General features: G+C 47.3%; 1 protein-coding gene across 1 annotated transcript; it reads right to left on the bottom strand.

The window, feature by feature from the left end:
* Nucleotides 1–12,927: 12,927 nt before the first annotated feature.
* On the bottom strand, nt 12,928–41,220 carry nubp1 (nucleotide binding protein 1 (MinD homolog, E. coli)). Its single transcript, XM_056287759.1, has 10 exons — nt 41,027–41,220; nt 38,897–39,001; nt 37,940–38,073; nt 30,263–30,331; nt 29,826–29,858; nt 26,623–26,713; nt 26,355–26,509; nt 19,575–19,685; nt 19,036–19,222; nt 12,928–14,587 (listed from the first exon to the last, which is right to left on the bottom strand). Exons 1-10 carry the CDS (start codon nt 41,055–41,057, stop codon nt 14,544–14,546), a joined length of 960 nt encoding a protein of 319 aa, XP_056143734.1. The 5' UTR covers nt 41,058–41,220; the 3' UTR covers nt 12,928–14,543.
* Nucleotides 41,221–72,089: the final 30,869 nt, after the last annotated feature.

A 72,089-nucleotide genomic window follows, 5' to 3' on the forward strand; every position in this document is an offset into this window, starting at 1 on the left:
TGCGGTCTTGGATTTGATATTTGGGCTGCCAAGCCAACAGAAGAGGGAACATGATCAAATTGATTCTGTGCAGGATTGGCCAAGAAGAGTCATCAGGGACTGGTCACCACGAAACTCGGGGTGTTTCCGTGGGCAGAAAAGTCATCGCTGACCTCTCCTACAAACAATTTGTATTACATCATTGCATTCAAAAGTGAGATTGATGCACTTATTATTATCGTGTCTGACGAATCGCCGTCCGAGTTGCCAGTTGAACACTCTGTCTGTCCATTTATTGTTAGTGTCAATTAAACTCGAACGTATTCCCAGTGACGAACAAACAGTAATATCCAGATCCACAAGTAACGGCTGCAGCAACAAGCTGCCTCAGCATGTGTCTCTGGGCGTGTGGTCAAAACCCGTTACCCTTCCGGGCGGGACACCTGACCAGACAAAGATTGGTTCCTATTTATACAATCGAGCGCTAATTGGCTCCTGTGCCCGTCTTTCCTCATACATTGAGTTGAAGGAACGAGTTTTCGCACCAGTTTAAAAAACAAACCACAAGGGCCGCGACTTAATTCAACATCACAGAGGAGACCAACTATAACGGAGTCATCTGCAAACATCAGTATATAACAGTTCTCAAGCTGTCTCCAACAGTCATTGGTATACAGAATATACAGGAGTGGTGAGAGGACACGCCCCTGGTGTGAACCCGTGGACGAAGAGAACTCCCCTGACATGCACTCATTTACCCTCACCCCCTGGGTTCTGTTGGGGAGGAAGGAGGATCCAACCAGCCCAGCCAAACTAGGGTCAACACCAACGCTGTTGAGAGAGTCTATCCCCCGACAAGTGGGGCCGAATGGTGTTGGAACGTTAACGAGAAATCACCAAAACAGCTTGGCAGGTGTTTTACTGCCCTCCAAGTGTTTAAATAAAAGCTCCCCCCCCTTGCATGCAAACTGAAATAGATCAAGAAGATGTTGGGTTTTGTGCAGAAGTTCCTGTTTTATCAGATTCTATCCAGGGCAACTGGCCTGTAGTCCTTCAGGACTTTTTGGGGTAGTTGTTCTTGGCAACAGGAATCACAATAGACTGTTTCCATAATTTTGGGAGCCCTCAGCCGGGTGAGTGACGACATAAAGACATGATAAGGATCTAGCTGTTCTGCACAAAAGGTGAGCAGGCGGCTCCCAGTGTGGTCTGGGCCAGGGCTTGGCTTGCGTTTGCAGCGCTTGAAAGCGTCAACCACAGTGCATCCATCCACTGTAGTAAAGGGTGGATGAATAAGAGAGGCTAGCCCTCGATCAGATTCACACTTATAAAACTTTAAATGAAACTTTCTTGTTAGCTGGTGCGTTCACTTCTGACATGCGGGGAGCGTCTCAGAGCCAACAGAAAAGGAAGTGGCATGCGAGAGGAGGCGATTCACTAAGACTGATGGGAAGGGGTCATTCAGGCTTTGATAACTTACCCCAACCTGCATCCATCTCCAACCTATACTCCTCTTCGTCGCCCTTCCCAAGGGGGTCCACGAGCTCCTCGCTGTTGACGAGCGTTGTCGTCACGCCTCGGCACGCGTAGGGATATGGCGTGCCGTCCAAGGCAAGATGCATGTCTCTTTCCGGAAAAGGAAGGGGTGGTAAATGTGTGACCGAGGTATCCGGCGGGAAATCGAGGTTGTCTTTCAATCTGTGCGTGCGGTCGGTTGTGTCAGTTACGGAGCAACCTGCGGAAGGTGGGGCGTCGACTTCTGTGTCGGTCGTCCTCGAGACACCCTGACTACCTGCACCGTTTAGCCCATCCGTCAACAGCAGATGGTATTTACCAGATCTGGGTTTTGGTGTTGTGTCAACTGATCTGTTGGGGTCTATTATTAAACCAGTGTCTGTAACCTCGGTATTGTGTCCCTGTGTGCATGTACGAACGCAGCCCGTTGCTGCTCTCGCTCTTTGGTGGGTTGCGTCATCCGTTTGGAAAACCGTTGGCATCTCCTTGGCTGCAGTGTCTGCAGCCTCCTGGTTGATGAGGACAGGGAGCAGGTCTTTTGGCGGCACGCCACCTGTGGTTACTACAGCTCTGTGGCAATCCGGTGTTGTGGTTTTTCCTGGAAAGTGTGCGTCCGTGACGCCGAACTCTTCCTCCGCACCGAATCTGGGTGAACTCTGGGTTGCCCTTTGACCTGTACTGCTGCCAACTGCTGTGTGGTCAGCGGGGAACTCCACTGCGAGGGCTTCATTTGCGTTCACTGCACCGTCAGAAAGAGAGGGGTGGTGCTGTGCAGCGTCGCCACCCGTGCCGCCGTGTGCCACGGGGTCCGTGTAGAAATCCGCAGTCAGCAGGAAATCCAAGAGACCCGCGACTTCTGCATCCTCTGGCGTACCGACGGGGCCGAAGTGCGTTGCGTCCTCTTTCGCATTGCAGTTGCCGGGTTTGTCAGCTACGTTACGGTCGACGGTGATGGACGCCACCAGGGGCAGCAACACCCACTGACCTCTGTCCCAGTTCTGCCACAGAGGAAGCGCTATCCTCCTCGCCGTTTCCTCCAAGTTCCCCTTAGCCATTCTTTCGCAATCATCATCGAGGCTCTGCGTGTGTCGAGCGTTACGGGGGTTCACCTGGAGGACGACGTCTTCTCCCGGCCCCGCTCCCCCGGGCAGCGGCCTGCAGGTCACCTGACTCGCTGATGTCGAACCGGTTCTGTCATCCAGGTGTTCAGACATCGGCGGGTTCGGCGCCGTCAAGGCACGGTCGCGGCGGTGCTCAGCCGTTAGGACCGCTGATCTGATTCCACGGTCGAGTTCGCCGATGGCTGACGTGAAGTTGGCTCCCTGACGGTGGCGTGCTGGCTTCGAGTCAGCTCGGCGGTCGCTGAGGCATCCCCTCCGCGCTGACCCGTGGTCGGGGTCATCGACGGCAGCCACGCCACAGCCTGGGCAGTGTTCGTTAAGAACCGGTCCACACCCGGCTGCCGGGTTGGGTCGGTGCCCATGAACCAAAGCTTTCGAGTCAAGCCTAGGGTTGAGGCGTCCCTCGCCGCCTGTTGTTTCTTCCCGGCGGATCCCGCGGTGCGTCGGGGCAGGTTCGGAGGTAATCCCATGTTTAACCGAGCATCCGGGTGTGCATGCGGTCGATGCGCACACCCAGCGGCGTGCAGAAACCGGCTGTGCGGTCCCTCCGTCGTTTAACCGGAAGCTCCTGCGGTAGTCCTCGGAGAAGATGCCTTCCTCCTCCAGTCCCACCAGCAGAGCCCGGATCTCGTCGTGAGACGCCCGGGTCAGCGCCAGATGCACCCCGCGCAGCACCTCCTGGAAGTGGACCATGTCCGGTCCGTCTCCGTGGGCTCAGAGGCCTCGCCAGGAGACATCCAGCAGCAGGTGTGGTGTGGTGTGTGTGTGCGTGTGTGTGCGTGTGTCTGGAGGCAATACAACACGAGTTCAGCCAGGCGGCCTGTTTAAGCAGAGGGACAGCGACGCGGTCAGATGGGAGGTGTTTGGGAAATGCTGCCTCAGTGTTTGTGTGAGCCGAGCGGGACTTCTTTTTTTTTTTTTTTTTTTTTAGAAGTGGGAGGCAGGTATCACTGCGTTGGTAGGGGGTGTCGCTATGTGTATATGGGAAGTAGTTTTGGTGGATGGTTGGTTTCAGTTTCACACGGCTCTTCAGTCCGACCATAACCAGGACGCACACATTTAACACGAGGCAGAGCGCTGGAAAACCAAAGAATGAGCCCTGTGGTCCATTCAGCGAGGTTCTGGCTTCAAACGGGGTTACCCCGGTTTGTGGGGGTCCTTCTCGATGTCACCTTCGCACAGAAACACAAACACTCTCACGCTCTCAATCACTCTCTCCCGATCACTCTCTTACTCTCAATCACTCTCTTCTCTCTCAACCACTCTCACGCTCTCAATCACTCTCTCCCGATCACTCTCTTACTCTCAATCACTCTCTTCTCTCTATCACTCTCTCTCTCAATCACTCTCTTGCTCTCTCTCAATCACTCTCACGCTCAATCACTCTCTCCCGATCACCCTCTCAATCACTCTCTTCTCTCTCAATCACTCTCTTCTCTCTCAACCACTCTCACGCTCTCAATCACTCTCTCCCGATCACTCTCTTCTCTCTCAATCACTCTCTCCCGATCACCCTCTCAATCACTCTCTTCTCTCTCAATCACTCTCTCCCGATCACTCTCTTCTCTCTCAATCACTCTCTCCCGATCACCCTCTCAATCACTCTCTTCTCTCTCAATCACTCTCTTACTCTCCCAATCACCCTCTCAATCACTCTCTTCTCTCTCAATCACTCTCTTCTCTCTCAACCACTCTCACGCTCTCAATCACTCTCACGCTCTCAATCACTCTCTTCTCTCTCAATCATTCTCTTACTCTCAATCACTCTCTCCCGATCACTCTCTCAATCACTCTTACTCTCAATCACTCTCTTACTCTCAATCACTCTCTTCTCTCTCAACCACTCTCACGCTCAATCACTCTCTCCCAATCACCCTCTCAATCACTCTCTTACTCTCAATCACTCTTACTCTCAATCACTCTTACTCTCTCAATCACTCTCTCTCTTGCTCTCTCTCTATCACTCACTCACGCTCTCAATCACTCTCACACTCTTGCTCTCTCTCTATCACTCTCTCTCAATCACTCTCTTGCTCTCTCAATCACTCAATCACTCTCTCTCAACCACTCTCACGCTCTCAATCGCTCTCTCCCAATCACTCTCTCTCTTGCTCTCTATCACTCACTCACTCTCAATCTGTCACTCTCTCTTGCTCTCTCTATCACTCAATCACCCTCTCAATCACTCTCTCTCTTGCTCTCTATCACTCACTCACTCTCTCTCTCTTGCTCTCTCTCTATCACTCACTCGCTCTCTCAATCACTCTCTTGCTCTCTATCACTGTCGCTCTCTCTCTCTCTCTCTCTCTCAATCACTCTCTCTCTAGCTCTCTCTCTATCACTCAGTCGCTCTCTCTCTCTCTCAATCACTCTCTCTCTCTTGCTCTCTCTCTATCACTCAGTCGCTCTCTCTCTCTCGCTCTCTCTCTCTCTCTCTCTCTCTCTCTCTCAATCACACTCTGTCACTCTCTCCCAATCACTCTCTCTCTCCCAGTCACTCTTTCTCTCTCTCTCTCTCTCTCTCACGCAATGCACTCACACTCACACACACACACACATGCACACACACAGCAATTGAAGTGTTGGTCACCCCTATCTCCAGCAGCACATTAAAACAGCAGCTTATTTATTCAGTGGGAAGATATGCTGTCCAGCACACATACAGCCTCTTCTATGGGCGGGGTGCACAACAGATCTGTCAGTCACGGTTATAGTCAGCGACTTCTGGCAGGTCACGGGTGATTTCCAAAAACACCATCCCTCCTTTTCTAAGAAATGAACCCCATCCGAATCGTAGGGGGATGAATCAGGGGAAATTCTACTGCATTTGGATCAAGTCATACCTGTCCTGCTCTGCTCGACTGTTTTGTGGCTCCCAGACATGAACCGCGGCCCCCATTGTGTTCATAGAGGAAACGCATTTCTTTCCATCAACCGGAATAAAAGAAATCCCCACCCAGCAACGCTCATGTTTGAAATATGACACGACACAAAAGGCATGTACACAACCAGAACAGACGCAGCGTTGGCAACACATGTGAGTCAGATCTGATTACACACTTTCACTTTGTGAATATGACATTCACCCGGAGGAAAGGGGAGCAGGAATACCAGGAGCAGGAGGCATAGGGACACCTTCTCCTTCCGTCCCTTTCCTACCAAGTGCAGCAAACGCATTACAAACACAGGTACACATAACCAGGTGTGACGACGGGGTTGTTTTCATCAATAATCAACGCCAGGCCATTGTTTCTGGATATAGGGAAGTGGCTGTGCAAAACAAGAGATGTGCTGCCTTTCCTCATTTCACACTGCAGGAACGACAGGTTGCCAAACAGGACAGAGTCCAATGTGTTTAAAGCATTATTAGGGCGTCTGGGTTGCACGGCGGTCTATTCCGTTGCCTACCAACACAGGGATCGCCGGTTCGAATCCCCGTGTTACCTCCGGCTTGGTCGGGCGTCCCTACAGACACAATTGGCCATGTCTGCGGGTGGGGAGCTGGATGTGTACTGGTTGCTGCACTAGCGCCTCGACTGGTCGGTCGGGGTGCCTGTTCAGAGGGGGGGGGGAGGGGGAACTGAGGGGAATAGCGTGATCCTCCCACGTGCTACGTCCCTCTGGCGAAACTCCTCACTGTCAGGTGAAAAGAAGCGGCGCCAGACAGCATCCGGATGTGGGCCACTTCAGGCAATGATGGGGCACTGATGGCCTTCTGGCCCTGACAAAATGGATGTGAGCCTGAAGTAACTGGTACACAAACTGGTACACAAACTCAGCAACCTAGGATTAAACACCTCACTCTGTTCATGGACTCTCTCACTCACAGACCGCAAAATGTCAGGATAGGCAACCATACGTCTTCACCCCTCATCCTGAACACAGGTGTGCCGCAGGGCTGTGTGCTCAGTCCAGCCCTCTTCACCGACGATTGTAGCCCCATTCACTCCTCCAGCACTATAGTGAAGTTTGCTGATGACACCACTATAGTGGGACTCATAACCAACAACGAGGAGCCACACTACAGAGGAGGTCCAACATCTGGCTGGCTGGTGTTCAGACAGGTCCTGAACAAAAGAAAGGAGATCGTTGTGGACTTTAGGAGATCCGGGAAGACCACCCCACCCCCACTGCCCATAAATGGTGAAGAGTTGCATAATGTGGATAACATCATATTCCTGGGAATCCTTATCACCAATGAACTCACATAGTCACTCAGCAGAGAACAGGAAGGACGTGGCCCAGGTGGTAAAGACATTGTGGGAGCTGTGCTTCCAGACCTGGATGCTGTGTATGCTGGCCGCTTACAGAGGAAACCCAGCAACATCAGCAAAGACGCAACACACCCAGGTCACAGTCTGTTCGTTCCCTCGCCATCCGGGAAAAGATACCGCAGCATCAAAACCCGGACTAACAGGCTGAGGAACAGCTTCTTCCTCAGAGCTGTAGCCTCCATTGCCCCCCCCCCACACACACACATCTGCCTATAGCTGCTGAGGACTAACTGGTACTAAAGCCGCTACAATATGGACAGCTATGTGCAATAACCCCATGCACTATTCTGAACTTTAAAAGCCGCTGCTATCTTTTATTGTCTCATCATCATTTTTGCTACCTCACTTATTTATACTAAATGTTGTTTTCATCTTGTTTTTAATCATTAACCTTGTCTAGTGTTGCTGGTCCGAGAGTCCATCCATCCATCGTCTTAACCACTTATCCTGCTCTCAGGGTCGCAGGGATGCTGGAGCCTATTCCAGCAGTCATTGGGCAGCAGGCGGGGAGACACCCTGGACAGGCCGCCAGGCCATCACAGCGCCCACCCACCCACACACACACACACATTCACACCTAGGGACAATTTAGTACGGCCGATCCACCTGACCTACATGTCTTTGGACTGTGGGAGGAAACCGGAGCCCCCGGAGGAAACCCACACAGACACGGGGAGAACATGCAAACCCCACACACAGGATGACTCACCAAGGTTGGACTACCCCGGGGCTCGAACCCAGGACCTTCTTGCTGTGAGGCAACCGCGCTAACCACTGCGCCACCACGCCGCCCGGTCTGAGTCACCAAACAAAATTTCGTTGTGTGCGCACAATGACAATAAAGTATCTTATCCTATCTTATCTGAAGTGGCCCACATGTATAATAGCAAATATGGCCCAAATATGCCAAATCACATGTGGCCTTTTTTGGCAAAGATGCGGTGCTCTGGGCAACATGTGATCTGGGTGTGACCCTGAAGTGGCCCGTGTGGTAGATGGTGAATATGGCCCAAATATCACAAAACAAATATGGGCCACCTTTGGCAAATACGCGGCACATGCGTCATTGCTCTGGCTTGGTTCTGGCCCAGATCTGGCAAACCGGAGCGGAACGCCCAAGTGCCATCATTCCACGCGGTATGTGGGCTGGTTGAAAGTGTCGGGTGTGGGACGGGTCCGGGCCACAGCAATTTTGCTATCTGGGGATGGCAACTCCTCATGTATCGGAGGAGACATGTGGTAGTCTGCAGCCCTCCCCGGATTGGCAGAGGGGGTGGAGCAGCGACCGGGACGGCCCCGGAAGAGTGGGGTAATTGGCCAAGTACAACTGAGGAGGGGGGAAAAAAAGGGGGGGGATCCAAAAAAAGGGAAAGCATCACTGTGGGACATCACAGTTGGTCCTCGCTCTATGCTCTATAGCCTATTTTTAAAATTGATAGCAAAAAAAACAAAAAACAACAACAACAAATAAACGCTTAAACTTGTGTCAAAGACAGGAAGCCATGTTGACCGAGGTGGCTTTACTGCAACACAGAATCGAAAACTGCAAACAAAAGCTCTATATTAAAGTTTAGGATATGAGGAGAGTTATGCACAAAAGAAACATGGCTGCCGGCAACTGTGGCCTTTTACCTGACTGAATGCATTATAGGGAGCAAGGCGACGTCTCCTGGTGTTGAAGACACACACCGTACAATATCTTATGATGTCATGTTGTACTACTCTCAAATGAATCCGGTTGCGAGAGATAACACACCTAAACGCCTCACACATGGCTGTAAAGTGTAATACAGAACTAATGAACCCTGCTGTGGAGTATTTTAGGTTTGAGAAAAGCAACTTCAGAATCTGTAAATGTTTCCATTACTGCTATTACAAAGTACCATGGGGGGGGGGGGGGCTCGGTGACTGAGTCCTTACCGCTGCGGCCTGGGTTCGAATCCGGCCCTGGCCCTTTGCTGTGTGTCATCCCCTCTCTCCCCTGCCTCTCACTCTCAACAAATATCAAACATTTGTAAAAGCTTTCATGAAAAGAAAACTTTTAAGACGAAATTTAAAAGAAGCTGTAGACTTGTTTTGTCTTAGTTGGACAGGAAGAGAGTTCCATAGTGTGGGGGCTCTAACAGCAAAAGCCCCATCACCCTTTGTAACAAACAGATCTAGGAACCAACAGGGCTCCATCTGTGGATCTTAATGGTTGAGAGGGCATATACCAGGTCAATAAATCAGAAATGTATGTAGGAGCAAGACCATTTGAAGCCTTAAAAGTGAGCAACAAAATTTTAAATCAATTCGAAATCTAACAGGGAGCCAGTGTAGGGAGGCAAGCACAGGAGTGATATGGTCATGCCTCTTTGTCCTGGTAATGAGCTGAGCAGCGGTGCTTTGTACCAACTGCAGACAGTGGAGGGGAGCCCTTGCTAATACCAGAATAAAGTGCATTACAATAGTCAAGCTGAGAATAGATAAAAGAATGTATAACTTTTTGCAGATGGGCAATTGATAAAAATGACCTAATTTTGGAGATTAGCTTGAGCTGGAGAAAGCATGACTGAACAACATGTTTGATTTGATTATCAAAACTGAGGTTAGCATCGAATATTACCCCAAGATTCCTAGCAGCCTGCTTAAGACTACCTGACAGACCACCAAGATTGGTAACAAAAGGGCTGATGGAATTTTCGGGACCAAACAGAAAGACCTCAGACTTATCATTAAATTTGAGAAAATTTTCAGACATTGACATTTAACGTCAGAGAGGCAAGTTGTGAGCTTGCTAGGGTGTGAGGATCTGTGGGTTTTAGTGGCATGTATAACTGAGTGTCCTCAGCATAAAAATGGTAAAGCACATCGTGATTTTGAATGACCTGGCCAAGGGGCAGCATGTATATAGAAAAGTGAAGGGGGGGCCAAGAACTGAGCCTTGAGGGACACCACAACTCAAGTCAAGTCAACTGAGTCGTTGTGTTCCTCAAGGCTGAGCATAGGACAGATTCAATTACTGCAGTGTAGATCTGGTTCAACACTAATACACAACTGAGGGACAGCTCGGCACTAATACGCAAACACACTACAAACACAAACACACACACACAAAATAACAACTCATGGTAGCAGTAGTGAAGATGAAAAAAGTCCATCAGAACATTCTTGATAACAGCACGGCCACAACCAACACCGCAACTCAACTGAGCTATCGAGGTAGAAGAATTACCCGAACAGAAAAAGTTCTGTTGGTGAGGTAAGAGCGCGATACGCTAAGAGCTGAGCCCTTGATGCCAATCCGGGTCTCTAAGCAACGTAAGGGGATGTGGTTATCAACTGTGTCAAAGGCAGCAATTAAGTCCAAAAGAACTAAAATCGAGCAAAGATCCTGCAAAGATACCCCCTACACAGAGCGAGATAGAGAGTTAATCAAGACACTTTTTGAGAGTGAGCAACATAGAAAAGGAGAGAGAGGAGTGAGAGAGTAACAGAGAGGCAAAATAAGGAGATCAACAGAGAAGGAAGAGAAAGGAAAAGGGAAATGCACAAAGGGTAGAAAATGGGAAAGGAGAGGGGGAGAGTTAAGAGTATGTCCACACTAATGTGCACAAATCTGAAAATACAGTTTTCATGGTGAAAAGGGGAAAAGGTTTTCCATCCACACTAACGTTTTCTAATCATTTCTTGAAAGTTCGCCGTCCATATTGAAATGCCAAATGTAAAAAAAAAATCCGAAGCTTCTTCTTAGGGGCATGGTGTCGGTCACCATGACCGTTATGTCTGTGAATGTTCTCATTCATCCAGGTCATGGTTATCCAAAGGAATTGAATCAAGTGCAACTGGACTTGGTATATATCCGTGAAGACGTTTCGCCTCTTATCACCAGCCAGTCAGACTAGCTTGGTCTAGTCAGAAAGGCACGAACTGATGAAGCCTCTTGGATGAGAGGCGAAACGTCTTCACGGATATATACCAAGTCTGGTTGCACTTGATTCAATTCCTTTGCATGACCATTATACGTCAGCATTTACAAAAACTAAATTTTTGCTGTCCACACCATAACACCAGACCAGTATTAAAAATTTATCCACCTGGGAGAGCGTTTTCAAAAAGCCGCGTTTAAGTTGATTGAAAACGGCGGCTTAGTTTGGTTGGAAGGCCAAAATGGAGATAAAAAGATGTGTTTTTGAATTTATCTGTTAGTGCAGATGTAATCTAAGGCAATTATCAGGGAAACTAAGCAGATTACTCTAAACGGTTAGTTCCTGGTTTTGTGTGTGTGTGCGTGCATGTTGTGGTTCTAAGTAGCTGGAGGAAGCAGTTGGAGTTTCATGTCTACTGATGTGAACCTGGAAAGGAACAGAAACTAGAAAATCAAACATACCCATATTTGATCAGGCATGATCACGAAATGAGCGACAGGCCACACATCAAACCCGTTCGCCTCATATAACAACCAGAAATATTCCGGCTGTTTCTTATCGCTATAAACTGAATCCTCAATTATTTGCCCGCTGTTCCACATATACACTTCATACATATTATATAATGTAACACACACATGCGCATACACACACACAGGACCAAAGTGCCACTAATCGTCTGCTAATTACGTTGAGATTTTTTTCCCCAACTTCACCGAAACCTGGGACTGCCTGATAATCAAAAGTACAACATCCATCCACCCATTATCCAAACCGCTTATCCGACACAGCGTCGTGGGGATGCTGGAGCTTATCCCAGCAGTCATTGGGCGGCCGGCGGGGAGACACCCTGGACAGGCCGCCATGCCGTCACAGGGCAAAAGTACAACGGATGACCAAAAATATATTTGTGTTGTGTAGAGTCTGGTTCACATTATAGAGAGAAAGCCAGAAGAAAACCACTTTAGTTTGTCATTGTACAGGTTACATTGACATTTTCTGTGCATTTAATCCATCCTATTGTATAGGAGCAGTGGGCAGCTGCAGCACCCGGGGACCAACTCCAGTTCTTCTTTCCATTGCCTTGCTCAGGGGCACAGACAAGAGTATTAACCCTAACATGCATGTCTTTTTGATGGCGGGCTGAAACCGGAGCACCCAGAGGAAACCCAGCAGGCACGGGGAGAACATGCAAACTCCCAAGTGGCTGGGATAGTGTACAGGAACAGCTGTACTGAATACAGACTGGAAGTCCCCAAGTCCAATGGGAGACACCACCAAAGGCGGTTGAGAGCGGCAGAGCTAAGATCCTGTGGGACTTCCAAGCTCCAGACTTCTAAGCAGGTGCTGGCTAACCAACCATTTATTGCGGTGGTCGACAAGGAACAGAAGACAGCCGTAGTGATCAATGTAGCAATCCTTAGCAACGGCGACATCAGGAAGAAAGAGCATGAGAAGCTGGAGAAATACCAAGAGCTAAAGGAAGAAAGAAAGCCACTTTGTTTTTGTCATTTTGTCATTGTACAATTGCTCGGTTACAATGAAGTTGTCTTCTAAATTCAACCCATCCAATTGTATAGGAGCAGTGGGCAGCTGCAGCACCCGGGGACCAACTCCAGTTCTTCTTCCCACTGCCTTGCTCAGGGGCACAGACAGGAGTATTAACCCTAACATGCATGTCTTTTTGATGGTGGGAGGAAACCGGAGCACCCGGAGGAAACCCACACAGACATGGGGAGAACATGCAAACTCCACAGAGGACCTGGGGTTCGAACCAAGGACCCTCTTGCTGTGAGGCAACAGCGCTAACCACTGGGCCACCGTGCCGCCCATCATGTCATATCATATTCATATCATTTCAATATTTCATATACACAGATGAAACGAAAGCCTTTCTCCATAACCAGGATGGTGTTGCGTCACAGAAAGAGGGTTCGACCATTGCCTTTCCATGTGACTGTTTTCCCTGGTCTTATTTTTATCCTCCCACAGTCCACAGGCGGCCTTGCTCAGTTAATCTGAATGGTATGTAAAGTATGCGAGGTGGGAAAGAAGTTCATTGCCGTATTCTGTGTACCCTTGAAACTTAGGCAGCAAAATTAGAATAATCTAGTCCCAAATCGAGTTTGATTCAGCATAAATTATATTTTTATTCATCAGTCAAAGCAAAGTGCATCATATATGAAAAAAAAAAACTGCTCAAGACATTAGTACAATTCAATACAACATTCAGAGGAAATATAAAAATCGACAATTAGGAAATTAGATTTGGTGAATTTTCTTGTAGTTTGAAGATGTTACAAGCAGACAACCACCGCTCTCATATAGCCAAGAAATTGGTTTGGGCACTAAGATTTATTAGGGGATTTGCGGTCGTCTAGTTGATAAAAACCTCACAAGCTATCTGGATCTCATACGAATGACACAACCTGCAAACCTGAAGGGTCCAGACTTAGATTAGAGATCTCAGAAGGGTGTGCTTTTGATCGGGCTGTTGAATGATTTATGATTATCAAGTGGTGCAAACTGACATGGCGACTGGGGTGGGCGCAAGCCCATGAATACCGGGATGGCATCCAGCACTTTACCTGTGCCCCCGTCCATAGGGTTAGTGGTTGTGTCAGGAAGGGCATCCGACGTAAAATTTTGCCAAATCATTATGCGGACTGACAAGACCCTCATCGGTGCTGCGCCCTCACAGGGTACTGATGGAAACTATCAAATCTGCTGTGGCGACCCCTGGGAAACAGGGAACAAGCCAAAAGAAGAAGAAGAAGAAGAAGAAGAAGAAGAAGAAGTGATGCAAACTGAAAAGTCAAATAAAATTTCAATCGGACTGAACAATTACATTTATCTCTACATCCCATTCTGCAACTAAGCTCCAGAGCATCGTGCACTTTACACCAGGGTATTACACTCACTCAGCTCAGTAGTACTGAATTTGTAGATATCTGGGCCCAGGCAGCTTAACTCAAGTACCCAGGCTAAATATTAAAAAAAAAAAAAAAATCAGTAAAATCTACTACCTAAATCTAATCTCTTCTCTGCACCGACTGGACACGGTCTGGGACCGATTTCAGCTGTCCACACAAACACTGCTGTTTTACAGCGCCTGTCCCTTAAGCAGGTCCTGAAGGACGGCCGAAGATGGTTCATATGAGCAGAAGTGCAGACATTGTGATTTCTTTGCACCCTCTCAGCGTGGTTCCTCTATGGCTTTCCGTAGTGGTGGTGGCTGTGTTTAATTTTGGTTCTGGCTTTTATTTCTGTCGCTGTGTATTATGTTCCAGTTTTGGTTCTCGTGCCAGTTTAAGTGCCTAAACTACCAACCGGGTACCTTCTTATTTGCACAAAGGATAGTTTGTTGTTCTTTGGGCGCTTTATTATCGAATACAAACTACGTCAAACTGTCGGCACAAGACTAAACAGTACGATGTACATGTAATTGTTCTTTGTCAATCTTCATATATTTTGCATATAGTGGTGATAGTCAAACAAGTGTTGGTGGCAATATACTAATGAAGTTGTTGAGGCTGATTATATACTGACAGGCATTGGTGGGGGTTACTAAATACCTGCTGTGTTATTGATGTCAATATGCTTATTGTGTCGGTGTGCTGTTGTGTTGCGTGTGACGTCATGTCAATTTGGTTCATGGTCAGAAACATCTCGAATTCACTGGGACCTCATCCAGTGACTTGTTGCTGTGCACCGGTCCGATATGGCTGCCCTCACGGAGGCTTCAGCTATTGCTCCTCGTTCTTACGGTTGGAACAGTAGTCCTTGATACCTGCAGAGAGAGGAGCAGAGGTGACAAGGACAACACTTATTGTAATGGTCGTGATTATGAGCCTGACAAGGACAATGACATATAATAGAAATGGCCTCTACAGGAAGTCATCAGATAGTGAGAATGTCTTTGTGAGACACATGCACAAAGGACTGTGAACACAACAGCGACCTTTTTCAGCCCTGCATACGCTTCTCTAATGCCCCTTTTCCACTACATCGTACCAGCTCAACTCAACTTGACTCAACTCGCTTCTATGTCGTTTTCCATTACCATAACAGTACCCCCTCAGTGTAGCTGGTCGTCACAGCGACGCCAGGTTTCAATTTCAAAATGTACTTTTAAGATAACTCTGCTTCGACCACTTTGGTATTTAAAAATGCCGGGTGACATCCAATGCACGCATTGATGACGCAGTGACGTGTTTTCTCTGACCAATCAGAGGTCCGCATTGATTTTGGTACCCGCTCCAGTTTTTTTTGGAACCTCGACAAAGGTGGTACCAGCAAAGTGGTACCGGTTACCAAAATCCCGGTACTGTCCAGTAATGGAAAACGAAATAAGGGCGAGTCGAATCGAGTCAAGCTAGTACCATGTAGCAGAAAAGGGGCATAAGATGCGAGGCAGCCATCTAACTCGCAGTGAAACGGAGAAAAGTGGTTCTTGTCCAGATGACATGAGGTTGAAATTAACTCGACTCTTCTGAAAAAGTGTCCCCCCGTAACAAGTTACACCCCAAATTTAAAATCTGTTGAATTGATAATGATGTGTGTTTGGGAGACTGAGCATGTTCACAACAGTGATAATAATGATGATGGTGAGGGAGAACAATCTATAGTTTAACTTACTTCACACCTGAATAAATCCTTATTTTACTTCAAACATAATACTCAAACTGTTTTCCAAAATCAGTGGTGTGCGGCCATATTAGAGAGAACACATTTTATTTGGGGAGCAGATTTAATTTGTCTGCGAACATGCACAAGTGCAGCCCGGTCTGTGAAACAAATCTCAACTGACCTGGTTGGTGTATATTTTCATCCCCACCAGGCACATAGACTGGTGAGTCCTGTGGACCCAGGGACCATGGCCCTTACTGGAGCTGTGCCTGAAGAGGAAACACCAAGGGCGGTCTGACAGGACACGAAAGCGGGGCAGGCTAAGCTAACTGCTAGCCCATGCAGACCGGCAGTTCCGATAACACGAGGGTGGTCTGGTGGCGGCCTCACCTAGCGCTGACTGTGTTTTAGTGTCGTCGTGTGGCGTGCGGGGAGGTGTGTCGACAGTGTCTGGCTGGGAGAGCTGGCACTGGATCGGCTGGGACAGCTTGGTCTGCTGGGTCCTGTGGGCCCAGGGACCACGGCCCTGCCGGAGCTGCGCCCGAAAAGGAAACACCGGGGGGCGGTCTGACAGGACGCGGAAGTGGGGCGGACTAAGCTAATTGTTAGCCCATGCAAACCGGCAGTGCCGAAAGTCATCCTGGCTGGAGATCGTTCTCTGGACAGTGGAATTTTTGGACTGTGTTGCACTGAGTGGACTATGTTGTTAACTGTTTGTGTTTTTTTTTTTTTTTTGCTGTGTTCTCTGTTTTTTTTGGTGGTGTCATTTTTGGGAAATTTTGGATTAGTGTTTTTGTCTTTTGTGTCGCACTGCTGGAGGAAACCGAATTTCGTTTCTTTTGTGTACACAAGTACATGAAAGAAATGACATCATGTTCTTGATTCTTGATGTGTGTGTGTCTGTCCACGGCTAATCTTGCAAACTACTGGGCCTATCAGCCTAGAATTAAAAATTTTTTGTGCACAGTTATGACTGTATGATGAAGAACTTTTCATGGTTGCGGTGATTAAAAGCCTTAAAAAAAACTTTGTTCTCGCTATCGCTGCTCCCTCTCTTCATTCACTCTTTAGCTCGCTCGACTAACACTGCTCTCTGTCACTGTCCGATCTAAGTCAACTGCGCATACGCAACACATCTACGGTCGATTCAGATCGGGCAGCGACACGATCAAAAGTTATTAAAAGAATTTTGATAATCCAAAAAATGCGAAAGTTATAAAGGAACAACATCCTCTAGGTTGCTGTCAAAACAGCAAGTGTTGCACATTCTTGTCACTGCCCGATCTGAGTCAACCACAGAGCTGAGTCGCACATGCGTGACTGCTACCAGTTTACCCAGCTTTATTATAGTATGAAAATAAAGACAGGGTTAGAGTGAGACCAAAATGGTCACGTAGCAAACCTTTTCTTTTTTTGTAAAGTGCAAGTTCGCATTCGAGCGAGGGTCCACCTGGGAGGCTGCTCATCCACATACTGACAGGCAAAACGTTTTTCTATCCATCCATTATCCAAACCGCTTATCCTACTCAGGGTCGCGGGGATGCTGGAGCCTATCCCAGCAGTCACTGGGTGGCAGGCGGGAGACACCCTGGACAGGCCGCCAGACCGTCACAGAGCCGACACACACACAAACGCACACATTCACACCTAGGGACAATTTCGTATGGCCGATTCACCTGACCTGCATGTCTTCGGACTGTGGGAGGAAACTGGAGCACCCGGAGGAAACCCACGCAGACACGGGGAGAACATGCAAACTCCACACAGAGGACGACCCGGGACGACCTCAAAGGTTGGCCAACCCCAGGGCTCGAACCCAGGACCTTCTTGCTGTGAGGCAAGCGCTGCACATTGAGAAGTTTTTTTCCTCCATATTTCCCGTTCAATCAACTTGCGCACTGTGCAAAAGTCGCACAATAGAAGAAAGAAAAAACACTGGGTTTTCAGTCCGCATGTGCGTGTATCAGTTCACTGCTAATCTCGCATACTGCTGGGCCTGTCACCCTTATCATTTTTGTGCACAGCTGTGACTGTATGATCAAGGATCTCTCATGGTTGTGGTGATTCAAAACCTTTGAAAATCCTGTTTTATACCGCAACTGATTGCTAACTCCTCAGCTGGTTTTTCGCCTAAGTCCGAGCCCTGAAGTAGGAGAGATACGCAGGCAGCGCCTCCGTATTATCCCCCCTCCTGGTAGGTGGAAAAAAAAGGGGTGGTTTGTCACCAACTCCGGACACTGGAGAAGGGGATATATGTCTGGTGGTGAGCTGCACCCGACTAGTGCACTCTTCTAGTTCTAAGTAATTTTCTTATTCCCCTTTGGCTGACTGCTTCCTGATATCAAATAGTCATTTCTCTTTTTGAACCTTCGAAAACACAAAGTCATCAAAAACAAGCTGGAGGCAAGTGAGTGAGTGTGTCTGTTGTGAGGGAACCTACATACTAGGTTCCCTCACAACATACACATACACAACATTTCCCGTGCACAGCTTAACCCGACATACTCACAGTACAACTGCCATTGTCTGCAGATGTACAGTAGTGATGTGAAGGGATATGAGGGAAGTCGATTGTATTTCACTTCATTCAGCAGAGGCAGGAAAAATGCATGAAAAATGCATGCACTTGCATGCACTTAAACACACGCCAACGCTGTTTTGTATCCCAGAAAGTAGAATCAGTTCACCTGGACACAAAGTTTGCTTGGAGAAACGTTTCATCCCTCATCTAAGTGACTTTGACTGCAGGTATCCCCAACTTTATAAACCAAACAGCTGCATAACAACTGAAACCGGTGACCGGTTTCATATGCAAATGCCATGACCATTAATTAGAGTTACACTGGGCATGTGTACTTTTCACAGATTGATTTAACATACTTTATTGATCGCTGTGGGGAAATTACGCTCTGCATTGAAACCATCCTAGCTGTGTAGCTAGGAGCGGTGGGCAGCCGCCGTGCAGCACCCGGGGACCAACTCCAGTTCGTCTCGCCATGCCTCGGTCAGGGGCAGGAGTATTAACCCTAACATGCATGTCTTTTTGATGGTGGGGGAAACAGGAGCACCGGGAGAAAACCCACCGCAGACACGGGGAGAACATGCAAACTCCACGCAGAGGACGACCCCAAGGTCGGACAACCCCGGGGTTCGAACCCAGGACCTTCTTGCTGTGAGGCGACAGCGCTCATCACTGCGCCACCGTGCTGTGGGGAACAGCTGCAATCACAGCGTTGTAAGATAGTGACAGATGTACTCTTAACCCCCCCCCCCCGGGTTCAGGAATGGTTGTTCCCTCTTCATATATGTGAATCGTACACTTGGCAACTGTAACTCTAATACTCGAATTAATGGTCACAGCGTTTGCATACTAAACCGCTCGCCAGTTTCGGTCGGTATGCAACTGTGCTGTTGGAGGCTGGAGGTACCTGCAGTCAGCTGAGACTGATGAAGTCACTTAGATGAGTAATGGAACGTGTCTCCCACCAAACTTTGTGTCCAGATGAACTGGTTCTACTTTCTGGGACTTCCTTACCAGAAGTGTAGAGCATGCATCAAGACACTGTGTTGTACATGTTTTCTATAGGAGTATTCTGTATCTACACTCACGCTGGACAATACTGTAGTAGGCTTTGGCAGCAGGGGACTCTGGTGCGTAGTTAAGGAAAGACCTCCCTTCATCACAGCTGCGTCCTATCCGGGGATCCAGAGGAATTTTTCCTAACAGAGGAAGATTCAGCTCCTCACACATCCGCTCAGCGCCCCCACTGGTGGGAGGGAAGATCTGCGATGTGTTCTGCATGAGGATTAAAAAAAAAGCAATGTTGAATTTTGACCATTTCCTGTTTGGTGGATTTAGGTTATGCCCACTCATCTTGCATCCAGTGATAAATACAGCAACACAAAAAGCACAATTAAAACAGCAACCAACGCTGAGCGACATCGACAACAATACAAATACCAGGAAAGAGAGAAAGAAATCGAACAAACTAAAAAAATACAAATCAAAAAGGGAAGTGGAAAGTAAAGTCGCCCTGTCCTGGATTCTGTATTGGTGTGTAGGCTACATCGCTAGCCTTGAGGGGGCCAGGATCCTCCCCCCTGCCGCAGTGCTCCACCCACCGCGCATTTCTTGATGACATCATTACCTTGCAACTGGGGCAGACGAAGCCGCTCATGTTCTCCACCACACCGATGATTGGAAGCTTCACCTTCTGGCAGAACCGTATTTCCTTGCGAACGTCCTGCAAAGCTACCTCCTGAACAGAGCACAGAGAAAGACAGAGTGTGAGACAGACAGAAAGAGCGAGAGAAAGAGACAGCTTGATAAAGACACTATTTGAGAGTGAGCAACCAGTGGCGGCTGGTGCTAACAATTTTTTTGGGGGGTGGGGGGGGGGGGGGAGACACAATTTACCTTGGCGCAGCATTAACTGACAGCTGCTTTAATGTCCGCACAGTCACAGTTATTAAGAAGGACAATGTAGCCTATAGATTTTATTAGGGTCTATAGGCTACATTGTCCTTCTTAATTACCCTGTGACGGTGATTGTGACGGTGAGCGGTCTATTCCGTTGCCTACCAACACGGGGATCGGCGGTTCGAATCCCCGTGTTACCTCCAGCTTAGTTAGGCATCCCTACAGACACAATTGGCCGTGTCTGTGGGTAGGAAGTCGGATGTGGGTGTGTGTCCTGATCGCTGCACTAGCGCCTCCTCTGGTCGGTCGGGGCGCCTGTTCAGGGGGAGGGGGAACTGGAGGGAATAGCGTGATCCTCCCATGCGCTACGTCCGCCTGGTGAAACTCCTCACTGTCAGGATGAAAAGAAGCGGCTGGCGACTCCACATGTATCGGAGGAGGCATGTGGTAGTCTGCAGCCCCCCCCCCCCCCCCCGGGGATCGGCAGAGGGGGTGGAGCAGCGACCGGGACGGCTTGGAAAATAGGGTGATTGGCCGGAAAAATGGCGGGGGGGAACAACTCTGTGACTGTGTGGACATTAAAGCAGCTGTCAGTTGTGCTGCGCCAAGGTAAATAGCGCCCCCCCCCCCCCAAAAAAAAGTTGTTAGCACCAGCCACCACTTGGAGCAACATAGAAAAGGAGAGAGAGCAGTGAGAGAGCAACAGAGAGAGGCCAAATAAAGAGATCAACAGAGGAGGAAGGGACAGACAAGGGCAAGACAAAAAAAGGAAAGGGAAACGTCTTTACGGATGCTCAATAATCCAGGCAAGGAAATATCAGAAAGGTGAATCAGTTCATCTGGACACAATGTTTATTGAGAGAGAAACGTTTCATCCCTCATCTAAGTGACCTCCTCAATCTCAACTGACTGCAGGTATCCCCACCCTTATAAACAATACAGCGGCATAACGATCAAAAACAACAATCGGTTTCATATGCAAATTACCGTGACCATTAACTAGAGTTAATATGGCCACGTGTACTATTCACAGAGGATTGGGGAGTATGTCTGTGAATGTTCTCATTCATCCAGGTCATGGTTATCCGAAGGAGTTGAATCAAGTGCAACTGGACGTGGTATATATCCGTGAAGACGTTTCGCCTCTCATCCGAGAGGCTTCCACAGTTCGTGCCTTGGGGAGTAGTTGCAATCACAGCATTGTAAGATGATGACAGATGTACTCTTAATCCCCCCTCCCAGTCCAGGGATGGTTGTTCCCTCTTAACATAGATGGCCTCTTTTACTCCCCGTTCAAACCAGCGCTCCTCCCTATCAAGGATGTGCACATCCTCATCCTTGAAAGAGTGGCCCCTGGCCTGTAGAGGGGGTACACTGTGGAGTCCTGGCCTGATGCGTCAGCTCTCGTGCTGTGCCATCCTCTTGGCCAGAGGGTTGGGGAATAGTACAGCTGACTAAGCGTAAACAGTGGTGACTCCGTATGTGTTGGGAGTGTCGGAACAGTTGGAACGTGTATTGTCCAAACGCCGCGTCTCAGTCGTTTTCAAACCCCAAAACACGCTGTGCCAGAAATTGCCCCCTCCCCCCCCAAGGATGGAGTCCCCCGGCACAAACAGAGCAATATAGTGTTCGCTGTTAAGTGCCAGGAGGGTTGCCGTGACTGGTACATCGGAGAAACTAAACAGACGCTGGCCAAGAGGATGGTACAACACAGGAGAGCTAACACGCCAGGCCAGGACTCCGCAGTAGTCTACACCATCTACAGGCCAGGGGCCACTCTTTCAGGGATGAGGATGTGCACATCCTTGATAGGGAGGAACGCTGGTTTGAACGGGGAGTCAAAGAGGCCATCTATGTGAGGAGGGAACGACCATCCCTGATCCGGGGGGGGGGGGGGGGGCTAAGAGTACATCATCATCTTACAATGCTGTGATTACAGCTACTCCCCAATCCTCTGTGAATAGTACACATTGCCACTGTAACTCTAGTTAATGATCACGGTAATTTGCTCATGAAATCGATCGTTGGTTTCAGTCGTAATGCTGCTGTGGGGATACCTGCAGTCGGCTGAGACTGAAGAGGTCACTTAGATGAGTGATGAAACGTATCTGTCGATAAACACTGTGTCCAGATTAGTGCTGCACCATTCATCTAATCGCAATCATGATGTCCGCCTGCGCAATTATATAACCGCAAAAAGGCTGCGACTTAAATTATATAATCGAATGTGCGTATGTGAACGTCTGTTTGTGTGCAGTCTGCATATCTACGACCATGATTAAGAGGTGACCAATCAGTCTCTGTTCAGGCAGTGAAGCGGGTGCAGTCCATGGTCACATGACTATCCGGCGTGCTGTGTGCAGACCGGAAAGAAGGAAAAAATGGACACCGATGACAATGAGCAGGTTAATGCTGATGAACTGGTGCCCCTGCCATGACCTCTGTCATATGACAAAATTTTGGATTCAAGCTCAGCGACAGTGAGCAGAAAGAGGTACTGTGAAAAACATGCAAAATGGTGCAGCGGTAGTCATCATCATCATCGTCCGGATGAAGTGATTCAACTTTCTGCGAAAAAGGTAAAACACACAAAGGTTAGAAGACATGGGAAAGGAGAGGGGGAGAGGAAGCGTATGTCCACACTAACGCGGATAAATCTGAAAATGCAGTTTTCATGGTGAAAAAAAGGTTTTCCATCCACACTAACGTTTTCTGACCGTTTCTTGAAAGTTCACCATCCATATTGAAACGCCGAGCGTTAGAAAAACACCGCAGCTTCTTCTAAGGGCCGTGGCGCCGGCCACCATGACCGTTATATGTCAGCATCTACAAAAACTCCATTTTCACCAAATTCATCCACCCGAGAGAGCGTTTTCGAAAAGCTGCGTTTGTTGATTGAAAAAGGCGGCTTAGTTTGGTTGGAAGGCCAACATGGAGAGAAAAAGACGTGTTTCTGAATGTATCTGTCAGTGCAGATGTAATCTAAGGCAATTAACAGGGAAACTGAGCAGATTACTTCACAGTTAGTTCCTGGTTTTGTGTGTGTGTATGTGTGTGTGTGTGTGTTTGTGTGTGGGTGGGAGTGCGGCCAGTGAAAGCGCTCTGGATGAGGAAGTGTCCCATAGTGTCTGACGACATCAGTCTGTGAACAACAGCCCGAGTCAACTCAGGCCATCAAAACTGGCCAAATAGTGACCTTCGATTATTCCCTCTAAAATAACACATAGGTTTGAACACATCTGAACACCTGACGTCCATAAGAGGGCAGACCAGTACACGAGAGACAGAACTACTCGTATAGGTACATTTATTTCAACATAAACATGTCTTTTCAAAAGAGCTACACAACTATACATTACAAAATAAACTAAATGACATCTGGACACAACGTTTATCAACAGAAATGTTTCACCACTCATCTAAGTGACCTCCCCAGGTGTCCCCACCATTATAAACAAGACAGTGACATCACGACCCAAACCAATGACCCGTTTCATATGCAAATAAGTGTGACCATTAACGCCTATTTGCATATGAAACCGTCCATGCAGTGTCTTTGTCCACGTCTAAGTTTGTCTTCGTTTGATGGCTGGGAGAGCTGGCGCTGGATCGGCTGGGGGAGCTTGGCCTGCCGCGTGCTGTGGGCCCAGGGACCACGGCCCTGCTCAGAGCTTCGCTTGAAGAGGAAACACTGAGGGCGGTCTGACAGGACGGGGAAGTGGGGCAGGCTAAGCTGACTGCTAGCCCATGCAGACCGGCCGTTCCGATAACACTGAGGGCGGTCTGGCGGAGGCCTCGTCTAGCATCGACTGTGTTTTCGGTGTGGCTGTGTGGAGTGCGGGGAGTTGTGTCGAAGGTGTCTGGCTGGGAGAGCTGGCGCTGGATTGGCTGGGGGAGCCTGGTCTGCTGCGTCCGGTGGACCCAGGGAACACGGCCCTGCCGGGAGCTGCACCCAAGGAGGACACACTGAGGGCGGTCTGACAGGACGGGGAAGTGGGGCAGGCTAAGCTGACGGCTAGCTCATGCAGACCGGCCGTTCCGATAACACTGAGGGCGGTCTGGTGGAGGCCTCGTCTAGCATCGACTGTGTTTTCGGTGTGGCTGTGTGGAGTGCGGGGAGTTGTGTCGAAGGTGTCTGGCTGGGAGAGCTGGCGCTGGATTGGCTGGGGGAGCCTGGTCTGCTGCGTCCGGTGGACCCAGGGAACACGGCCCTGCCGGGAGCTGCACCCAAGGAGGACACACTGAGGGCGGTCTGACAGGACGGGGAAGTGGGGCAGGCTAAGCTGACTGCTAGCCCATGCAGACCGGCAGTTGCGACAGTCATCCTGGCGTTCATTCTCTTGGATAGTGTTTTTGTTTTTTAAGTTTTGACACGCGTGTTCTTGTAGTTTGGATGTGTTTTTGTCTTTGTGTTGCACTGCTGTGGGAAACGATATTTCATTTCATTTCATGTGCGCAAGTACATGAAATGAAACGACAAATAAAGTGTTCCTGATTCCTGAACTGATTCACCTTTCTTTGATTTTCTCACCTGGATTACTGAGCATGCATAAAGACAATGACCTGTACCGTTAAACTTCATTTAAAGACCAAAGGCTTCTCTCTCTCTTTCTCTCTGCCGTGGTTGGTGCTCGAGTGAGAAACGAGAACGCGCCATCTCTCGGAGTGAGATGAATGATTTGTAATCAACGTGTTATTCGATAGCCAAAATTTTTTTACAGACTTGGTAATATTCCAACTGGTTTAGATAAACAATGTGACAGTATTTTTCCATCTCTGCTGCTCAAGAGTTTTCTGACCAAAATCCAGAGTATTTCCAAACGGGGCTTTTTAGATTGTTCGGCGTGAAAATCACCCCCCCCCCCTTTTCTCCCCAATTGTACTTGGCCAATTACCCCACTCTTCCGAGCCGTCCCGGTCGCTGCTCCACCCCCTCTGCTGATCCGGGGAGGGCTGCAGACTACCACATGCCTCCTCCCATACATGTGGAGTCACCAGCTGCTTCTTTTCAGCTGACAGTGAGGAGTTTCGCCAGGGGGACGTAGCACATGGGAGGATCACGCTATTCCCCCCGGTTTCCCCTCCCCCCTGAACAGGCACCCTGATCGACAAGAGGAGGTGCTAGTGCAGCGACCAGGACACATACCCACATCCGGCTTGCCACCCGCAGACACGGCCAATTGTGTCTGCAGAGATGCCCGACCAAGCCGGAAGTAACACGGGGATTCGAACCAGCAAATCCCCATGTTGGTAGGCAACGGAATAGACCGCTATGCTACCTGGACACCCTGAAAATCCCTCTCGCTGCGGCCGAGTTGGGCGGTGAAGTCTCTGCCATCTTCACCACACGGTTGCTGTTGACTTACTTGCTCATTTAAGCGTGACTTAAATTTCATTTTCAACCAATTAGAGTGACCTTGTGTGACCCCTGCCCGTCATGCAGCGTATTCAGAGCAGCGGCCAAGGCCCCCGTGAGAATCCACTAGGCACACAGCCGTGGTAGTGCTGCTTTTTGTTTTTCACAAACGAATATTAATTTTCACACTTGAATGTCTGTTTTATATATATATATATATATATATATATATATATATATATATATACAATTCGGTTATATCTTTGAGTTTGGAATATTCACCGACAGCCCTAGAGTCAACTGAGGTCTCGGCGAGCGTAGGTTTAGAAAGGGAGGCATTTGAATTTCCAAGTACAACAACCACAGAGAAATGTGTCTTGTCAGTCATTAGTGTGAGGACGTCCAGGGGACATCACTGGTACATACTGGCACATACAGCACGAGGACAACAGCACCTAAAACATCAACTGAAGGCATCTGAAAAATCCACCATCTTTCTACTTCAATTCACATTCTTGAATTTGAATTTTTAAGGTGAGGAGGTTCCCTGAAAACACTCAATTTAAACCATTAAGATCCCTGTGTGTGTTATAACCTTGTGCAGCCTGTTCCCAGTGGGATTATGTGCAGGATGGAGCCATTTTTTGTAAATTTAATGCTGAAAAGACGTTTGTGCTAACGGCTAATTGTGTAATTGGGGTGAGCTAGCTTATCTGGGCATCACTAAAAAGGCTAAAAGTTGTGTCGTGGCTGGCCAATAAGTAACTTGTTCTTATTTTATTTTGAATTTCCTTTCATGAGCCAATAAGTGCTTTGGAAACTGGTTAGTTTTGTTCGGTGTTTTTAAGATTATAAACGACAGCAATCTGTTGTGCCTCAACTGCCGCGTGGAGTCCTTGCCCCTGTCTGTCATCCCGGCCCTGGGACACTTCACCTAACACAACACAGAGACCCTACTGGGGCTCACTGCCTGAAAGACAGGGTTACATCTTTGTACACTGTCCATTCTGATGTATTGTTGTTATTCACATGGCTGAATGGTAGAGGGCAGCATTCACATAGAAAATACACACAGCACTTTTCCCTTTAGGATATTATAGTAGTAGTAGTAGTAGTTATACGACTGTGTGTGTGTGTGTGTATGTGTGTTACCTGAGGTGTGGTGATGATGACAGCTCCATCAATTTTGGCAGAGCTCAGGTACTGAACTATTGACAGGTGCTCGTCAGAGGTGCCGGGAGGCGTGTCCACAACGAGGTAATCCAGTTCCCCCCAATCAACGTCCCTCAAGAACTGCTTGATCATACCTGACAGGGCACATAAGGCACATTATTTACACCAGGGGGTATTTTTATAGGTATCTGTACTCAAATACACACACACACACACAGACACACACAGACATGAACACACCACATACCGTTCTTCTTGGGTCCCCTCCAGATGACTGCATCATCAGGACTGCTGAGCAGAAAGCCAATAGACATAACGGCGAGGTTGTCTTCCACATACTGTAACACACACACACACACACACACAAAATGAGATAGAGGAAAAAAATTTTTTTTTAAATTTTCCCTCCGCCCCCTTTCCCCCCCCAATTGTATGCGGCCAATTACCCCACTCTTCCGAGCCGTCCCGGTCGCTGCTCCACCCCCTCTGCCCTGATACGGGGAGGGCTGCAGACTACCACGTGCCTCCTCCGATACATGTGGAGTCGCCAGCCGCTTCTTTTCACCTGACAGTGAGGAGTTTCGCCAGAGGGATGTAGCACGTGGGAGGATCACGCCGTTTCCCCCCAGTCCCCGAACAGGCGCCCCGACCAACCGGAGGAGGTGCTACTGCAGCGACCAGGACACATACCCACATCCGGCTTCCCACCCACAGACACGGCCAGTTGTGTCTGTAGGGATGCCCGACCAAACCGGAGGTAACGCGGGGATTCGAATCGGAGATTCCCGAGTTGGCGGGCAACGGAATAGACCGCCACGCCACCCGGACGCCACTTTCTACACAGGTTTCTGAACACACAAAATCCACGGGCGATGAGAATGTGCGTACCGGTACACATCTTTCACACCATGCGTTCTGTATACACAGTCTTTTGAGTCCGATCAGGGTGATGGTGCGAGTTGGCAAAAAAGACAAGTGTGAATATGGGTGACATTCTATTTAGAGCTTTTTGTTTTTCTTTCACTACATTGTGTTAAGATGTAATCTATAGCTAAAAAAACAACCTTCACGATGATTACATAGCTATGTGTGACTGGTTGCCAACCTTTTTTTGACGAGCCTTCATTTCATTTTATCTTGAGTAAATGTGTTTGTCTGTAAGCGTTAAAACATCCATTAGCCAAACCGCTTATCCTGCTCTCAGGGTCGCGGGGATGCTGGAGCCTATCCCAGCAGTCACTGGGTGACAGGCAGGGAGACACCCTGGACAGGCCACCAGTCCATCACAGGGCCCACACACACACACCTAGGGCCACCTGGAGGAAACCCACACAGACACGGGCAGAACATGCAAACTCCACACAGAGGACGACCCGGGACGACCCCGGGGTTTGAACCCAGGACCTCTTTGCTGTGAGGCGACTGCGCTAACCACTGCACCACCGTGCTATTTAAAGTTCACAGTCGGTAAAATTGTGCTGCTTCTTCAATTGCTTCTTCCTCAAAAGAAAACTACATGCTGGCCCTTTATACACAAGCCAGGCAACTGGGGTGTGTTGGAAGCCATTTATAGCAAATTGTGGACATGGTCAGGAGGGTCGCACATGTGTGCACAATTTCAGTTTGATTCAACATGTATGATAAAAAAACATGTGGGAACAGACGTATATATGAGGTTTTATAATCTGATGAAAACACTGCGTATGCATGTTTCCTGTTTTGTGTGTACACATATTTCTACACCTACATATACACAGAGTTTTACACATTTGTCCCCCAGGTCAGGTTGACATTCATAACAACGGACAGCATCCTCACAGGGACAAGCCAATCTGTAAGATGGGTTTCCATCCAACAATCAAATCAATTATCCATTACCCAAACCGCTTATCCTGCTCAGGCTTGCAGGATGCTGGAGTCTATCCCAGCAGTCACTGGGCGGCAGGTGGAGAGACACCCTGGACAGACCGCCAGGCCGTCACACAGGGCCGACAAACACACACACACACACACACACACACACACACACACACACACACACACACACACACACACACACACACACACACACACACACACACATTCACACCTAGGGACAATTTAGTACGGCTGATTCACCTGACCTACATGTCTTTGGACTGTGGGAGGAAACCGGAGCCCCCGGAGGAAACCCACGTAGACACGGGGAGAACATGCAAACTCCACACAGAGGATGACCCGGGAAGACCCCCAAGGTTGGGCAACCCTGGGGCTCGAACCCAATATGTTGCAAAAAAAAAAAAAGAGGAAATAATGCAAATAAAGGTTCATTTCCATCAGATATGCTGAAGCGGATAAAACCAGGGGTGTAGGCCTTTGTATCCTTCATGTCACGTGTCCATATTTCATCACTCACAACAAAGATGAACAGAGTCTACTGAGAACTGATTTATATTGCATACGGTTTTTTTTTTTTAACCCTTTTCTTCCCAATCATACCCAGCCAATCACCTCTCTGAGCCGTCCCGGTCGCTGCGCCACCCCCTCTGCTGATCCCGGGAGGGCTGCAGACTACCACATGCCTCCTCCAATACATGTGGAGTCACCAGCCGCTTCTTTTCACCTGACAGTGAGGAGTTTCACCAGGGGGACGTAGCGCATGGGAGGATCACATTAACTCCCCCAGTTCCCCATCCCCCCCGAACAGGCGCCCTGACCGACCAGAGGCGCTAGTGCAGTGACCTAGTCACATACCCACATCCGGCTTCCCACCCGCAGACATGGCCAATTGACCTTTCGCAAAGTACCGCCCCAGAACGGTGCTCGTCCAATCCTACCTTAGCAACGGTCCGTCAAGCTTTCAAACACACAGCAAAATGCTGGAACGGTGTGCCTATGGGATCTGCAAATCGGATACTAGATATGTGAAAAGTTTGGAGGGGGTGTAATTTTCTTTCCCTTCCCGAAACCCAGAACGCAAGAAGCGCAGTGTCGGCAATAGATTTGGCAGTATAGCAGACCCCATGGCCAGTGTAATCCATCCAAAATCAACAAAAATACCTGGCTGCTCCACGCTAAGCTTGCTACTAGCTATTATTGATAGCTAATACAGCTAACGTATTATTACTGTTACTTTTACGCACACAACGCGCCGATTTATTCCTCCATGTTTTGGTGTTTTCTGGCTACTTCCTGGATAGTTCTGAAATGCTTGACGGGCATAGCAACAGTAACTAAGGGGGGCGGGACTTTGCAAAAGGTCAATTGTGTCTGTAGGGACGCCCGACCAAGCCGGAGGTAACAGGGGGATTCGAACCAGCGATCCCTGTGTTGGTAGGCAATGGAATAGACTGCTACACTACCCAGACGCCCTATATTGGATAAGGTTAATTGATTATGTAAAATGTATTTTATGACTAAATAAAAAACAAAACAAAGCAGTGTTTCTTAAACTTTTCCAGTAAGACTTACCACAGGGGACCAGCCAGAACCACTTTGGTGGACCTGTTGAGAGGAAAACAGATTTAAGAAGATGTTCCACGGTCCAGGCCTACGAAAGAGAGAACCCCCAGAAGGAGAAAATAAAGGCAGACTGCCGGACAGTGCTCTAGATGGGATAAAGGACAACATGAGGCAGCGCTTGTGTTTTTTGTGAATCCTTGTAAAGAGAAAAGGGATGAGATGGGTTTCCTTCTACGTCACATCGTTTAAAGAAGGAGGCGTGAGTACGTCTCTAAATCTGATTTGCAAAACAGTCTTAGATTACAGCAAACTCAGAAAGACTTGAACAAAGAATTTTTGGCATTGTTGCAATATCAGATATGGTAACAACATCAGTTATTATGATTATGTTTGAGTCTGTTAAGCGAGAAGAGATGTTTCATCTGAGTATTTGGCAAGCTAGCTACCTGTTCTCCCTCCAAACCCATGATCCTTGGAATGGAGGGACCGCATATATCCACATCCAACAGTGCCACCTGGGAGAGAGGAGAGAGAGAGGAGAGAGAGAGAGAGAGAGAGAGAGAGAGAGAGAGAGAGAGAGAGAGAGAGAGGAGAGAGAGAATTTGAACTTTAAAACCAGTCTTTATTTAACACACTCTTTTAAACAAGTTTGGCAACAACAACAAAGTTAACAAAATTATTTAACAAAAAAAGACATCTTTTTAGCAATATGAACAAAGAAAAAAACCCTTCCATCATTGAACCAAGTTCGACTCAGTCTCTTTAATTATCAAAGAAAGAGAGGAGAGAAAGGGGAGAGAAAGAGGAGAGAGAGGAAGAGGAGAGAAAGAGAGAGAGAGAGAGAGAGAGAAAGAGGAGAGGGAGAAAGAGAAGAGCAAAAGAAAGGAGCGAGAAAGAGAGGACAGCGAGAAAGAGGAGAGAGAAAGAGGAGAGAGAAAGCGAGGAGGGAGAGAAAAAGAGTGAGAGAAAGAAAGAAAGAGGAGAGACAGAGAGGAGAGAAAAAGAGGAGAGAAAGAGGAGAGAGAAAGACAAAGAGAGAGAGAGAAAGAGGGGAGAAAGAAAGAGATGAGAAAGAGGAGAGAGAAAGATGACAGAGAAAGAGATAAGAGAAAGAGGAGAGAGAGAAAAGAGAGAAACAGGGGAAAGAGAAAGAGAGGAGAAAGAGGAGAGAGAAAGAGGAGAAAAAGGAGAGAGAGGAGAAAGAGGAAAGAGGAGAGAAAGAGCAGAGACGAGAGGAGAGAGAAAGAGATGAGAAAGGGAAAGAGGAGAGAACGAGGAGAGAGAGGAGAGAAAGAGGAGAGAGAGAAAGAGAGGAGAAAGAAAGGAGAGAAAGAGAGGAGATAGTGTAATTTTCAATGCAATTCATGTATTCTTGTTTGGCTTTGGCAACAACTGCTTTCACATTTCCTGCCACTGAAGCTCCTTTGAAGTGAAACTGAAGGGAGGTTTGCAGGAGGGCCTTTCTGACTTGTTTGTTGCGGTGTGAACTGGACGCTTCCTCCCATCAAGCTAACCTATCAACAATGCACAACTCCATTTGTGTTCCTCACCCCTATCTAAACAAGTGTTGACTCATTGCTTCCCTCTTTCCTTCCTGAGATGAGCTGTGAGCGGGCCACCCTCAGTCCATCGTTGTGTGTGTGTGTGTGTGTGTGTGTGTGTGTGATGTGAGTGTTTCTGAATGATTTAAGTGTAAGCCTTTATGTTGTCTGACTGTGTATAAATTGCATCGTGAGTTTGTGCTGCACGACACCGGTACTCTTCCACACTAAAATGTACTAAACTGTGCAAGTACCGGTAATCTGAATCACTCCGACCTGGCGACGGCTGTGAAAAATGTCTGTAACCATGGTAACACTGACTTCACATTAAAAAACAAAAACAAAACGCTGTCATTCACTTCACCGGACGATAGAGGTCAGGGTTCAACTAGAAGTACACATGGCATTTTCAACCAACTAGTACCTGGCTGTCTGGCGTAGTTGTGCAAGAGACGACGCAGAATCCTCGAGTCCCTTCATCGGCACTACAGCTCGGGTGCCGGTACCAGACTATTTCAGGCAGCGAGTGTGGTTGCAGAATGTTCTGGTGACTCTCCTTCATAACCAAACTGTGTGTGAACTTAACAGGACTAAGCTATGTGCAACGGTAAAGCCCTTAACCTTGCTGGAATGTGGAGCATCATCCTGGACTTCCTGCAAGGAAGTTCTTGGGGGTCACAGACAGTGGCAGTGTGTGTGTGTGTGTGTGTGTGTGTGTGTGTGTGTGTGTGTGTGTGTGCGCGCATGCGCGCAATGGAAAGATCGGGATTTGGGAACTAGGTCACCGAGTTCCAGTTCTTTCAATAGCAATTTGTCTGCTAAGGAAATGAAGCACTCGAGTGGGTTTCAGAGCAGCGATAAAACAATCGGCTCTACCGGTGGTTGAGAGACACAGACAACGTTGAGAAATACAACCCGAACAACTAAAATCCCGGTTTGATTTCTGTGATTGCTCACCAAGAGACGCCAAAGTCCTACCCGACAGTAACGGCTAAAATGAGACCGGGGCTCTGGGTACTAACACAAGCTGCCCAATGTGAAGGTCACAGTTCAAACCCCAGGCTCCTCCTAACGTTGGCTCCAACTCAACTAGGTGTCCTGACAAACATATGGTGGTCATTTTCCATCCAAAGTGACCTGGAGCCAACAGCCTACTGTAAATCCAATCTAAAAATCACATTGTAGATCATTTGAGCATTTTGGCCCATAGATATGGAAGTCCAACTGAGTTTCACACAAAAAAAACAAGCATATTGCCTCAAAATATTTGACAAACAGCTCCAAACCACATGCTCCAACACATCAAGAATCTACATAAAAAGAGGGATTGGCAGCTTGTCAGGAGATCCATCCAGCCATTATCCAAACCGCTTATCCTGCTCTCAGGGTCGCGGGGATGCTGGAGCCTATCCCAGCAGTCATTGGGCGGCCGGCGGGGAGACACCCTGGACAGGCCGCCACGCCATCACAGGGTCGTCACACACACACACAGTCACACCTAGGAACAATATCGTATGGCCGATCCACCTGACCTACATGTCTTTGGACTGTGGGAGGAAACCAGAAAACCCGGAAGAAACCCACGCAGACACGGGGCGAACGTGCAAACTCCACACAGAGGAAGACCCCCAAGGTTGGACTACCCCGGGGCTCGAACCCAGGAACTTCTTGCTGTGAGGCCACCATGCTAACCACTGTGCCACCTTCAATACTTAAAATGGCGAACGGGTTGGAAAATAAATGAAATGGGTAGTCTCAAGGATGATTGGGTTGATCTACCCTGTAGCAGAAATCCGTTGGCTAACATCCCATGAAGAAATCCACAGGTCCTCAAAGAACCACATCCAAGAATGTAGGGTAGCACTCACCAATTTCAAAAAGGACAGGGACAGTGCCTCATTTCCACCAATTTATTTTGGCCAGCAAAACATGCTAACGTTTCAGCCTACTGCTGCAGGCCTTCATCAGAGCATGCTGGCCTTTCGGCCTGCAGACTTCCAGTAATAGCCCTGGTGTGTATCTGTTTTAACAGCATAGTGCACCTGGCCTTTATTAGAGACAGGCCATTATTTGAGACAGGCGTTTACATTTTAATTATATTAATTTAAAAATCCGGGCATCTGATTAGGATGCCTCCTGCGTGCCTTCCTTTGGAGGTTTTTCAGGCACAGCCAACTGGAAGGAGACCCTGGGGTAGACCCAGAACTCGCTGGAGGGAAAACATGTCCAATCTGGCCTGGGAACGCCTTGGGATCCCCCAGGAGGAGCTGAAGGGCGTTGCTGGGCAGAGGGACGCCTGGAGTGCCCTACTTAGCTTGCTGCCACTGTGACCCCCACCCTGGAGAAGCGGCTGAAGGTGACTAAATGAATGAATGAATAATTTAAAAATTCAGAGACTCGTTTCAGTTTCTGATGGTGAGTGTTTAAAGTGGATGTGGAGGACCTACATCTAACATGGTAACGATCGTCAAGCTAAACTTTTACTTAGCTATTTAAATGTGTGCTAGCTCACATTAACTAGCTACTGTGAACTTATGCTAACAATATAGTCTCCAGTAGCCCACATTAACACCCATTGCTCATTATAGCATATATATGCACGGTGGCGCAGTGGTTAGCGTGGCCGCCTCACAGCAAGAAGGTCCTGGGTTCGAGCCCCAGGGTAGTCCAATCTTGGTGGGTCATCCTGGGTCGTCCTCTGTGTGGAGTTTGCATGTTCTCCACGTGTCTGTGTGGGTTTCCTCCGGGGGCTCCGGTTTCCACCCACAGTCCAAAGACATGTAGGTCAGGTAAATTGTCCCTACGAATGAATGGGTGTGAAAGTGTGTGTGTCGGCCCTGTGATGGCCTGGCGGCCTGTCCAGGGTGTCTCCCCACCTGCCGCCCAATGACTGCTGGGATAGGCTCCAGCATCCCCGCGACCCTGAGAGCAGGATAAGCGGTTAAGAGAATGGATGGATGGATATATATATATATATATGTTGAGCACTTTCCCTACCGTTGAGTGTTTCTTTTAACAGTTATATAGATATATGTACAGAAAATACTCGAGAAAATTCCATGTTTTTGGTCCCCCCTAGATTGTGATGAGATCTGCGCACTTGCACACGTTTAAATGAACACTATACTACTTGTACTAGTTTTGTGTTGGTACTGGTACGAGTGTTAGGAGTTCTAATGAAACTGCGTCATAGGATGTAACTACAATTTACTTTAACAGTGGTTTAAGACTTCTTTGTCAGCCTAGGGTGAGGCTGTATAACGGCTTCGTAACAGTCCATTTTATCTCGCCTAAATGAGGAAGGTTGTGGTCTCTAACCCTTTCCTTGTTTCACATACAAACACTCTCTCTCATGATGAACACAAGAAGGAATGTCGGCAAGTCATGCGCGCTCACAAATACACACACACCCCATCCTCTTTCATTCAGTGCCTTTATCAACAGGAAGAGGCAGTATAACAGTAAACGGGCATCAGGAAGCCGCTACTCTCACTCTTACATTCCCCTGACCAAGACCACCCCACCAGATCTGCCTGTGTTTCTGTTTGTTTGTATGCATATGCAAGTGCACATTTCCTAACACACACCAACCGTCATTAATTATCTCAGAGTCACCAGACATTATTTCTTCACCTACTTCTTTCTCCTCCAGCTAGTGGAGGGCAGAGTGATGAGGTGAAGAGGAGAGGAGCGAAAGACGAAGGCCAGGGACTCGTTTCTACATGGTTATGGTTCAACATGACCATTTTCATCATCCATCACCGCTTCCTTTCTAGGGTTGGGTATCGTTTGGATTTTAACGATTCTGGTTCTGCTTATCAATTCCGGTTCTTAACGACTCTCAATTCCGGTTCTTTGAGGAGCGGGGTCAAAACAGGTCACATGCTTATTTAAAAAAAAAAAAAAACTTATTTCTAAAATCTTTACACAAGTCATATTCATATTCATAATTGATTTCATACAGTTTATGGAACCTATAAATTAATATCCATTCATCCATCCATCCATTATCCAAACCGCTTATCCTGCTCTCAGGGTTGTGGGGATGCTGGAGCCTATCCCAGCAGTATGGCCGACTCACCTGACCTACATGTCTTTGGACTGTGGGAGGAAACCGGAGCACCCGGAGGAAACCCACGCAGACACGGGGAGAACATGCAAACTCCACACAGAGAATGACCTGGGACGACCCCCAAGGTTGGACTACACTGGGGCTTGAACCCAGGACCTTCTAGCTGTGAGGCGACCGCGCTAACTACTGTGCCACCAAAATTAATACCATACAGTTGAATTAAGTTGCTGTTATTCAATGATCTGATTCAATAATGTGTTCCTCGTCTTTTCCCTCACTGTACTGTAACACTGAAACCCACCTAAATGACAACGCAGCAACAGTCCAAAATTTTGTAATTTACAGCTTTGTTGTAGTTCCAACATTTGTAATTTACAGTTTAGGGAGCTGCAGCCCATGTGGGTGTTGACAAGAGAGAAGTAGGAACATCTGTGCAAACGTTCATCTATGAAAAAACACATCACAGTATTTGCACAAATTTGACTCAGCTTTTACCAATTTGATCAGGTGTAGTTAATTTGCTGTCTCGCTGTTACGAACAAGACAAACGTTACTCAATTTCACTTACCCGATTGTGACGAGGTGCTGGCTATTGGCTGAGGGTTGACTGAGGGGGATGAAGTGTGTGAAAATGAGGGAGACCGGCGCAACACGTCAAACACGGTACACTTGCTGATTTGTACACCATGCTGGCAAAGGTGTTTTGTTGTGTTAGCAGTGCATCCTCCCTTGCACGAATTAAGTTTGGCAAAGGTGTTCCACTGTGCTGACTGTCATTTTTGCAAACAAAACTAAGCCATACTTTTGAGTGCTTGTTATGGTCCATGATGGCGCATGGCTCCACCTAGACTCATGTGCTCGCTACTCTTCGGCCACTTGCTGATCTACCCCACAAAACAAAAACAAAATGTATGGCTTTGCGCAGCGTCGTCCAGTCCAGAAAGAGCAGATGGGAAGACATGCATGCATTCAACTCACAAAACTATAAGCGCAGCCGCGCAGATGACTAGCCAGGTCCTGGTACTGAAACTGTAACTAGCATGTGTGAAATTTGTTCAGGAACCAATAACCAGAATCAGAATTAAAATTTCTCAATGATTCCTTTGGAATCGGAATTTTGGAACCGGGTCTAACTTGGAAGCGGTTCTCAATGCCCAACCCTATTCATTTCTAAGCGTTGAAAAAGGATTGCGCCTACTGAAAACCTGGGGTTTGAAGCAATGGTTGAGGCCCAAAAGGGGGTTCCAGGTTTGCGGGTCAAAGTCAAAGGAGCAGGTTTGGCCAGTCTGGGTTCCAGGACAAGAGATTACATTTATTAATTTTGTTATCCTCTTTCAATATTATATTCTTCTCTCACTCCGATGTGTGACTAATGTTTTTTCTTGTCTCTTCTCCCATGTGTGTGAATGGTATGACATGAGTCTCCCGTGTGCATGTGTAGTCTGTCCTCCCGTCAGGTTTCCATGGTGATAAAGGTGGTCGTGTGACCCAGGTCCTAGGCTGTTCTGGTGGCATCTAGGCACTGCTTGGCATCCTTCTCATCATATTCTTCATATATTTTATAACTCCATTATAATTCTGTTATCCTCTTTCAATGTTGTTTTCTATAAATTGTGTTCTCTTCTGTGCAAACAACATTCATTGCACATCTGTCCGTCTTGGGAGAGAGATCCCTCCTCTGTTGCTCTCCCTGAGGTTTCCTCCTATTTTTTCTCCCCGTTAAAGGTTTTTTTTAATTTTTTTTAGGGAGTTGCTCTTTATCTAATGCAAGGGTCTGAGGACAGGGTGCTGTTGCTGTAAAGCCCACTGAGGCAAATTTGTGATATTGGGCTGTACAAATAAAACTGACGACATTTTTCTGACAGGCTATATTTTAAGATCCATCAACACAGGAACATCCCCACACAAAATATATACATAAATACACACAAAACAGACACAGACACAGGATAAGTTAATATTTCAAGCCACTCTCAGTCACGTTACGACTTCTGCACCAGTCTGTCAGTAGCCTAATCCTAAAGGGGAGGGGGGGCAATTTTTTTTTTGGTGTTTTGGAGGCCTTTATATCATTCTGTGGCTTCCCAGTAGTGCTCCATATGTATTCAAATCTGAAAATTCAAATTTTGGTCAAAGTAGGTTTGTAATGCTATTTTCCCAAGCCCTTCTAAAAAATTTTCCCCATGTGACCTGATGTAAGGTTCTGCACTTTCTTTTAACACTTTTGTCACTCTCTATGCTTACACTCAGCCAACTGTGTATGTGTGTATGTGTGTGGTGGTGGTGGTGGTGGTGGGGGGGGGGTGAGGTAGGGGAGGGTCAGGCATCAGCGCTAATCCGCGTCACTGATTTTTGCGAATTTCTGAGGGGGTGTTTCCATTTGAACAATCCAGAATAGAATGCAGATGGCATCACCCTTTAAGACCGGGTCCTGGGATGTTTCCAGGCTTCCAGACACTTTCTGGGGGATATGGACGGCAAAGAGACACACTGTGTTGGGTTTCTCTTACCTCTTTGGTGTCGTCGCTGGCTAAGGTATGGCACAGATGGGCACTGAAGGTGCTCTTCCCCACTCCTCCTTTCCCCGACAGCACCAGGATCTTGTGTTTGACCGTCTCCATTTTCACTGCAATCTCGGCTATGGCTGCAGGCAGAGACAGGGAAATGACGGTCAGCGGAAGCATGTGGATATAATGGTCTTATCAATACAGGTAAACTGTAAAAATGAAAGAAAAATAAAGTTCTTCCTGTTTCACCTCTGGTCTACACCAAGTGCACTTCTGTTGCAACAGAAATGCTTTTATTTCAGTCAAGCCCACTGTCTACACTGGGTCCATGAAATGGAGTGTCTCAACGGGGACCTAAGTGTGTCACTTCCACCTGTTCTCTTTTTTTTTTTTATTCTTCCAAGTCTATTTTTTGCTCATATGCATATAAAAACGCCAATTTGTTTTTTTTTTTACAATAAAATCGGCTTACAAACCATCATTACATCAATGGATTTTATCTTTTTCCCTAAATGATTGTCCCCCAAAACAGAAGAGAAGCAGCAACAGAACAAGATGTTTTCCCATCAATAACAAAAACAGGAAAGAATACTTTACCCTTGAGAATATGATTTTCTATGTTTCATAAAAGCTGTGTTGAGTTTTGTAAATAAAAGTGTACAGACCCACACGGTAGGCCAACTGTAGCCAATACCTTTTCTTCCAGTATTCATCTTGCTATCGTTTTGTTTTTGACTTTAGCCTTTTGGATGTGTTGCCAAAGACGGAGCCAGTTCAAACACAAAGAGAGCAGTTATGTTTCTTTGACTTTCATAGTGGACTTGCTAGTCACAAGACTTAACTGGCATTTCTGATCCTTACTTGTAAATCACATTATGTGCATATGCAATAATATGTATGTCGAGACACAAATGGCACACATCCACATCTCTTTCCACCTGCCAACAGGAACAGGCTTACCAGGGTCGGGGGCCTTGGTAGCTCCTGAAGCACACATGCGCTGGTTGGGACAGCCCTGACATGCTGAAGTCTTCCCCGCCTGCTCGCTGAGTGTCCCGGGACAGTCTGCAATTATTGAAAATAACTCTTCAGTGTTGGGAGTATTCAACGAACAGCTGGAATCAATGGGACATCTTTGTCCCTGGGATTCTTAAAGCTGTTTTTCTGTCTGGGACTAAATTTTATTTGCTCTAGAACACATGGCTCATGAAACGCACTGGTCTTCTCTTGAATAACCAGAGCTGCAATCACAAACATTTTGTTATGTCCTCGGCCACTTTCTAATATGAATAATCAGTCTGGATTGGCTTCAAGCATCAATCCACATTTCTTAGTCTGGTTTTATGCCTTCAGGAGCCCCTGAGATACAATCTGACACACTTAATCGAAAATATTAACTTTAATGATAGCTACCCTCGTATCTATGACAATAATGAGAAACCCCAACCGCGCGCATACTTTGCTCCAAAATTGGCGGTGGTTCCACTTCTTCTGCCGACGCTGACAACTAATGGCATACATCTTCAGTTTAAGTATTAATTAATTCTGACACACTGGAAAAAGTACCATTCAAACATTACACACAGCTCACCCGCGTAAGCTGGTGAATGCGATGTAATACGCTGATTCTTATGAGACAGAAGAATTACAGAACCGCTTTATTTTTTCAAAGGGAACTTCATATGTGTGGTATCATGTGTCATTTTGAAGCAGGTAACAAAATATGCTGGTACACTACACCAGTGGTTCTCAACCTTTTTGGGGTCCTGGACCCCCCTTGCGTATTTTTGATCTATCCTGAGGACCCCTCCACCTGATCTTGGGGGAGGGGGGTTGCAATTTGATAGAAACAGTAGAAACTGCATTTTAAATTGCATTATAACATTTATTCACTCTTTGGGGCAAAAATAAGAGGTTTCAGTTGTAGCTTAGATATAGTTAACAAAACAGAATTCTTATGCAGTAATTTTCAGATATATGTAACAAAACAGAATATGTATTCAGTAACTTTCAGATATATGTAACAAAACAGAATATGTATTCAGTAACTTTCAGATATATGTAACAACAGAATTTTTATGCAGTAACTTTTAACAATGCAAACGGGAGCGAGATCTCTTATTAAAATACAATAAATGACACTTGTGAAACAGATGTAATTAGAGAAAAAAGTCCGGTTACCCTTTATAGTTTAGGTAGATAAAAGTCTCAGTCACATTTGAGTAAAATAATCCTATTTATTTCTATAAATGTCATAGAATCTTTTTTTTAAAGATGTTATTTTCACGGACCCCTTGCAATTACACCACGGACCACTAGGGGTCCGCGGACCCCCGGTTGAGAAACACTGCACTACACCAACATATACTAACAAATTACAATAACACTATTAGAGTTTCATAATAAAATGTTATATTAACACACGGTAACGCTACTGTGGCGAATTCTACTAGAGCATTCCTGCTCCAAGTTCATTTGCTTATTACTCACGATGCAACTGAAGCGTCGATGTTTGGGTTATGTTGTGGGATATAAAAACGGGCATATCTGTTACAGATGGCGGGGATGGGGTGGAAGGTAATGGGGACGTTATGAGAGAAGTTGTATTAGACAACATGCTGTTCCCCACCATGAGGGTAAAGAGTAGGCAGAAATAGATAAGGTCGCTTCTGTGGCCAAGAAAAGCATGAAGCTGAGACCAATACGAACTTGTGTCTATTATGACTAGCTGGGCTTGCGGTCATTAGAAGCTTGCTCGTTAACTCTGAAAGGTTTGACGAGAAGTCCATTATTTGGCCACGTCACAATACTACCAGCGTTATACGATTACACCAATTTACTGACCCTATATAAAAATATAAAAGTACATTAAGAAGCAGTTACGGTTTGGGTTGTTTGCCGAGTTTTAGCAACCTCACGTCAGGTGATGTAACGTTACGACATACAGACCAACGCACACAAAGCCGCGTCCAGCCACCACAAAGTAAACGGAACGACAACAGTACTTCACAGAGCTCCGTGGCCACATGTCATTGATTTTAAAAAAAATTAATAACACAAAATTTCAGCGTTAAATTGTTAAAAACTCACGCTCCGGCGCGTTATCTGGAACATCCGCCATGATTGACTCCGGTTTCCGGCGGTCCGCCCTCCAAATCCTTCCCCGTCGGAGGTTCCGCGGCTGCGCACAAGAGCGTAACGTGTGGAAAATAATCTGCGCAGTCGCCGTGAAAACCGAACCCAATTAAATCACAAATCATGACACGGATAACTGATTTCTTTTTTTTTTTCATTTCATGACGACGACATACAGCGATTGTAAAAATTGGGCAAAACGTAAGCTACAAAATAGGAAACATACGAAGACCTAAAGACGAGCTATCCGTTTGAATCTTTACGACAATAACGTAAAGATGAACCACCCATTCACATCCACGTCTAGGATGCAGGTTACTATTATCTCACTGAGCATGCGCCTATCCATGTTTGTTTGTTTATTTAATACATGAAAAATGTACACAGCAAGTTTGGGAATAAATTCAAAATGAAGGAGGGAAATAAATCAACAATCGTGGAAATGATGGTACAGTACAATTGCGTGAGCATAATATAAATGGATATCAGAATAATGACAAATAAGACCGACTAAGTAATAGTTTACAAACAAATCAAAAAGCACAAAAAAGGAAAACAAACAGGGAAATTTCCCTTACAAAAAAGTAGCTTTTTCAAGTGTGTTATTAGTATACTTATTTTAAAGTAAATATCAGTGAGTATACTTTCAGTTTACTTTTTAAGTACTTATCAGAGATATGCTAAACAAAATTATACTTAAGTATACTTACACATGTACTACTAGTACAAATACTTGAACTTCACTTGAGCTTGAACTTTACTTGAAGTTTACTTAATAACATGAATATATAAATATATATACTGCTGGAATAGGCTCCAGCATCCCCACGACCCTGAGAGCAGGATGAGCGGTTAAGATAATGGATGGATGGATCGATGTATGGATGTATATATATATATATAATATATAACTTTTTTAAATAAACACTCAATGGTAGGGATAGTGCTCAACAAATAAGGAGCAAAATAATCAAGTTAGTCAAGTACATTTTACAGACAGTACAAACCTGTTGGCATGAAACAGCTTGTTCTGTCCCATAGAAAATGTACTTGACTAACTGGATTATATATATATATATATATATATATATATACATAAATACACACACACACACACACACACACACACACACACACACACACACACAGGAACACTTCTCTGCTCTCTTTCTCTATAATTCCTTCATCGCCCGCCTTCCTCTCCCTCACCCCATTTCCTACCTTATTTCCTCCCTGGGGGCTCATCACTATGAAACGAGAGAGGAATGTGTGTGTGTGTGTGTGTGTTTGTGTGTGCGTCATGTACACTTTAATTGATGGATGTCATTGTGAAGGCGTGTATACTCGTATTTGTAAACATTGTGCTGCATTTTCAACATTGTGCCAAAATGTTTGCACAGCTGTTGGTGGTTTTTGTGTGCACGTGTTTGTATGTGTGTGTTTTTCGAGTTTTTTTTTTCAAAGATTGTGTGAACTAGATATATTGTCTTTTGCATGTGCACAAGTACCCCTGTGTGTGTGTGTAGTCCCCTCCCCCCAGTGTTTGTCCTGTAGAGTGTGTAACATGATATGTCCTTTGTCACGGCCCATCCTTCACAAACTGAAGAACCGTCAGGTTCAAACAGCCCAGCAGCTTTTGTGCTGCTTTGTAGACACTTCTGTGTGACGTCATTAACTGGGAAAGCCCACTGTTTGTTTTTTTTTTGGTTTTTTTTTTTTTTTTTAGTATTTGGGTAAAGTTACCTCTCTACATTCCTGCTGTGGCTCTCCGATGTGTCAGGACAACAGGAACTTGGTCCTGGATCTGTCCTGTATTTAAGGATGGACATAGTACAGGAAGTGGGGTTGAGAGAAAGCCAAAGCTGCTCTTCACTCTAGACAAAGTAGGGGAGAGCGGGGTGATTTGAGCCTGTGGGGAAGTTGAGCCACCCCTTGTTTCATATTTTGAAAACGGTTTATTTCAGATCCAAAGTGATTATTCCCAAGGATGCACCACATCCTATTTTAGTTGGAGACATTACTGCGATGCTCTCACTTTAGAGACACCTCGAGTAAATACTGGCTCAACTCACCCCGCTCCCCCCTACTGATGTATTGGGAAAACATACTTCCTAAATTTTCCACAACAATGAATTCCGAAAAAACCTCTCCTGCTATAAAACTCCCATTGCTGCCTAGTATGGGGAGTAAGTGGTACCACATAGCGGCTAGAAAGGCCACGTTAGCATGCTGCCGGAGCAAATTATTACCAATAACTTCATTTATCTAGAATTGTTCCATTAATTTATCTTTCTTTTCAGCCGATCTTTCGCCATCTCATTTTCCCCCCTATTTTTCCCCTCCATCGATTTGCTTTCAATGTTACTGACAAGACTTCCGCTGAATGAAAATCCTTCTTTTTTTACCCCCTTTATCGGAGCAGTTGCTGCTCCACCCCCCCTCTGCCGACCCGGGGACGGCTGCAGACCACCACATGCCTCCTCCCATACATGTGGAGTCGCCAGCCGCTTCTTTTCACCTGACAGTGAGGAGTTTCGCAAGGGGGACGTAGCGCGTGGGAGGATCACGCTATTCCCCCCCAGTTCCCCCTCCCCCCCTGAACATGCTGACCAGAGGAGGCGCTAGTGCAGCGACCAGGACACACACCCACATCCGGCCTCCCACCCGCAGACACGGCCAACTGTGTCTGCAGGGACACCAGACCAAGCCGGAGGTAACACGGGGATTCGAACCAGCGATCCCCGTGTTGGTAGGCAACGGAATAGACGTCTACGTTACCTTTTGTATTTAACTTACTTCTTGTTTTGCTTTGGTGACAAACGCTTTTGAATGTCATGTCAATAACATTGTTTTTGAATGGACAGAGAGAGAGAGAGAGAGCGATAAAGAGGGGGAGAGACAGACAGAAATGGGGGAGGGAGGAAAGGATGAGAGAAAGAGAGACAGACAGAGCTGCTGTTGGGTGGGTAACTCTTCCCTTGGGCCCGCTTTAAGGTCGGTGCACAGGGGGCGGGGGGGGGGTGAAGAAGGAAAACCCCCCTCCGTCTCCAGCTGCAGACCGTGAAGCGTCTGTCGTTTCCGTCCTCTGTCCTCTCCGCTGTCCCAGCCCGCCCCTTGAAGGAAAAAGGCCTCGTTAGCTCTTTGACAAGACAGAGAAAAGTCAGTTAACGTTTGAAGATGGCTGCACAAAGACAGACTCGGATCACGTGGTCATGACTTCACAACAGACGTCTGACCTTCACTGGTTGCACGATAATTCTCGACTGTCCTAAGTAGGACTGATTCGCCACGTATTCTGGTTCAATTAAGACTCCTTTCAAACCAACACATGGACTGCATGACACCGGTGTAACAGGTTATTTTGTTGCCCGGTGCGGGATTCGATACGGGCTATGTTGCGCCACAAGGCAACATCACTAACCGCTCGGCTAAAGGGTCAGACCCGTTGGCTAGGGGCTAACGTGTGCTATTAGTAGTTTACACTAGCGTCACTATTTAGTACACCAAAACAGTCCGTGGGTGTTTTTAGTATGTCTGAAACCACGGTGTGCATCAAATAGACTGCGAAAAACACTCGTTCTGCATCCGGAAAAACACGGATTACTTTGCACAGTGCTGAGCAAAACAAAACCACCTCTTGTAGACGTTTATCCGGAGTATGTGTACATTAACCCCCCCCCCCAAAGAACTGAAAGCAAGCGGCATGGCTCTGTGACGGAGAAGTATGTTGGAATAACGATTATGCTGTAGCGAATTCGGGGGGGGGGGGCAACCACTGGAACTGCCGCGGCCGGGACGCGAACCCGTATCGCCCGCACCGCGGGAGGCATCCCTAACCGCTCGACTAAAAGGTCAGATTCGTTAGTCAAGGGCCAACGTGTCTACTTATCCATGCACGTTACAATACTTATTAATTACATACTAACTCCAGAAAAAGTAACGAGTCCAGCCTCTCTCCAGGAATTTGGTACCAGAATCCATGCTAGGGGAGTGCAGATGAGCCCAGGGGAACTGCCACGGCCGGGACGCGAACCCTTATCGCCCGCACCGCGGGAGGCATCGCTAACCGCTCTACTAAAGGGTCAGACCCATTAACCAAGGGCCAACGTGTCTACTTATCCATGCACGTTACACTACTTATTAATCACATACTAACTTCGGAAAAAGTAACGAGTCCAGCCTCTCTCCAGGAATTTGGTACCAGAACCCATGCTAGGGGAGTGGAGGTGAGCCCAGCTACATCCAGTTGGTACCGTTCCACCACCCGCACCAGCTCAGGCTCCTTCTGCCAGAGAGGCGCTATCCCACGTCCGGGGACCAATCTGCGACAGTCGGCACGCCCCGATCCCCGACTTGCGTACGTAGCTTGATATTGTAGCGAGTTCGGGGGGGGGGGGCAGTCCGGGACCGCCGCAACTGGGACGCGAACCCGTGTCTCACACACCGCAAGCGACAACGTTAACCAGTCAACTAAAGGGTCCGGCCCGTTAGTCGAGGACCAGCGTGTCTACTTATCCATGCACGTTACAATATGTACAGCTTGAAACCTTTCCCCCGTTTGCTGGTTGGTGCGGGGGGGAGTTTGTCGACAACTCGGTGCAGGCCGTGGACATCTCTCCGCGGTAAATCTCGCAGGCATCGCGAAAAATATTCCGTCGTCAATACGCCCATTTCACGCCGCGGCCATCTTGGATAAAAAAAAAACCAAGCGGTGGGAACTTCGCCACGCCCCCTTCTTACTTCATTGAAAACACTGCTGGAAGCAACATGTCGTACTGCTGTGTACCATCCTGCAACTCCTATCAAAGAAGGGAAAGAGATAAATCCTTGACGTTTCACCGCCTCCCCAAACGCCTGCACACCCGTAAGGCATGGGTGGTGAAAATTAAGCGGGATACAGGGCCGCATTTTCAGGTAACTACCAATACCTTCACCTTTACCTAGCTAGCTGGCTGGCTAGCTGGCCAGCTAGCTCCCTAGCAACGTTGTTAGCTAGCTTTCTGGTCTAACTACAACCAAGAAGGGGGCGTGGCAAAGTTCCCACCACTTGGTTTTTAAAAAATCCAAGATGGCCGCGGCGTGAAATGGGCGTATAGCACGCGCCAACAAACAGGAAACTGGTACGACCGCTGCCGTAGGAACCGGAAGTCGGTGGACTGCAGTATAGCCGTTTAGTACCAAACGGGTTAGCGCGTTCGTTTCTTGTCCACATGTTAACAGTTAAGATAGCGTACCGTAACGTGTTCAGGTTCACCAGGGGGGGTATATAAGTGTTCTTCGTACATAGTTGGGGGAGTAGAATACTGTTTCCGGGTCAAGGGTCAGTGGGTCGGGATTATGGCGAGGGAGACGATGACGTAAGTCGGCCTTAATGGCGGGTGTGTACGATGTGGCTGAAGCCGACGACAGACGTGAAGAAAGCGACGCTCAGTTGTAAGTCTCGAAGTTTGTGTGTGTGTGTGTGTGTGTGTGTGTGTGTGTGTGTGTGTGTTTTAATAGCGGTGAACGCTACAATACTAGGAAGATTACTGCACAGCAGATACTCTATAGCAGGTGTGGGCAGTCTTATCCAGACAGGGCCGGTGTGGGTGCAGGTTTTGGTTCCAACCAAGCAGTCACTCACCTGCGTCTCCTAGTCAGGCTCCTCAGCAAGGCCTCTCCTGGTTGATTGGTGGGATCAGGTGTGTGACTGCTTGGTTGGATTTGAACCTGCACCCGCACCGGCCCTTTCCGGATAGGATTGCCCACCCCTGCTCTATGGATTTGGGGTACGGCCTCTCTCGACTTTTGCACACATGCGGTCTAACACACCTTTCTGCAACCAGGTCCAGGTCTTTGATTCTTTTATCTTATGAACATGACCTGTTTACATATGTATTGTTGTACTACTATATATGCTAATATGTATTGTACTGTATATGCTAATATGTATTGTACTGTATACAAACCGGTTAGCATTTATGCACATATTTTTGTACCATAGCCTACCTCCATCAGTAACCCTAATTTATCATGCGATTAGCTTGGAAAATATCACGATAGTGCTAGGGATTTAAATATATATATATATATATATATATATATATATATATATACCCAGTGAGTCAAGTAAATTCTTTATGAGACAGTAAAAGCCTGTTTCATGCCATAAGCAATCATCAGCTGTCATATATATATATATATAGACTTTGGGGGTCGTTCCGGGTCGTCCTCTGTGTGGAGTTTGCATGTTCTCCCCAGTGTCTGCGTGGGTTTCCTCCCACAGTCCAAAGACACATTGGTCAGGTGAATCGGCCAGGCTAAATTGCCCCTAGGTATGAATGTGTGTGTGTGTGTGTGTGTGTGTGTACATACACACAGGGTGTTGTGATGCATCTAGTGCAGCAGTGTGTAGTTGGAGGGAAGGTGCATGTGTTCTTCCAACCCGCTTGTGTCCTTCCTGCCCTTAGCTTGCTGCCGCTGGCTAGCCTCTGTGGCGAATAGGGAAGCATCCTAGCGTGTAAGCCTTCCCTTGCCAGTACATAGCCTCTCCTTCACCAAGACTCCTATCAGGCCTCCCCGTGGCCACACGTGGTAACTGGGGTCTTGCGGCCCCAGGTTAACCTGGCAGGGGATCTCGGAGCAGCAGTGGGCCCCAGAGATATGGTGTGCAGGCCCACCCTGGTGGACACGCCCTGGCACCTATCAACCACTGCCCCGCTGCCTTGTGGGTGAGTCTGGGAAGACATAAGGCTAAGGGAGCTCACCCCAACAGAAAAGCAAGCTGTGGCGGCACGCTTCGAGGCGGTTTCCGAAAAACTGGATTTCCGGCAGCCCCCCTGCAGTTGTGTGGAGGTGCCGGTCGTCTAGGGATCCCCCTTGCCATCGGAACCATCTCCTCTACAATCAAGTCATGTGGCGTTGGGAGAAGCGCACCCCCCATGCCACTTTAAAAACCATCTCTGCGCAGGGATCTTCTGCTATCTGAGTCCTCAAAGGACCCACAAATAGAAGAAGATGGTCATCATCGGGCACGATGGACAACCAGCAAGTGTGCGCCCTGTGTGATGGCCTGGCGGCCTGTCCAGGGTGTCTCGCCTCCTGCCGCCCAATGACTGCTGGGATAGGCTCCAGCATCCCCACGACCCTGAGAGCAGGATAAGCGGTTCAGATAATGGATGGATGGATGGGTATCTGCTTACACATGGAAAAAAAATACCAAATTAAAAAAACCCAAACTGAGGTTCATCACGTTGAACTGCTTGGCAATGCAAAGCATCAAAATACTTTAAATATCAAACCAAAACCAGCTTTGTAATAATACTCCCTCGGATATTTCAGACCTCGTTTTGTGAGAATTTTCAAGCGATACATTACCGTATTTAAGTTCGACAGCAGAATTGTGTGTTACGGCACGGTGACGTCTGAATGACGTCCCAATACAATACCAGAGAAAGACGTGAAAGGGTTTTGAATTATTGCCCGGCCCTACAATGTGAACATATGGTCCAAGACCCGTTGTGTAGCATAAGCACGGTGCGCTATCCCATTTGCATACAGTGCACGATGATGTTAACGCCTAACAAGCCTCACGTGCACATCTCTCGGAGGGGAAGAATGATCCGGTGACTCACATATTGCACACCCTGCACACGGGCTTTGAAATTTGACTTGCAAATTGCAAATGTACTCACCTGATCAACTCTCTGCAAAGATACCGAGTCTGTTTATATTCAATTGTTACTTTCTTTGAATGTTGTCATTATTGTTGTTACTGTTTTTGTTTTATCAGACGATGCACCAACCATGACCATGTTGCCGGTGTTGATACTGGGCTGTGTACATATTGTGTTACGTGTGTCTGCATGCAAGGCTACCCGCAGGTGTTTCGCATGACCTTTCTCGATGTATATCTGCGAGGGTGTGTGCAGCGTGTTTGTTTCTGTGCAGCTCTACAGCGGGCTTGGTGCCAATATAAATACTGGCACTGTAGTTCATAGCAAACCTCAATAGATGGCAGTAAGACTTAAAAGAGGGCTTCACACATGACAAGGTCTTACAACTGAAACACCTCAACTGGAAACTACTACTACTACTACTACTACTACTACTACTACTACTATTATTTTCGGCTGCTCCTGTTAGGGGGCGCCACAGCGGATCATCCGTTTCCATCTCTTCCTGTCCTCTGCGTCTTCCTCTGTCACACCAGCCACCTGCATGTCCTCCCTCACCACATCCATAAACCTCCTCTTTGGCCTTCCTCTTCTCCTCTTCCCTGGCAGCTCCATATTCAGCATCCTTCTCCCAATATACCCAGCATCTCTCCCCCACACGTGTCCAAACCATCTCAATCTTGCCTCTCTTGCTTTGCCTCCAAACCGTCCAACCTGAGCCGTCCCTCTAATATACTCGTCCCTAATCCTGTCCTTCTTCATCACTCCCAGTGAAAGTCTTATCATCTTCAACTCTGCCACCTCCGGCTCCCTCATACGTATCCTGCACCACTCCTACATACAAACACTTAAGCTAGAAACGTTAAGATAAAATGTCTTCGCTGACAAAACTGCTGGAAACTTGATCACCGTGCTCTTGGTTTGCTGGTCTTCATTTGCTGTCATGCATGTGTGTGTGTGTGTGTGTGTGTGTGTGTGTGTGTGTGTTGGATCGCCACCTTGCCGTGGTGGAGAAGCTTGCGTGTACCAATGATCCCAAGAGCTATGCCGTCTGGAGCTTGGCTCCTGGTAGGGTCACCCAAGGCGGACAGGTCAAGGGGGAGGTTCCAGACGAAGCTCGATCCAACAAAGACCTCAACGGCACAACTGGCGGAAGATGTCTCCAGGTCACAACGGCAGTGAAGGAGGATGAAGGCTGCAACAGGGGGTGGTCCCCAATCGTCTTGGTTCTCCATGCCATAACTCTGGCCACCCCCCTGCCAAGGACCGTGTGGTGGCTGCAGACGCATCAGCCTCTCCACATAAAAAGCTGCCACATGCAGGCGTCCTCCCATTATGCAGCTCCAGGATCGGCCTCTACACCTACCTGAAGACCCAGAGGGACCCAGAGGGACCCAGAGGGAGGATGGTCATACTCGACCCCAAGTGACCGCCAATGATGATGACTGTGTGTGTGCGTGTGTGTGTGTGTGCGTGTGTGTGTGTGTGTGTGTGTTTGAAAGGTGGTATAAAAGTCAAAAAGTCAGTGGCGCAGTGCTTAGCACTGTCGCCTCACAGCAAGAAGGTCCTGGGTTCGAACCCTGGGGTTGTCCAGCCTTTTGGGGGGGGGGGGGGTCATCCCAGGTCGTCTTCTGTGTGGAGTTTGCATGTTCCTCCCGTGTCTGCGGTGGGTTTTCTCCTTTTCTCCGGGTGCTCCGGTTTCCCCCCACCATCAGAAAGACATGCATGTTAGGGTTAATACTCCTGTCTGTGCCCCTGAGCAAGGCATGGCAAGATGAACTGGACTTGGTCCCCGGGCGCTGCACGGCGGCTGCCCACTGCTGCTAGCCACACAGCTAGGATGGGTTAAATGGAGAGTGTAATTTCCCCCCAGGGATCAAGAAATTGTCTCAAGTCTACATTATCTGGCCAGGTTGGGACCCTTTCCTATAGCTGGCAATGTAACGTTCAGCCATCAGTGTTCAGCCTCACGACACAAGTTATACGCTGTGCACAGTACATGGAGCTGTGCAACGCTCCCTCTGAAAGTAATAACATACCAGCCTGCATTTATATTTGGCAGCCTGGGCAGCGTACACAGACTTGAAGTAAAGTTGTGTGTGTGTGTGTGTGTGTAATTACTTGAATTACAAAGTCCTGTGTATACAATATCAAGTACCTCAGAATTTTGTGTGTGTGTGTGTGTGTGCGTGTGTGTGTGTGTGTGTGTCCCCAGCACATGTGATCCGACATCGTGTTCCAGTGAGCACAGGCAGCAGCTCGTAGTGGAAACTGAATCTCTGCTGCAGGATTGTTGTGCCATCAGATCGACAGTGTCAACACGGCGTTCACCTTTTGCAGACCGCCGATGCCCGTGAACCTGCACCCGGATAAGGTAACAGAACTGGACACACACAAAAACCAAAAGACCCTCACAGGTATATGTCAGGAATCGGGAACAATTTATTGTACACAAAAGAAACGAGATTCCGTTATCCCCGGCCCACAACAGTGTGACACAAAAGACAAAAACACACATCCCAGATTTCCCAGAAATGACACCACCAAAAATGTACAAAAAACAGAGAACAAAGCAAAACAAAACAACCACACAAACAGTTAACAACACAGTCCACTCAGTGCAACACAGTCCAAAAAAATTCCAAGGTCCAGGAGAAGGAACGCCAGCCAGGATGACTGTCGGAGCTGCCGGTCTGCATGGGCTAGCGGTTAGCTTAGCCTGCCCCGCTTCCGCGTCCTGTCAGACCGTCCTCGGTGTTTCCTCCTTGGAAGCGGCTCCAGGCAGGGCCCACCGGAGGCAGCAGACCAAGCTCTCGCAGCCGATCCAACGCCAGCTCTCCCAGCCAGACACCTTCGACACACCTCCCCGCACTCCACACGACGACACTAAAACACAGGCGAGGCGAGGCCGCTGGTCTGCAAGGGCTAGCGGTTAGCTTAGCCTGCCCCGCTTCCGCGTCCTGTCAGACTGCTCTCGGCGTTTCCTTCTTGGGAGCAGCCCCGGCAGGGCCGTGGTGCCTGGGCCCACAAGATGCAGCAGACCAGGCTCCCCCAGCTGATCCAGCGCCAGCTCTCCCAGCCATCAAACAAAGACACACTTAGACGTGGACAAAGACACACTGCGTGGACGCTACCGGGTGAGGCTGCTACAGACGGGAATTCACGCCCCCATCTCCCACACCGGAAGCGGGGGAAAAAAAAACATATATACGTATGTATTCACACACACTTATGGGGGTACACACACTTTTATATGTGCGTACACAAACTCATACTCAAATGTGCAGATGTGTGCACACGCACTTAGGCATGCATGCGCACAACTGTAAACACTATGAGACATAGGAACCAACACTCGGTAGTGGATTGGGAAATATTCACACTAACACGTTACACTTTCAGATGCGCAGAAAGGGGAGAAGCCTGCTCGTACACACACAAACTATACACTTACACGCGCACAAGCACATATGCATGCGCACAGGCGCACACACACACGTGCGCACTCGTGGGTCAAATGTTGGTCACAGAGTTACTCAGCACAAAAGTTAAGCCTTGACCGCATGAGCAGTCATCACATTGGGAACAATGCCAGAAACACACACACACACACACACACACACACACACACACACACACACACAGACTCACCAACTTATCTTGGGCCTCAACGCATGTCATTGTGCCAACCCTTTTTTTTCAATTAGGATTAACAAAGAAGTGTGTGTACGTGCAGGTTTGTGTGTCTTTGAGCCTGCGTGTGTGTGTATGTGTGCGTGTGTGTGTGTGTGTGTCTCTCTCACTTGCTGAATGGACAGAATGTGTGTGTGACATCATGATGGGCTGTCTGGTGAATTGAGCTCTGTGTTCTGAGTGTGACTTTTGTGTGTGTGTGTGTGTGTGTGTGTGTTTAAAAGTGTGTATTGTGTTTGTGTGTCTATGTGCCTGCTTGTGTGTGTGAGTGCGTGGCGATGGAAGAAATGTTCATACTACAGTGGCTCAGGTAAGATGCTGTTAGAACTGTCAGGTCTGATTTACTGTAACAGAGTGAACCAGGCTTGTTCTCACTTAGGTCCTCAGCTCCTTGTTGCGTTATTCCTGACCTCCCTCTCTCTATGTTTCTGCCTCCCTCACCTCTTCACCCTTCCTCTCTCTCCTCCTGCTTCCTTCCATTCTCACAACTCTAATTAATCTCCCTCATTAATTCCTTCTTTCTTTGAGCTCTCTCTCCCCCTGTCCACCTCCTCTCTCTCTCGCTCTCTCTCTCTACCCCTGCTTTCTCTCTCTCTCTCTATCCCTGCTTGCTCTCTCTCTCATCCACCTCCTCTCTCTCTCTGTCTATCCCTTCTCTCTCTCTCTCTCTCTCTCTCTCTCTCTCTCTCTCTCTCTCTCTCTCTCTCTCTCTCTACACTCCTGCTTTATCTCTCTCTCTACCCCTTCTCTCTCTCTCTACTCCTGCTTTCTCTCTCTCTCTACACTCCTGCTTTCTCTCTCTCTCTCTCTCTCTCTCTCTCTCTCTCTCTCTCTCTCTCTCTCTCTCTCTCTCTCTCTCTCTCTCTCTCTCTCTCTCTCAGTTCAGGTTCCATTCAACAGGGCTTTATTGGCATGACCATGTTCTGTGACACAGTGTTGCCAAAGCACAAGGTGGTACAAAACAGGACAGTACAGTTTATAACATACAAACTATAATAGAACAAAAAGTTGCTGTATTGTCAAAAACAAACAGTCAACCAATTTAAAAATACATTTAGTGGTGCAAACATTGATTGAACTTGAAGGACAAAGAAGACAAGAACAAAAAATAGGAAAAGAAGAAACGTGTGTGTGTCCCAATAAGTAATATAATTTCGTTTTTGTTGAGTTATAATTTGATGGATTCTGATGTTCTGGTCCCGAGGCTGTGAAGTGTTAGTGTTTGTAAGTGAGCTGAGCGTCAGGACCAGTAGAGTGAGGGGACTGGTTTTGCTCAGCTCTTGGTATTGCAAGGCTTTGTAATGGTATGAGTGGGGTCACTGTTTTTCAAATGTTGCCAGAATTTGATTGCCCCTTTTCTGTATTTTGATCAGTAATGGATATTGGCCTAATTCTGCCCTGCATGCGTTGTTTGTTGTTTTCCTCTGGACATTAAGGGGTTCTTACAGAACTCTGCATGCAGGTTCTCAATTGGATGTTTGTCCCAGTTGCTAAATTCTTGATTTGTAATTGGACCCCACACTTCACTGCCATAAAGGGCAATTGGTTCGATTACCGACTGGAATATTTTCAGTCAGATTCTAATTGGAATGGCTACAAAAATGTGTCGTTTTATGGCATAAAAAGCCCTGCGTGCTTTTTCTTTCAGTTCATTCACTGCCAGGTTAAAATTTCCTGTGTTGCTGATTTTAGTCCTAAATAATTATAGTTCTGGGAATGTTCAATGTGGTTTCCTCCTAATGTGGATGTATATTTCATTCTCTGAGATCTGGATCTTTTTTGGAAAATCACGATTTTGGTCTTTTCCATGTTTACTGCCAGGGCCCAGATCTGCCAGTACTGCTCCAGCAGGTCCAGGTTCTGCTATAAGCCCTGTGCAGTAGGACACAGCAGAACCAGGTCGTCTGCATAGAGTAGGAATTTGATCTCTGAGTTGTGTAGAGTGAGGCCGGGTGCTGCTGATTGGTCTTTGAGTTTTTTCCAATTCGTTGATGTAAATGTTGAACAAAGTTGGACTCAAGTAGTATCCCTGTCTTACTCCACGCTCCTGAGAGAGGAAATTTGTTCTTTTATCACCAATTTTTATTCCGCACTTATTTTCTGTGTAAATTGAGTTAATGATGTCATAGGTTTTACCCCCTATACCACTTTCAATAACTATGTAAAACAATCCTTGGTGCCAGATTAGAGTCGACAGCTTTTCTGAAATCAATGAAGCATGCAAAAATTTTGTTTTTATTTTGGACTACGTGTTTATCAGTTAGGGTGTGCAGGGTGTAAAAATTATCAGATGTGCGGTAATATGGTAAAAATCCAATTTGGCTTCTACTCAAGACATTGTGCTTCGTAAGGAAGTCTAGCAGTCTAGAATTTATAATACTACAAAAAATGCCTCGGTAGTTATTAGGGTCAATTTTGTCTCCATTTTTAAAGTTTGGGGTTATTAGTCCTAGAGTCCAGATGTCAGAGAAATAGCTACGTTCAGAACCAAATTAAACAATGTTGAGATGGCCAATTTAAATTTTGAGCTCAGGCATTTTAGTATCTCATTTAGGATGCTGTCGGGTCCAGGTGCTTTCTTAGTTTTTACTTTTTCGATTTTGTCCTTAAGCTCCTGCTCAGTAATAGGGAAGTCTAGTGGGTTCTGGTTATCTTTAATAGCCAATTCTAATTCTTCCAAGTCTTGTTTTTATGTGGCCCTGATTAGGGTTTGTGTTTGATTCAACTTTGTTAAAGAGCATTTGGAAATGGTTGGTCCATATTTCTCCATCTTGTATTGCCAGTTCTTCTTGTTTGGATTTTTTTCAGTTTGTTCCAATTATTCCAGAACTGATTTGTATTGATTGACTCCTCTATTAGTGTCAGTTGCTTGGAGGTGTTCCTCTCTCTCTCTCTCTCTCTCTCTCTCCCTGTGTCTCCCACTGTCGCCCTCTCTTTCTCTGTCTGTCTCTCTCTGTCTCCCTCCCTCTCTCTGTCTCGCTCTCTCTGTCTCGCTCTCTGTCTCCCACTGTTGCCCTCTCTGTCTCCCTCTCTCTCTCTCTGTCTCCCTCCCTCTCTCTCTGTCTCTCTCTCTGTCTCTCTGTCTCCCTCCCTCTCTCTCTGTCTCTCTCTCTCTGTCTCCCTCCCTCTCTCTCTGTCTCGCTCTCCCTGTCTCCCTCTCTGTCTCCCACTGTTGCCCTCTCTGTCTCCCTCTCTCTGTCTCCCTCCCTCTCTCCCTCTCTCTCTCTCTCTCTCTCTCTCTCTCTCTCTCTCTCTCTCTCTCTCTCTCTGTCTCCCTCTTTCTTTCTCTGTTTGTCTGTCTGTCTGTCTGTCTGTCTGTCTGTCTGTCTGTCTTTCTGTCTCTTTCTCTCTCTTATCTGTGTTAATACTGATGTTATTTTTATGTGAATGGAAAATTGGATCATTAAAGACTTAAAGGTCAAAGTTTAAAGGTCGAAGGTCTTTGTCTCTCGCTCACTGTCCCTCTCTCTCTGTCTCCCTCTGTCAGTCCTCCTCCTAAGTTGCTTTATTGGCATGGAATGTACTTGTAAATATTGCCAAAGCCTATGTTCACATTACAGTAGCGTATATCATGTCGTACATTATCTACACGTTACTAGCTATACATTACAATACATCATATAATTACACATCATTACTTTAGTTAAATTGTATCATAATGTTACATATCCAATATATATTATATTAAAATGTGTGTGTGTGTGTGTGTGTGTGTGTGTGTGTGTGTGTCAGGTGTGCAGAGCAATCAGGCTTGGCTACAGACAAAACTATTATCTCTCTCTCTCGCTACCTGTCCCATCCTTGCATCTAGTGTGGCTCCTCTTATACACACACACACACACACACACACACACACACACACACACACACACACACACAGGAAAACGGTTGCATTTGGTTTATTTCACTCGGTGACATTTGGCTTTGAGTTGTTTATATTTGCCTAATCTTTAACTAAAGTTCTTCTTCTTCTTCATTTGTTGTTCATTATGGTGGTGCGTTTATGTGATGGAGGAGGAGGAGGAGGAAGAGGCCCTGTAGGTTTGGGAGTAGTAACCTGGTTTCCTTTGAGAATCTGGTTCGGTTGTTTGAAGAAGTGACCGGATTGAAACATGTTAGTGATTCTCGGTTGTGTGGTTTTTTTTTTTTAAGATTTGTTTATTTTATTTTTTTTGCATTTTCCGCTTCTGTTAGATAGCGAAAGTCGAGAGAGAGAGAGACAGGAAAGGCAGGGGAGAGAGAGGGGATGACATGGAGCGAAGGGCCTGGGCCAGATTCGAACCCAGACCGCTGCGGTAAGGACTCAGCCTTATGTGGTATGCGCTCTGCCAGGTGAGGCATCGGGGCGCCCCCTGTGTTTTGGTTTTATTTATTTTTCAAATCAAACACGCCTCGCGTGTTCAATAATTGATCAATAATACAGAGACGACACAGATGAATTCCTAGCCTCCTTCCCCTCCCGAGTTACACCCCCTTCCCCCTGTCACAGACGGGTCAGGGCATCTCTCTGGAGACACTTTGACAGACTGTGAAGAGTCAGTCCTGTCTGTGTGTCTGTGTGAGTGAATGGGGAGAGAGAGAGGGAGCGAGCGAGAGCGAGAGAGAGAGGGAGAGAGGGAGAGAGAGAGAGAGAGAGAGAGAGAGAGGGAGATACAGTTACTATGTGTTTGAGAAAGCTGTACAGAGAAGAAATGATGAAATAGCCGAGAGAGTGGAGGGGGACAGACAGAGACAGACAAGAGAGGGAGAGAGAGGTGGGAGGCAGAGACAGACAGAGAGAGGGGGGAGACAGACGAAGAGAGTGGGGGGTCAGAGACAGACAAAGAGAGAGAGGGGGGAGACAGACAGAGAGGGAGGGGGAGACAAACAGAGAGTGAGAGAGAGAGAGTGAGAGAGGGGGGAAACAGTCAGACAGAGGGGGGGAGACAGAGAGAGCGAGAGAGGGGGGAAACAGTCAGACAGATAGAGGGGGGGAGACAGACAGACAGAGAGGGGGAGACAGACAGAGAGAGAGAGAGGGAGGAGACAGACAGACAGACGGGGAGAGACAGACAGAGAGGGGGAGGGAGGGGGAGACAGACAGGTGAGGGGGAGACAGACCGAGAGAGGGAAGGGGGCAGAGACAGACAGAGAGGGAGAAAGGGGGGGTGGAGACAGACAAAGAGAGAGGGGGGAGACAGACGGAGAGAGTGGGAGGTCAGAGACAGACAAAGAGAGAGAGGGGGGAGACAGACAGAGAGGGAGGGGGAGACAAACAGAGAGTGAGAGAGAGAGAGCGAGAGAGGGGGGAAACAGTCAGACAGATAGAGGGGGGAGACAGACAGACAGAGAGGGGGAGACAGACAGAGAGAGAGAGAGGGAGGAGACAGACAGACAGACGGGGAGAGACAGACAGAGAGGGGGAGGGAGGGGGAGACAGACAGATGAGGGGGAGACAGACAGAGAGAGGGAGGGGGGCAGAGACAGACAGAGAGGGAGAAAGGGGGGGTGGAGACAGACAAAGAGAGAGGGGGGAGACAGACGGAGAGAGTGGGGGGTCAGAGACAGACAAAGAGAGAGAGGGGGGAGACAAACAGAGTGAGAGAGAGAGAGCGAGAGAGGGGGGAACAGTCAGACAGATAGAGGGGGGGAGACAGACAGACAGAGAGGGGGGGGGGACAGAGACAGAGAGAGAGAGCGAGAGAGGGGGGAACAGTCAGACAGATAGAGGGGGGGAGACAGACAGACAGAGAGGGGGAGACAGAGAGAGAGAGAGAGAGGGAGGAGACAGAGACAGATGGGGAGAGACAGACAGAAAGGGGGAGGGAGGGGGAGACAGAGAGGGAGAGGGGGGAGGCAGAGACAGACAGAGAGTGTGTGTGTGTGTGTGTGTGTGTGTGTGTGTGTGTGTATAAGAGATTGTGTGAGGCCTGACAACACATGCAAATCTCTGCTAGTCATCCAGGTCATCCATTCAGATCATATGAGAGATGGAGGACAGAGGAAAAAGAGGCGTTCTGTGAGAGTCACTGTGGGCCATGGTAGATTTTCGGCACGTAGCAGACACTCTAATCGAGCGACGTTCAAAGTTGCTCTCAAACTGCTGGATAAACTTCATTTCCAAGCTCCCGGACAATATATTGACCCATGCAAGCCTCACAGTAATGGTGAAAACTGGCTGTGAGTGCAGAAAGAGATGCACAAAGAACATGACAAGACAAATAGAGCTGGAATCAGAATCTGTTTTATTTGGCCAGGTATGTGTAGGCCAACACGGTCAAGGAATTTGACTCTGGTTCCTCCATGGCTGTCCATGTACTTACACAGAATAGAAAGTAAAAAGTTAAAAGGAGGGATAATAAACACATACACACAATATTTTGCACCATGTAGTCAAGCAATGTATAAGTCTCTCACTCAAAGACACACACACACACACACACACACACACATACACACACACACTAAAGGAGGGTAAGGGTAAGATTTTCAGATGTTGCTAGCAGTTATTCTGGTCAGGGTCCAACCATTGGAATCTCAGACATCCACCCTGGCTTCATACCCCCACCCCATCCCTGCCCCCTGTCTCAACCACCCCTCAACCACATACTTACACGACCCCTGTCCCGTGGAACCGCCAACCGAACCAGCCAATCGGGCGACCGGCTGTGTCCTGAAAAACTTCTCAGAGCACCATCAACAGGTCCGCCTCCACCCACCTCGTCTTTGCGCAGCATGAGCATACTGATATACTACATGTACTAGCGCTGATATGAACTGATATGCTGATGACATATCAGTATATATCTCAGACTGTTCTAAATGCAGAACAGCACCGTGTGAGGTCATTATAAGAACAGAATAGAATAGAATAGAATAGAACTGTCAGTAATACAAAACAGAGCTGAATACAACAAAACTGAAGTGAGAAGAGGTATACGTACGGGTACTATATGAATAGACGAGTAAGTATGAAGTAAAGAAGAGTGATAAATCAAAGGACAACATGGAAATACAAAGTAGATTCAATTTAATCAATTCTATTTATTGTCATTAAAAACAATGTGCAGGCACATGTTAAAAATGAAATGAGGGCTGCGGCTTCACCAAACAGTGCAAGACAGACACAGACAAACACAGCAAACACAGTGTAAGATATACACACATGAAGACCAAAAGCTAAAAATAAGTTAAAAAAGAGCAAGAGTACAAAATATTTAAAAATATCCACAGAAATTCAGTGGGTGGCCAGGTTCAGGTAGGCAACAGCTTGTGGAAAGAAGCTGTTTTTGAGCCTGGTAGTGCGGGCTCTGAGGCCCCTGTAGCGCCTCCCAGAGCACAGGGGGGAGAACAGTCCATGGTTGGGGTGGGTGGGATCTCTGCTGATGCTCAGACCCCTTCGCAGGCAGCGTTTGTGATAAATGTCTTTTATGGCTGGTAGCTGGGTACCGGCGATGCTGGGCCGCCTTGACTACCTGCAGCAGAGCTTTCTGGTCTACTGAGATGCAGTTACCGTACCACACTGAGATGCAGATGGTCAGGATGCTCTCTATGGTGCAGTGGTAGAAGTTGGTGAGAATTTTGGGGGATAGACGGGTGCTCCTCAGCCTCCTCAGGAAATGCAGGCATTGTTGGGCCTTTTTAACAAGAGCCTGGGTGTTTAATGTCTAGGGAAGTTCCTCGCTGATGTGGACTTCAAGGAATTTAAAGCTGGAAACACGCTCCACGTCCACCCCATTGATGTGTATGGGGGAGTGGGTGCAGCTTCTAGACCTCCTGAAGTCCACCATCAGCTCCTTCGTCTTCTGCACATTGAGGACAAGATTGTTGGTAATACACCATGATGTGAGGTGCTGAATCTCGTCTCTGTAGGCCATCGCGTCATTGTTGGTGATACGGCCAATGACTGTGGTGTCATCTGCAAACTTAACTATAACATTTGAAGGGTGAGTTGGCAGGCAGTTGTGGGTAAAGAGGGAGAAAAGGAGGGGGCTCAGAACACAGCCTTGAGGGGCACCTGTGCTGAGGGTCAGGGTGGAGGAGGTGTGGTCACCTAACCTAACAGACTGAGGTCTGTTGGTCAGTAAGTCCAGGGTCCAGTTACAGATGGAGGGGTTGAGGCCAAAGGAGAGGAGTTTGGTGGTTAGTTTGGCGGGGATGATAGTGTTGAAGGCAGAGCTAGAATCTATAAACAGCATCCGGATGTATGTGTTGTTAAGTTCAAGGTGGGTCAGAGCAAAGTGCAGGGCGGTGACAATGGCATCCTCAGTAGACCTTTTGGGACGGTAGGCGAACTGATGTGGGTCGAATGTGGGGGGGGGGATAATGTTTTTGATGTGAGCCAGAACCAGTCTCTCAAAGCATTTCATGGCATTGGGGGTGAGTGCTATGGGTCGGTAGTCATTCAGACATGTGGATGTTGGTTTCTTGGGGAGAAGAATGATAGAGGTGGTCTGAAAGCATGCCGGGACTATGGATTGGGACAGTGACAGGTTGAATATAGTTGTGAAGATCTCAGCCAGCTGGTCGGCACATTCCCGGAGGACCCGACCCGGTATGCCGTCCGGTCCAGCAGCCTTCTCTGTGTTCAGTCTGCGCAGTGATTCTCTGAACTCTGTGATCGATAGAGTGAGAACCTGGTTTTCTGGGTGGCTGGGGATTTTTGTGACCGAGTCAATACTGTCCTTGTCGAAGCGGGCGTAGAAATGATTTAGCTTGTCTGGCAGGGAAGCATCATGGACAGTGGGACCGCTATTGGAGGTTTTGTAGTCTGTGATAGACTGAATGCCTTGCCACATTCGCCGGGGATCGGAGTTATTGCGAAAGTGGTCCTCTATTCGTAGGGAATATTTATGTTTGGCTGTTCTGATGCCCTTTTTGAGGTTGGATCTGGCTGCGCTGTAGGCCTCACAGTTACCTGACTTGAACGCTGCATCCCGGACTTTCAGCAGCTGCCGGACCTCACTGGTCATCCAGGGCTTCTGGTTCTGGAAAGGCGCAGATTGATTTTTTTGTTGTGACACTCTCAGTGCAAAAGTTAATGTAGGCTAGTATGGCAGATGTCTGTTCATTAATGTCTATATGGGAGCCATGGGTAGCTGAATGTACAAAAATACTCCAGTCTGTGTTGTCAAAACAGTCCTGGAGTTCAGAGACTGCTCCTTCTGGCCAGATAGTGATTGTCTTTACTGCTGGCTTGACCCGTTTTATTAGGGGTTTGTAGGCCGGGACCAGGAACAGGCAGAGGTGGTCAGAATGCCCCAGGTGGGGACAGGGAGTAGCTTTGTATGAGTCCTTGATGTTTGTATAGAGACGGTCCAGGGTGTTTTGTCCACTAGTGGGGCAGGAGACATGCAGATGGAATTTGGGCAATACAGCCCTGAGGTTAGCCTGATTAAAATCACCACCCTTGATAAAGGCATCGTCCGGGTGTTTGGTCCGTTGTCTGCTGATGGCACATTGTAACTGCTTAAGTGCTACTTTAGCATTAGCATGTGGGGGATGTATACAGCGGTGATGGTAATAGCCGTTAGAATAGAACAGACTAGAATAAAATAGAATAGAGCAGAACTGATCACAATAGAACAAAACTGAAGTGAATAGAAGTACATAATTGGGGCGTCCAGGTAGTGTGGCAGTCTACTCCGTTGCCTACCAGCATGGGGATCGCTGGTTCGAATCCCCGTGTTACCTCCAGCTTGGTCGGGCGTCCCTACAGACACAATTGGCCGTGTCTGCGGGTGGAAAGCTGGATGTGGGTATGTGTCCTGGTCGCTGCACTAGCGCCTCCTCTGGTTGTTCGGGGGGTAGAGAGAAATGGGGGGGAATAGCGTGATCCTCCCACACGCCATGTCCCCCTGGTGAAACTCCTCACTGTCAGGGGAAAAGAAGCGGCTGGCGACTCCACATGTATGGGAGGAGGCATGTGGTAGTCTGCAGCAACTCCCCGGATCGGCAGAGGGGGTGGAGCAGCGACCAGAACAGCTCGGAAGAGTGGGGTAATTGGCCTGGTACAATTTGGGAGAAAAAAGGGCGGGAGGGGGGGTGAATAAAGAAAAAAAGTACATAATTTTAAAACAAAGTATAAGTTAAAGAGGAGCAAAATAGTGCAGACAGAAAATGACAAATCAGAGGACAACACGGGTACACACAGTAGAATAGAATAGAATAGAATAGAATAGAATAGAATAGAATAGAACAGCAGCTGTTTGTGGTAGTGAGCTGATGCTGGCTGTGGTAAAGGCGGCGGTGTGTCTCAGTGGAAGCAGTGACACATGAGTCGACTGGTATCCCTACCTGACCTTTGACCTGCACAGGTCAGTGTTCACTCCCGATGAAGTCACTGAAGCATCACATAGGAGCAAACACACACGTACAGTCACACACACACACACACACACACAAACACAGAGACACACACAGACAGACTTAGGCATGTGAGTGTGCGTGTTTTCTTTCCCGCCCTGACACGGTCCATGGTGGTAAATGCGGTCAGATATTACATGCCACAGAAGGTTTAGTGAGCTCAGGGTTTGTTGGAGGTCAGGGGTCAATGGGGGGGAATGGGGGTAAGGGGGTCCTGACCACGCTCTGTTTACTCAAAGCGCTCCTGACCGACTGCCTGAACAGAATGACCCTGATGGCTATCTGTCTGTATTCATTATGGTCTCTCACTGTGTGTGTGTGTGTGTGTGTGTGTGTGTGTGTGTGTGTGTGTGTGTGTGTGTCTCGTAGAGGTTGGGGAGGTGAGAAAGTGGTGGACAGGCAGGGTCTGAAAACAATGAAAATACAGCACCGTTCCCTCAAGAATGTTGCATCAAGTTGCAACACACAAAGTGAACGGGTTTGTGCATGCATGCATGTGTGTGTGTGTGTGTGTGTGTGTGTGTGTATCCTCATGTTTCTTGGTGTTTGTGCAAAGGAAGGAAGGAAGATCAGACTGGCCAGAAGCCTATATCTGGTCACACAGCATCAGATAGATGCATTATCCAAAGAAAACACACACACACACACACAGGAGATCATTCAACAACGAAGGAAAGAGCTAAACATTATGCTTCCGACCATAGAATTGAACCAGCGTGTCTCAGCTTTCTATTAATAGAGCAGCAACTGGCAGGAGCTAGCTAACACACTGTAACACACTGAAGCTAGCTAACACCCTGTAGCTAGCTAGCACCCTGTAGTGTGTTAGCTACAGTGTGTAGCTAGCTAGCACCCTGTAGTGTGTTAGCTACAGTCTGTAGCTAGCTAGCACCCTGTAGCTAGCTACACACTATAGCTAACACACTGTAGCAGGTGGGCGTGATTTGTTTAGTACCTTTTTGGAGGCGGGGCAAATCTATATCTATCGATCTATCTATCTATCTATCTATCTATCTATCTATCTATCTAGCTCATTCAGGTTTATATTTCTGAATGAATTTACCTACTATTCTATAATTTACCTACTATATTTATTTAACTATTTAATTCAATTTTCTATTTTATTTATTCTCTAATTTCTTTTATTAATGTCCTAATCAATTTATTTTAATTCATTGATTTTAATTTCATTTTAATTTATTTATTTTCTCATTTCCGTTTTACAATTTAATAATTTACCTACTATTTCTGAATGAATTTACCTACCTACCGACCGTCCCACCTGTGTCTGTGTGTATTTGTGCTTCGTCTCCTTATAACCGCGAGTGAGTGACGTTCCTATATCTACATGTGACATGGTGTGCTGGGGCTGTCACATTATTTATCCAATCAGGTTCATTTAAAAAAAGGGGGGGGGTTAGGGTCAATGTCAACACATCAAATGCTGATCTGGGAACACGTCTCACTTGCAGAAACCAGCACCTGAGTGGCCATGAGAAGTAAAACTTGGGTTGTCTGTTTCTGCTTGTTTTGTTTCATAAATGTTGCACAATGTGTCCCTCCAATAGTATGCTGAACAATGACCTTGTCTCTGTCTCTGTCTCTCTCTCTGTCTCTGTCTCTGTCTCTCTCTCTCTCTCTTTCTCTCTCTCTCTCTCTCTCTCTCTCTCTCTCTCTCTCTCACACACACACAAACTATTGGTGCTGAATCTGGTTGGAAAGTGGGATTTGTGACATTGCAACACAACAGGACATAACGCAACACAACACAAAACACCACAATACAGGACCCTGTGGATACTCCCAGTACAAAGCACCGTACAGTATCAGGCATTTGTATGTTCAAAGGCTGGCAGCCCAAATGAGACCTGGCCAGTTTATCCTTGTGAGGTTTCTCAATAATAATAAAAGTAGTTTTGATAGGCCCAGTCACACACTGTCAAATATACAGAGAAGCTCAAAGTTGCGTGTCTGTTCTGTTTTTGTAGAAATTTAACTGTAGTAAAAACACAAACCTGCAGCTTTAGCCAGTCCTCGGACCCCATCAGGGTCCAACATATCTTTCTATTCTGTTATCACTGTCGCTTTCACCTTTTCTTGTTTTATTAAATTCTGTTATTCTAATACAAAAACTGATAAAATCCCTGATGACGGGGCATCCAGGTAGCGTGGCGGTCTGTCCCGTTGCCTTACAACATGGGGATCACCAGTTCGAATTCCCGTGTTACGGCCGGCTTGGTCGGGCGTCCCTACAGACACAATTGGCCGTGTCTGCGAGTGGGAAGCCGGATGGTCCTGGTTGCTTCCCTAGCGCCTCCTCTGGTTGGTCAGGGCAGCTGTTTGGGGCGGGGGGACAGGGGGAAATAATGTGATCCTCCCATGTGCTACATTCCCCTGGTGAAACTCCTCACTGTCAGGTGAAAAGAAGCGGCTGGCGACTCCACATGTATGGGAGGAGGCATGTGGTAGTCTGCAGCCCTCCCCGGATCGGCAGAGGGGGTGGCGCAGTGATCAGGATGGCTCGGAAGAGTGGGGTAATTGGCCAAGGAGGAATTGGGGAGAAATGGGGGGGGGGGATGAAAAAATGAAGAAAAGAAAAAATAAATTCCTGATGACAGCTCACTCACACTCATACATGTAAACACACATACATATACGTGCACCCATACATGCGTACATATACACACAAGCAAACACTCATCATCATCATCATCATCGGTGGTCACTCTGGGTCGAGTATGACTGTCCTCCTTCTTGGTCCTTGTGGGTCTTCAGGTGGACGAAGAGGCCGATCGTGGAGCTACATATTTTGGTACAGTGTGGGCAGGGGTGGGTGGTAGTTGTCGTGGGATTGGTTTGGGTCTTTTTGGTGGAAACTACCTCCTTTCTGAGTCTGCGCTTGTCTTCTGCAGCATGGCAGAGATCATTATTATATAATGCAGCTCCTTCCCGGACACGTTTTCTCCAGGTCTTCCTGTTGGTTGCTGTGTCTTCCCAGGTCTTAGGGTCTAGGTGGCATTTTTTGATGTTCGCTCGGATGTTATCCTTATACCTTTTCTTTTGACCTCCCGGGGGACGTTGTCCTGTGAGAAGCTGGGAGTATAGGACTTGTTTTGGAAGGCGAGAGTCAGGCATATGGATGACATGGCCAGTCCATCTCAGCTGGTGTTGGGCGATGGTGGCAGTGATAGCGGGCCTCCACCAGCCTCCACTAGGACGCTGGTGTTGGTGCGTCTATCTTCCCAGGTGATCTTGAGGATTTTTTGGAGGCACCTCTGATGATGTGCCTCTAGTGCCTTCAGGTGCCTGCTGTATGTGGTCCAGGATTCTAATCCATACAGTAGGGTGGGCAACACTACTGCTCTGTAGACCAAAATGTTCATCCTGGCCTGGAGGTCACGGGTTTTCAAAGACCCTTTTTCTCAGCCTCGAGAAAACCCCACTGGCACAACTGAGGTGGTGGTGTATTTCCTCATCAATGTTAGCTTTGGAGGATAGGAGGCTTCCAAGATATGTAAAGTGGTCCACATTTTCCAGTCTGGTTTTGTCAACAGAGATAGTTGGGGGGGGAGCAGGGTTATTTGTGTTGGGTGGTCGCTGGTAGAGGATCTGGGTCTTTTTCATATTAAGGGTCAGACCAAACTACTTGTATGCCTTGGCAAAAGCATCCAGAATGCACTGTAGGCCCTCTTCTGAATGGGCCACGAGGACAATGTCATCAGCATACTGCAGCTCCATGATGGATATGATGGTAGTTCTGCTTTTAGCCCTGAATCTGTTGATGTTCAGGAGTTATCCATCGATTCTGTACATACTTCTGACTCCTTGTGGTCGGTGTTTACTTGTAAGATGGAGGATAGTAGAAATGAAAATGGAGAACAGGGTAGGAGCAATGATACAGCCCTGCTTGACTCCAGTGTGAACCCTGAAGGGTTCCATTTCATCTCCACTGCCACGGAGTGCTGTGGCTGACATATTGTCATGCAGTAGTCTCAGTATCCGGATGTATTTGTCCGGGCAGCCAATTTTTGCCAGAACCAGCCAGACAGCCTGGTGGTTCACAGAGTCAAAGGCTTTGGTGAGGTCTATGAAGGCCATGTATAGTGGTTGATTTTGTTCCCGGCATTTTTCTTGTAGTTGGCAAGCAATGAAAATCATGTCCATGGTACCTCTATTTGGGCGAAATCCACTCTGAGACTCAGGGAGAATGTTTTTTGACAGGGGGAGGGGTCTATTAGCCAAAACCCGGGCGAGAGTTTTCCCAGTGGTGGTTAGGAGGGAAATGCCATGGTAATTTCCACAGTCTGCCTTGTCTCCCTTCTTAAAGATGGAGACAATGAGGGCATCTCTAAGTTGTGCAGGGATTTCCTCCTTTTCCCATATTTTGAGGAGCAGGGCGTGGATGTGACTAAGGAGAACTGGCCCACCATCCTTCAGGATTTCTGCTGGGATGCAGTCAGGTCCAGCGGCCTTGTTGTTCTTCATCTTCCTTATGGCGTCCTGCACCTCGTTCTGACTGGGTGGTGCACCTATGTTCTTGTTGATGGGTTGTTGAAGGAGTTGCTCAAGGGCCTCCATCTCAGGAGTTGTGTCCCTGTTCAGCAGTTCCTCATAATGCTCTTTCCATCTGTTGGTCATTGACTTATTATCTTTTAGCAGCATTAGCCCATCTTTGGAACAAAGGGGGGCTAGGCAATGGTGGCTGGGGCCATATACCGCTCTTGTGGCATAGAAGAAACCTCTGATATCCCCACAGTCAGCAAGCTGCTGGATCTCCAGAGCCTTCCTTGTCCACCACTGGTTCTTCAGTTGCCTAACCCGAGATTGAACAGCTGTCTTTGCTTTGGCATGGGCTGCTCTTTTAGCCTTGCAGTTGATGTCATTTTGCCAGGCAATGAAGGTTTGCTGCTTGATGTCAACGAGCTGTTGGATTTCATTGTCATTCTTATTGTACCAGTCTCGATGTTTCCGGGTTTTGTAGCCAAGGGTGCTTTTGCAGGAGTCTGACAATATGTCAGCCAGAGTGTTCAGCAGTTATGGAGATGAGACGGAGTCCTTCAAGGTCCACACAAGTTAAACAAGCCTGTGTCATTGCCCCAACCCTCTTCTCTGTCTTCATTGCCACTATTATTCACCTCATGGGTCTCAATCTGCCCCAGGGAGCCAAAATCATGTACAGAACTGATGGGAATCTTCTGAACATTAACAGGTTCAGGGCTAAAAGTAATACCACCACCACATCCATCATTGAGCTGCAGTACGCCGATGACAACGCCTAAGTGTCCCTCATAGAAGAGGAACTACAGAGCATACTAGATGCCTTTGCTAAGGCATAAAAGCAGCTTGCCTTGGCCATTAACATAAAAAAGGCCAATATCCTCTACCAAACACCGACCCAACAGAAATGTGCCTGCTCTCACCCCATCCAACTCTGTACGACACCAGACTTGAAACTGTGAAGAGTTCCCATATCTTGGTAGCCTTCTGTCCTTCAAAGCCAACATCAACATCAAAATATACCATTGTCTCAGTTGTGCCAGCCAGGCCTTCTCAAGATTGAGAAAAAAAGTTTTTTGAAAACCGCAACCTTTAGGCCAGAACAAAAATTCTGGTGTACAAAGTGGTAGTGCTGCCCATCCTATTGTATGGGTCAGAAAAATGGACCACATATAGCAGGCACCTGAAGACACTTGAGGCATACCGACAGCGATGCCTCAGGAAGATCCTCAAGATCAGCTGGGAGGATAAACCCACCAGCTTCAGCGTCCTCAAGGAGGCCAACATGCCTACTATAACTGCCACCATCACACAACATCAGCTGAGATGGACTGGCCATATCCTGCACACGTCTGACTCTCGCCTCCCAAAACAAGCCCTTTATTCTCAGCTCGTGACAGGATGCCATGCCCCAGGAGGACAAAACAAGTGATACAACGATAACATCAAGGCCCACATCAAAAGGTTTGGCATCGACCTTAACACCTGGGAACAAGCAGGAAAAAAAAAAAACAGGGAGGTCTAGAGACTGGCTGTCCATGAGGGTGCTGCGCGCTACAACCGTAACCTCCACCGTGCTGCTGTAAACAAGCACAGACTCAAAACGGAGTGAATTACCAGGAAGGCTCAAACCACATCCTCAACCACTCCTTCACGCCCTTGCCCACATTGCCCCAAAATATGCAGCTCCAGAATTGGCTTCTACACCCATCTGAAGACCCGTGAGGACCGAGAAGGAAGACAGTCGTATTCAACCCCAGGTGACCGCCGATGATGATGGTGGTGTATATGTGTTGCGAGTGCGCTTCCGTACAAGTTTGCGTGCGTGGTAGTGTGTTTACGTGTGTGTGTGTGTGTGTGTGTGTGTGTGTGTGCGTCATTGCTGATAAGCTGTAGCGAGTGTGTCAATGGCACGTCTCCACAATGGCGGTGCCCTTATCAGCGCGGCCCTCGTCCTGCTGGTCATTTCCGTGTTGATTTACAGGGCAGGGTGGCATCATACTGCAGACTGCATCGCCCAGATGTTGCTTCATGTTTCCCACTTCATCTTCGTTTACTTACTCTTTCTCCCATTTCTCCTTTTTTCCTGCCCATTACCGTCGCTATTTTCTCTCTGTCTCGCTCATTCATTCACTTTCTGTTCGTCGCTCTGTCTCACCCGCTTCGTCTTCCGTCCCGCCCTCAGGCCAGGTGTGCTTAAGCAAATGAATGAAACTGAGGATGCAAATTGAATGGAAAACAGCGTGCATGGGTGAACCTTTTTCTCCCGACCGGACTGGTTTGGTTGCACACGGGACCTGTGGGCCCCTGCTGGAGGGAAGGGTGGAGACTGGGAATATGGAGACAGGGAGTGAGGAGAAGTGAAGGAGCGAAAAAAGGGAAAAGTACCCTTCTCACTGTTTGCCCGTTGTGTCGTCCCATCTCCCCTGCAAGGGCGTCCATGTTGACGAAGACACTGGGTCAACTTGACTGAATAAAGGTTAAAACCAGTCGCTCGCGCTCTCTCTCTCTCTCTCTCTCTCTCTCTCTCTCTCTCTCTCTCTCTCTCTCTCTCTCTCTCTCTCTCTCTCTCTCTCTCTCTCTCTCTCTCCCTGTCTCGCTCTCTCTCTCTCTCGCCATCACTATTTCTCCAGCTTTATTTCTTCTCTCTCCCCCAAGAGGAGCGAGGAAGAGGAGTCAGGGTGAGGAGGAGGAGGATGGGATTGACCACAGCCAAACAGTTGTTTAGTAGTTGAATTCTTTGTCTACCTTCGCCTTTTAACCTCCCCCTCTTCTCTCTCCCTCTCTCTCCCTCTCTCTCTCTCCAGGCTATTTCATTTCTAATAACTCCTTCAGTTACTCCCCCTTCTCTCTCCCGTCTTTGTATAATTCTACCTTCTTAATACTCTGCTACCCCACACACGCACCCCCCCCCACACACACACACACCAAAAACTTGCATGCTGGGAAAAATGGGAACCAGGGAGGGGGAAGGTGGGGGCTTCCTGTCTGCCTCTGAAAATCTAAGTGTGTGTGTGTGTGTGTGTGTGTGTGTGTGTGTGTGTGTGTGTGTGTGTGTGTGTGTGTGTGTGTGTGTGTGTGTGCGTGCATTGTCCCTGGCGTGCCTCCAGAGGGGTGAGGGCTGGAGGAGAGCCGGTTGGAGAGTTCAGCAGGTTTAAAAGGGGCACGTGGGATGCAGAACGTGCAGACAAGATACCTGAAAATAGTTTTGCACGTTACAAGTTAGCCTGATCAGATACTCCCAAAGTATTTTCTAGCACGCATAAACTAAAATGCATACGTTGCTATTTTCAAATAGCTTATTAATGATACAATCCTGAAGCTTGTCTTTTGCTTATAGTTGCTATTTATATATGTATATATTTATATTTATATACACTACCGTTCAAAAGTTTGGGATCACCCAAACAATTTTGTGTTTTCCATGAAAAGTCACACTTATTCACCACCATATGTTGTGAAATGAATAGAAAATAGAGTCAAGACATTGACAAGGTTAGAAATAATGATTTGTATTTGAAATAAGATTTTTTTTACATCAAACTTTGCTTTCGTCAAAGAATCCTCCATTTGCAGCAATTACAGCATTGCAGACCTTTGGCATTCTAGCTGTTAATTTGTTGAGGTAATCTGGAGAAATTGCACCCCACGCTTCCAGAAGCAGCTCCCACAAGTTGGATTGGTTGGATGGGCACTTCTTTGAGCAGATTGAGTTTCTGGAGCATCACATTTGTGGGGTCAATTAAACGCTCAAAATGGCCAGAAAAAGAGAACTTTCATCTGAAACTCGACAGTCTATTCTTGTTCTTAGAAATGAAGGCTATTCCATGCGAGAAATTGCTAAGAAATTGAAGATTTCCTACACCGGTGTGTACTACTCCCTTCAGAGGACAGCACAAACAGGCTCTAACAGGTACTATTTAATGAAGATGCCAGTTGGGGACCTGTGAGGCGTCTGTTTCTCAAACTAGAGACTCTAATGTACTTATCTTCTTGCTCAGTTGTGCAACGCGGCATCCCACTTCTTTTTCTACTCTGGTTAGAGCCTGTTTGTGCTGTCCTCTGAAGGGAGTAGTACACACCAGTGTAGGAAATCTTCAATTTCTTAGCAATTTCTCGCATGGAATAGCCTTCATTTCTAAGAACAAGAATAGACTGTCGAGTTTCAGATGAAAGTTCTCTTTTTCTGGCCATTTTGAGCGTTTAATTGACCCCACAAATGTGATGCTCCAGAAACTCAATCTGCTCAAAGAAGTGCCCATCCAACCAATCCAACTTGTGGGAGCTGCTTCTGGAAGCGTGGGGTGCAATTTCTCCAGATTACCTCAACAAATTAACAGCTAGAATGCCAAAGGTCTGCAATGCTGTAATTGCTGCAAATGGAGGATTCTTTGACGAAAGCAAAGTTTGATGTAAAAAAAATCTTATTTCAAATACAAATCATTATTTCTAACCTTGTCAATGTCTTGACTCTATTTTCTATTCATTTCACAACATATGGTGGTGAATAAGTGTGACTTTTCATGGAAAACACGAAATTGTTTGGGTGATCCCAAACTTTTGAACGGTAGTGTATATCTCAACACGGATACAGGAAAAAAGATTAGTGCGAGACGCACGAAACAGGCCTGCATTGCTATGCATTAAAATCTTTTTTCCTGTATCCATGTTGATATTCCGCTCCTCATTAGTTGAGCACTCAACACCACTGACAGTTTCGGGAAAAAAACACAATATACATATATATATAAAATATATTTGATACCATATCTCACTGGCATTGTCATAGCAACAGCCATTCAGTGTTCAGTGCAGCATTGTGTAACTGC

Source organism: Lampris incognitus, chromosome 10 (assembly GCF_029633865.1).
Source record: "Lampris incognitus isolate fLamInc1 chromosome 10, fLamInc1.hap2, whole genome shotgun sequence".
NCBI classification, from domain to species: domain Eukaryota; kingdom Metazoa; phylum Chordata; class Actinopteri; order Lampriformes; family Lampridae; genus Lampris; species Lampris incognitus.

Excerpts from the sequence above, each read along its gene's own strand:
- nubp1 (XM_056287759.1), bottom strand. The coding sequence starts at position 41,057 with ATGGCGGATGTTCCAGATAACGCGCCGGAGC. Across the intron at positions 30,332-37,939 it reads CCAGCGACGACACCAAAGAG|GTGGCACTGTTGGATGTGGA; the intron begins GTAAGAGAAACC and ends CCTCTCTCCCAG. Across the intron at positions 19,686-26,354 it reads TCATCATCACCACACCTCAG|GAGGTAGCTTTGCAGGACGT; the intron begins GTAACACACATA and ends TGCTCTGTTCAG.